The sequence below is a fragment of the Mya arenaria genome, chromosome 17 (genome assembly GCF_026914265.1).
Source record: "Mya arenaria isolate MELC-2E11 chromosome 17, ASM2691426v1".
Taxonomy (NCBI): Eukaryota; Metazoa; Mollusca; class Bivalvia; order Myida; family Myidae; genus Mya; species Mya arenaria.
The window spans coordinates 31060172-31120200 of record NC_069138.1 but is presented as its reverse complement, the minus strand read 5'-3'; the positions used below and the strand labels follow the sequence as shown (position 1 = coordinate 31120200).

General features: G+C 35.5%; 4 protein-coding genes across 5 annotated transcripts; all 4 read right to left on the bottom strand.

Annotated features, from left to right (window-relative positions):
• Positions 1 to 3029: 3029 nt before the first annotated feature.
• On the bottom strand, positions 3030 to 7079 carry LOC128223380 (uncharacterized). Its single transcript, XM_052932660.1, has one exon. It carries the CDS (start codon positions 7077 to 7079, stop codon positions 3030 to 3032), a length of 4050 nt encoding a protein of 1349 aa, XP_052788620.1.
• Positions 7080 to 10241: 3162 nt separating this feature from the next.
• Positions 10242 to 15028, bottom strand: LOC128223379 (uncharacterized). The gene is made up of 3 exons (XM_052932659.1): positions 14706 to 15028; positions 10690 to 11025; positions 10242 to 10398 (listed from the first exon to the last, which is right to left on the bottom strand). Exons 1-3 carry the CDS (start codon positions 15026 to 15028, stop codon positions 10242 to 10244), a joined length of 816 nt encoding a protein of 271 aa, XP_052788619.1.
• Positions 15029 to 16482: 1454 nt separating this feature from the next.
• On the bottom strand, positions 16483 to 37218 carry LOC128222910 (mitoguardin-like). Its single transcript, XM_052932084.1, has 13 exons — positions 37161 to 37218; positions 32574 to 32887; positions 31634 to 31807; positions 30814 to 30905; positions 28548 to 28760; positions 27682 to 27794; positions 26548 to 26620; positions 26167 to 26253; positions 25055 to 25153; positions 24017 to 24151; positions 20963 to 21016; positions 20326 to 20442; positions 16483 to 18570 (listed from the first exon to the last, which is right to left on the bottom strand). Exons 2-13 carry the CDS (start codon positions 32800 to 32802, stop codon positions 18424 to 18426), a joined length of 1533 nt encoding a protein of 510 aa, XP_052788044.1. The 5' UTR covers positions 32803 to 32887; positions 37161 to 37218; the 3' UTR covers positions 16483 to 18423.
• Positions 37219 to 39780: 2562 nt separating this feature from the next.
• On the bottom strand, positions 39781 to 54957 carry LOC128222755 (uncharacterized). Of its 2 annotated transcripts, none has more exons than XM_052931867.1 (3): positions 54804 to 54957; positions 44832 to 44991; positions 39781 to 43266 (listed from the first exon to the last, which is right to left on the bottom strand). In XM_052931867.1, the coding sequence occupies exons 2-3, from the start codon at positions 44971 to 44973 to the stop codon at positions 42242 to 42244; spliced, it is 1167 nt and encodes a 388-aa protein (XP_052787827.1). In that variant the 5' UTR covers positions 44974 to 44991; positions 54804 to 54957; the 3' UTR covers positions 39781 to 42241. The 2 variants fall into 2 exon arrangements, with proteins under 2 accessions (XP_052787827.1, XP_052787828.1); XM_052931868.1 differs by lacking the exon at positions 54804 to 54957 and adding an exon at positions 53917 to 54039.
• Positions 54958 to 60029: the final 5072 nt, after the last annotated feature.

Genomic DNA, 60029 nt, shown 5'->3' with positions numbered 1-60029 from the left:
GAGTCTGTATTTAAGTAATTACCAATTCACTGATTATGCTGTGAAACGTAATTCATAAACTCTTCCTGAACACGTCTAAAGACTGTCAACGGGTTAACTGAATCTGGATTAAAATTGTCTGAATACCCCAGGGAGACAACTCTGTCCACACTATCATATACTCCGTTGACGTATCTGGTGGTTGTTCTTAATGTAACGTTTATATATTCATGCTCTTCGGTAATATTATCGTCTATATTGTCGTTGGGGGCGTTGAACACGGAAGCGTCGTCGTCGGTGGCGTTGAACACGGAAGCGTCGTCGTCGGTGGCGTTGAACACGGAAGCGACGCTGGCATCATCGTTGCTTGTGGACGGAGGAATTTCGTCGCCGTCGCTGTGCGCTGAATAAACGTCGTCGACGTTGCTGACGTGACTGTCAGCGTCGGTGACGTCTTTTGTAATACTGTCCACTGATGTATCTGTACCCATAGCGTCGGAACCAGCTGTAACTTCATCACATTCGACGGCGTTTAAGGTAATAACGTCATCAGTAACGGTGACGTCTGAATCGTAAGTGTCCGTTACGTCGGCGTTTCCGCTGATTCCAGTGTCTGTCTCACGAATCCGTTGTAGCTCACATCCGGCCTCATCATATATCCTATTGATTGACATTTCGTCGTCAATAACCGCTTCCTCAGATCCAACACCTGGCTTAATGTCCGTCTCCTGTGTTGCACCACTTGGATTAGATATTACAGTATCCAACCAATTGTCAAAATCACCATCATTGTCTTCAGATATGGCTTCGTACTGATATGTTTCTGTCAATGGCTTCCGCGCAGGTTTGTTTGGCTGGAGGACGACATTCGACGCAGACTGCTGGGCTGTAGTTTTGTCCATTTTGTGGATTAGTGTAAGGTGCTTTTTCAGGTACCCTCTGCGTATAAACTTTGACTGACAGTTTGGCATCACACACTTGAAATGCAACAATCCATTATCATGCTTCTCTTTTACATGGCGGCATAAGTTACGCTTATTCGCGTATATGCGACCACATGTCTCACACATGAACGGCATGGCTGGGTTTTGAATCTGATAACGTTTGAAGAGGTGAACTACGTCTGAAGTTGTCGAAGACTAGAGCGAAAATGATCAGTTCGAACCATGTGCTCATCGTGCACGGGCAAAATCACTTCCGCTGGCTCCGCCAGCTATTGTTGAGCCTAGGTCTCCGCCAGCGATAACAATAGAACCTTAGGTAAATAGCCCGGGGGGATTAATTCAACCGGCTCCGCTCAGCCTTTATACATAAATATCGTAAGCGGAGCTGATCTGGTATGTACATATACATGTATAAAACGTATCCGTTCATTTCTTTGCAACATGTACCCTTTACAAGAGCTTGTATATACATGTATGCATTTAAAGGATGGTTGTAATTGCTTTATTGGGAATCAAATAAACGTGTATATTGACTATCTACACTGGCATATAAAGTTACTCATTCAAAGATCACCTTTATTAATTGTCTTTATTGAAGTATTCACTCAGTTTTACTTTCGCTTGTTCGGCGGCTGGTCGTTTGGGTCTCGAACACCGGTCCGATGACTCTGGCGTGTATGAGTCGTGTCTAGCGTCGACGTTCCCCGATACTTCTATTGGGTATAGTAAGTTAAGGGGTCGACCTATGACACGCCCTGTGTGAGTCTGTACTTTAGCAGACCTGGTTTGACCATCACAGCTCTTGATAAGATCCTTAATCTTTCCAAATTTCCAACATCCTCGGGGAACATCGTCCTTTATAAGAACTGCGTCACCTACCCTTGGTAAGAAGTGTGACTGTATTCTATGAGATTTGAGCTTTGTTTGAGTTCGTTCCCGGAGGCTAAGCAGATATTCTTCTCTCCACATCTTCCAAAATGAATTAAGGAGCTTTTGCCCTTTTTTTTCCATATTTGGAGGAGCTTTTGCGCAGAGCTTTCATACGGTGTATAATCCGTGTCACTGTCAACATCTACACTTGGTATTCCAATTTTTGGATTCAACGTCAAAAAACTCGATGGCGTTAACGTAATCATTGAATTGACGTCGTCGCCAACGTACGTGAGTGGCCTTGTGTTTATAACTGACTCGATTTCTTTGATCAATGTTTGCATTTGCATTTCTGTGAGAAGATTTCGGCCGATGGTTTTTCTCAGTGACCGTTTGACAAGGCCCACAAGCCTTTCATAAAAGCCACCCATCCATGGTGCTAGCTCTATGTTAAATATCCAATGTATACCGTTTTGTGAGGCATAGTCTTGTACGTCTTCAGTTTTCAAGATATTTTTCCATATGATGTCCACGGTCTCACTGGCCAGCTTAAACTGGAGTGCATTGTCACTAAAAACTACTTCCGGTTTTCCCCTAGAGGCAATAAATCGACGCAGACACATCAAAAATTGTTCTGTGGACATGTTCTGCACAAGTTCTAAGTGAATCGCTCGAGTAACAAGACATGTGAACAAACATATCCAGACTTTGCTTGTTCCGTCTGCTCCTTTTATATATAGCGGACCCAGATAGTCTAAGCCAACCTTTGAAAAAGGAGATGACTCGGTCACTCGTGACATTGGCAGCGGAGCCATCGGTGGCATTTTGTAAGCTCCGCCCTCGTTGCGCCTGCACACAAGACACCGTCGTATAACGCCCTTTATGGTAGTGCGTCCGCTAGGTATCCAAAATCTAAAGCGAACCCTGCTTAAGGTTTGTGATACTCCACTATGCAAAGTTTCTTTGTGCATTTTGTCTATCATCATGTGTGTGAGTCGTTCACCCTTTGGCAAAAGAATAGGGTACCTGGCAGCTTCACTTAGATTGGCATATTCTAACCGTCCCCTACACCTGAGTAATCCATTTGGATCTACATATAGACCCAATTGTCTCTGCAAGTTGTTTGGTTTCTGTTCAGAGATTGCTACAAAAGTGTCTCTGAAGCACTTTTGCTGAACATATGTAATCCACAGGTGTTCGGCGCGGTCCAGTTCCTGTTTTGTTAACACCCCACGTTCAGTTGACTTGTTTGCTGATAAATCGAAGTGCAAAAGCAGTAACTCGAACTAACTTTGTAGCTGACGAGTACTTTTCACTTTCGATTTCAAAGGGGGGTAACTCCGTTTGTGTATATGCTCCGTCAGGAGATGCTCCTTTGAGCTTCTTATCTGAATTTTCTGCTCCTTCAAGAACATGTTCAGCTGATTGTTTTTTATGCAACTTTTTGTCTTCTTCAGACTTTCTGATCAAGTCTTCGTCGAGGTCTTTCTCAGAGCTCGGCTCTATCTGCCAGTTATAACCTTGTTGTGTCAGCCACTCTGGTCCATGCCACCACAGTGTCAGCTCCTTCAACTGATGTACAGATGCGCCTCTTGTGGCGATATCTGCAGGGTTTTCAGATGAAGGTATGTGATGAAAGCTGATTGACGACTGCCGTTTGATTTCTTTCACTCGGTTTGCTACGAACACAGAAGACACGTTTTCTGAAGTGATCCAGTGAAGAACGCACTGGGAGTCAGTCCAAAGATGAATATGATCAACTGGCAAATTCAAATTGTCCTTCACAAACTTGATACATCTGACCCCAATTACAACCGCCATGAGCTCCAATCTGGGAATCGACATCTGTTTTGTCGGTGCAAGTCGAGACTTTGCGAAGATAAGGTCACACCTTGACTCATTGACACCTGTTTGATGCAGGTATATAGCAACTGCATATGCCTTTGCTGATGCGTCGCAGAAACAAAATAGCTTGTATGACGATTTTTCACAACCAACCTGAGCGATGCACCTTGGTATGGCAACGTTTGGAATTTTGGCCAACTCCTGTCTTATTGTATCCCAAAGTATGACGTCATCTGATGGTAAGTTGTCGTCCCAGTCTAGATGTTTGCTCCAAAGACTTTGCATGAGCACCTTCCCCCTCAAAAGCACTGGGGTGAAAAATCCCAGCGGATCGTAAACGGACGCTAGCTGTCTCAGTACCTTCCGTTTGGTTGGATTCGCAGTGTCATTTAACACTGGAGATTCTTTTAGTGTCAGAGTGTCATTTTTAGTGTTCCACGTGTGGCCAAGAACCTTGATACACTCAGACTTGGCCTTGTCTGTATCGGGAATCACACTGTTGACAAAATTACTATTTGTTGACCATTCTCGAAGATTCATGGCAGCGTCATGGAACATGGCTTTTGATGATGTATAAAGCTCGACCCCTTCACTTTCTGTATGTGTGCCTGTTATGACATTGTCAACGTATATGTCATTCTTAAGCTTGTTTGCGATGTCATTGTCATATTTGTCTAAGTGACACTCTATTGTAGCTCCAAGAATGAAAGGGCTTGAAATAATCCCAAACGGAACACGACAAAAACGGTATTCTTGCAAGTTGTCACCTCCTGTGCTGGGATTCTCACAGTCTTTTAGCCAAATGAATCTAGTTGCATCTCGCTGATCTGGCTGAAGTCCTACTTGAAGGAAAGCTTTCTCAATATCCGCCACAATAGCAATATTGTGAGTGCGGAATCTCATAAGTATGCCGCAGAGGTCATGCAACATAACTGGACCCCTGTAGAGGCATTCGTTGAGGCTTTTATTTTTGTCACACGTCTTGGCGGAGGCATCATTTACCAATCTCAATTTTGTTGTCGACTTCTGAGGAGTTACTACTGCATTGTGTGGAAGATAGTGTTTGACAGTGTTGGTACTATTTCCACTCACCTTTTCAATAACTCCTTTTGATAGCTGATCCTGTATAACGGAGTCGTACTGTTTCAGTAGCTCTGGTCTCCCTTGCATTCTCGATGCTGTAGATTTTAGCCTACCAAGAGCTAATCCGCGATTGACAGGGAGATCGGGATTTTCTTCCTTCCATGGCCAGGTAACTTGATAACGACTGTCTTTGAACTGTATAGTCTCTTTGAATTTGGCCATGGCAGTTTCGTCATCATTTTGTCTAGGGTCGTCAAGTATCCCGATAGATTCAATTGCCCAGAAATCCTCGAGATCGGGCTTCTTTGGAACATCACTATCCACTGAAGAGAACACATTTGAGTTTGTTATTCTATAAGCATCGGTCCCATAGGTAAGTATGAGCATTCCAATGTCATTCTTTTCAGCTTCCTCTTCACAGGGTTCATTGATACGACCGGTAAGTAACCAACCAAATTTGGAACTTAGAAGGTACAAACCAGGCTGTATCTCTATCCTCTGTGGCAGGACAACGTCAAGGTAGTAGTCGTTTCCCACCAACAAGTTTATGGTAGAGTATTCATTTGTGGTAGGAATGGTGTCCGCCAGGTCAACACTGCTCAGGATGTGCTGTATGTTCTCAGAGTGAGACAGATGTACAGCTTTCCTTTCTATTGTCCCTGTGATGTCAGGCACAATATTAGCAGTTATGCTCAGATATTTCCCATTGGTCAGCTTCAGACTCAATTTGGTAGTCGGCGTTTTGATCACTTTTGCTTTATTACTACCAAACGTGACTAGTTTTATTTCTTGCATTTCTCCTCTAACGAGGTCAAGCTGCTCCGCCAGGCGCTCCGTCACATATGTCCTTTGTGACCCCGAATCTAGAAGGAGTCTAATCTGGCGGCTGTTTTTACTTGTAGGACATTTTGCCTCTGTTCTTGCAGTCTGCATGAGGACAACCTCACCAGATGACACGAGAACATTTTCGTGATGTACATCATTATTTTCAGACACAAGTTCTTCTGAAACGTTCGCACTTTCTGCTCGTCTTGTGGGAATGTGTACACTAAATTTGGCGGGACAAAGACTTCTGTGATGAACATCCTTTTCACCACAATGTACACACAGTTTTCTAGCCTTACACTTATCAGTTTTGTGTCCAACTTTCAGACACTTGTAGCATGCACCTTTCAGCAAGCGTTTTCTTTCTGGAATCGTTTTGTATTTCGTACATTCATCACTCCAATGAGAGTTCGTACAGTATCTGCACTTGTTTGCATAAACACTGTTTTTGCTGTCTACAGAGATTAGGGACTCCGCCGAGATGTGCTTTCCAGCGGAGACTGGCTTCTGACCAAACATTTTCGTTGGCCTTGCGCTTTTAATTTCAAAATTGTTGCCACTTTGAAAGTCAATTTTCTGTTTCATTTTGTTTGCAGGCTCTTGTTGGTTGCTTTGTTCAGCGTGTTCACGAGCAATTATGTAATCTCGTAATCGCTGTCGGAGTGTTTTAGCGCTCCATTCGTTTCCTGAGCCTTTCTGTACCTCCAGGTGCAAGAGTACGTCCTTTGGAATTTTCGATTTAACCATTGAAACAAACATGTTTTGATCAATGTTTTCACCTAATACTTCTAGGCTCCGCATATGTTTTTCAACTGTGTCAAGAAAGAGTCGCAAACTCTCGGTCTTGCAGTAGGGCGGAACAATATTCATCAGCTTGTGATAATGAATATCTATGATTTCTTGTTTCTTTCCGAATCTCTCTTGCAACAGGTTTACGGCAATTCGGTAATTTTTGTTACAGAGAGACAATCCGGATATTGCTGCTTTTGCTTCACCGACTATCTTTGTCTGGAGATAACTGAATTTTTCAACGTCTGACAGTTTCTCATTTATGTGAACCGTACACTCAAAGGCATCCCAGAATTCTGACCACTTTAATTTATCAACAATGAAACACTTAAGTTCCAATTTTGGCAATTTAACTGACATTGATGGCGACTTTGATTTAGAAAGTTTGTCTAAAACCTCGTGTTGTTCTCGAACTTGTTTTTCTAAGAACTCTATTTGCTGTTGACTTTGCCGTTCTACAAATTCTTGCTGATGTGTACTCTGTTCGATCATAAAAGATTGCATTTGATGTGTAATGGTACTAACCTGTTCTTCACGGGTCGCCGTTTCCTTGGAACCACGTTTCCTTGCAAATTCCATTTCATCCAGATAATTCTCCAATACCATAGAACATTCAGTTGCTTTATCACAGATAGTATAGTCCTCGTTCAATATTTGTTCTACTGTTTCTCCTTCAGAGTCTTCTAATACTCCAACATATTTTTCACATTGGCATTCTAACTTTTCGCGATATGCTTTTAGCATTTTAATACACTTTTTTTGTGTTCGTTATTTCTTCGTTTAAATCGATTTCCTCTATATCTTTTCTTGATAATTCCATGCCTTTCTGAATTTCCTTCTTAAGGCTGTTCCTGAACCTCGTCCGTACAGCCTTTATGTACGTTTTGGACGACATTGTTCAGTGTTGTACTGCTGCTCAATTCTGCAACAACTAACGCCAATCTCCTTTTTAGAGACTGTAGGCGTGTTTCCTGAGAGGCAAGTTTGTAGCCGCTCAAGACACGTGACTTCACAGATGTAGCCGCTACGCTGTTTTCACGAACGACAAATCCGTATCCGTCGGTTTTGTTAGTTCCTATGTTGTGGTGTTTCACACTATTCACGACACGGAAAGTTCTTAATATTCCCTGGGAAGTCCCGGGTTCCGGCACCAAACAAATGTGGCGAACATAATTGTTTGTCTATTTTAAAGTGGGAGAGCGTTTTTAGATTGAATGCCGTCTGTTCGACACACTGTAATATTGTTTCTTGGATAAATTAATTTCAGCAACACAGTAAAATAATCTAAACATTTTATTCTTCGTTAACAATTTTATAATACCGTTTTACTTATTGAAATTCTAATAAGAGCTGGTTTAGAAATATGTTTTAAAGTCCCAAAGTAAAGTCCAATGTTGAAGTCTGAAGTCTAAATCTCTGGTCTAAAATCCAAATCAAATCTGATGTAAGAACATGAAACGTTCGTTTATATATGAGAGTTCATCCGGGTAACTTTATTTAACAAAAGCTCCGGTGCTCCGGTGCACGATAAAGTCCTGATTCATATGGAACGGAGTCTGCTCCGAACACCACGTGTCTATTTGCTCCGTTTGGAGTACGTCAATAACTCCGCCTATCTGGCTAATTCTTAAACTTGAATTAAGTTAACTTAAACTTAACAAAATAAACATAACATAACAAAAGCATTTAATTAGAAACTAAATCGTTCACGACATTGGTACCTTTTAATGAAACTAAATTTCAACTGGTACTTTTAATAACAGTTTTCTTTTAATCATTTTGTAAAGTGACTTGTATAGTTTTATCAAGACAATCTACGTACAAAACAAATGTTTTATACAGTGTCTTATAATACTTTAAAAGAATGGCTGTTCTTTATGTTTAGATATACGTTTACTTATGTATTATATTGTATAGTGGTTTGACTGTTAAAAAAATACCAAAAATCTCTAAATTACCTAGCTATGCATCAGTAAATTGTACCTCCCCGGTCCGGGGGTATTCCTGGAATAGCCGGGGAAATGGGCCGTGTTTTTATCTTCCAGATGGCCCTCCAGTACCAGGTAAATGCGGTGGTTTTGTCTTCGCGCCAAAAATAGCGGGGATTGGGCATTATTTAGGGACCCTGGGGTGCGGGGCCATTTAGCGGGGATTTTACCAGCAGTTTGTTCCCGCAGGGCGGATATTTTTCCCGGGCTTTGCAGGACCGAAAGTCATAGTTCCCATTGACCAAGTGTGATGCCAATAATTTACTGATCATTTTTCATTCGCTTTGTTCTAGAATAATTTAACTATCCAATATAGTTTGAAATAGTTCATGCTATTTAGGAGTGTTGATACAAAGGGTTATGTCGCGATTCCCTGAAATATTTAAAGTTTGTTTGATGTAAAATTATTCTTTGTTTTGTATTCTTTTACTAATAATTGTGCGGGATAATGTCTTTGTTTTTGTAGATGTATGTTGTCAATTCTTGACGAAATATACAATGGTCAATCAGGACATTTTTGTATCGTTTAAATCATGCCTAGCAGCGTTCCCTTGATATTATACACATCGCTTTCCGTTTACATTTAAAGGGACCCAATCATGCTTTTGGATCAAAATAATACTTCCAAGAAGTACACCTGAAGATACATTTTTTATAATTATTTAACTCTTTGATACCGAAATTAAAAAAAAATAAAAATATCATCCATAATTACCGGGTTCGGGACGATTGTTAGACACGATTTAAAAAGCTAAAAAAGGCCGATAGCTTGGAAACGGCTTAGATTTGAAGAGGGAACCCCGGTTATCCGGAGCTTTATCATTCCCGTTGATACTTGAGGTTGCACAAATGCAGACGGACGTTATAGCCACAACTGAGAACTATAATGCATTAAGTCTAGATGGCACGTGATTGCTGCAAAGCGACTGACCCGCCATTATGAATATTATCTGTAAGGGATTTTGGTAGACATATCAATACTTCTCAATACTTATTTATTGTTTACTATTAAAGAAATAAAAAAATGGTTTTATTGTTCCACTGGTCGTCATGTTAAGTTTATGACTCACGGTGACAAGACATAACTTCGGTATACATCGAAACTCGCTATGTCGAACTATTTTATCTAGATGCTATGGTTAGTTCAAATCGATTAACAAAAAGTATTTTTGTATATCGGTTGTATCGAATAATCGTTATCTTTAGTTATTTTCCGAGATCTCAACGACTTCGACATAACGAGATTCGACTGTTGTTTTACAGTTTGTAATTTTGTTCTTCTTTTCAACCGAAATTGGACGAGAAAAAAATAATTGAAGGGCCAAAACGTATTTTGTTATATCATTTCGGTTTACTTTCATGGTTTCGTGATTTCTGCTGACACGAAAATAATATGAATTCAACAGCCATAATTGTACAGAGGATACCTGAAGCCAATACAGATCAAGTTATTTTGTTTCCATACTTCTCCTAGGAAAGTAAGATACTTCTTTTGGTAGATATCATTTTCCACATTCCACATTCGTTTTCAATTCTTGCCGACTCAAAATAAATAATATTAGCTTCAAAGTTCAAGAAAAAACGTTTGAAAAACAGGATAACTATTTTACACGGTGATTTTTTTTTATTTCCAATGTTGTAAAGATACAGATGTACTGCTTAACATAGACGTCCTCAGTCGAGAGCCCATCTGTCACTGGGTGCTTAGCGGCTTATCCCAGTAGACCCTCAAGATGACGGGGCAGGTAGTTGTGATCAGTCACTACCTCATCTATGTTGGCTTCCAAGTCGGTTCACTGCGTCGTAACCAGGGCCAACTGGACGCCCTTTCTGCAGCTCCCCAAGAGCGTGAACGCCGGTCTTATTGACTCGCCCCACAGCTCCAAGCATTTTCCACACCGACTGTGATGGAAATTCTCTACATCCAACTTCCACTGGGAAGATCCATGTCTTCCAACCCCTCTCTACATGTGTCTACCAAGTCTTGGCATTTTACCTTCTTCAGCTGGTTTGCCTCCTCACATCTCTCTTCCCAGGGTACTGTTAGTTCCACCAATACAACCAGCTTTGGAGACCTGGACCAAAGAACTTTGTCTGGCCGAAGGGTAGTATGGGCCACTTCCTACTTTTTCCCCAGGTATACCAACATATCCCATTTTTGAGATTCTTGTAGGATGCCGCTACATGTTGTTGTTGCCAGCTTGCTCTCTCCTTGTCTTACCAAGCTGATTAACTGGGGGCCTGTCTATTTTAAGGGTATCCTCCTCTCATTTTCTAAGATGTTTACCATCTCTCTTAGAACTTGGTAATGTCGCCAGGTTTACCGCCATTGACCCAAGGCTGTTGGGAAAGAAGATAGTAAATACCGCAGTGATCCGAAATTCTCCCACAGCGAGCAGGAAGGGTCTTCTGATAACTTCCACTGCTTTAAATTGGTTGGAGTGGATAACATGGGTTGTACCGACTTTGCCTTCACTTCTGTTCTGCAAACTTCTCCCTGGACCATGGTTCTCTTTTCCACATTATCAGAGGTCTCCCACCGCTGCTTCCTACTGATTCCCAAACCTGCTCTACCCTTGTTTGTAGTGCCTACAATGCTGTTGAGACTGCTTTCAGCCTGTTCTACAGCCTGGCTCACTGACCATTTCCTTCCCGTTCTAACTACTATTCCTACTCCACTTATCTTACCATCACTTGAGTCTCTGAGTGTTAGTAGCAGACATGTTTAGCGACCTTGTACTCCTCTACGAGGGAGCTTATGGGCATCTGCAGCTTTGTTGACTTGCCATAATATATCTTTGAATTTTACAGATGTTTCTATATTTCAAATTATTTTAGCAACACTAAGAGTTTCAAAAGTGACGTGTTTAGGTTTGATTAGGGGAAACCTGAGATGGATGGATGGATTTCAAAAGTAGTTTCTGAAGTTGATATTTTCACTCCTTAGTTTGCATTCAAAATATCAAATTGATATTTACTCTGTTGTTTCTTATTTGGTAAAATGTTCTCGAAAAACATGAAAGAAGTGGCATTCAATACATCTATATCTATTATATGACACATAAAATAGCTTCATCAATATTTTAAATGCATTTTCAACCAAAAACTACTGGCGTTTGATGAATCACAATTAACGCAATTGTCTTGATTTACCGAAAAGGACGAATAAATATCGAATAAATATCGAAACCTATGGTTTTTATGAAGATTACTGTCTTAAATTTTAAAGAATGGTGCAAAAATCGGTATTTATACCTTATGAGTCGATAGTTAATGACTGTAAATCGTTTAGGTCTCACAAGTCATTTAATAATTGTGCGTTTTCAGCTATTAAATACACGGTTACAATCTTGTTATCAGTAATTAATATTTTCCATAAATGCATTATTTATTTTAAATGTGTATCACTCAAAATTATACATATGTATGTATTGATTTAACATACAAATGTCAACCTAAACCTGTTTATGTATTTTACGCTGATCTACGAGCCGAAATATCTATCGCTTTTACTGACGAACCTTTGCCAGTCGATTCAAATGTCTCATATTTCAGCTACAAAAACCTTTTCATCACTCTGTATAATACTCTGGTGTACGCGATTGCATGCAATAAGGACAAGGTGAATTACGCACTAACAACAGAAATAATCTACAAGCATTATTCCTGCCAGTAAGGGTGAAACCAAATGATCTATATATTAAACAAAAATAATAATTGTTTAATCTGGTAACCTCGTGTTGCATTCGATAAGACTGAGATTCCAATGAGTTGAACATTGTGGCCAAGTTTGTTCCAAAATAGGTCAAAGTTAGGCATCTAAAGGACAAACAGCGTCTGTGCAAGAATTCAGTTCCAAAATGACTTACTGCAACAGTCTCAGATTTTAAACCTTACATGATAAAAAAAAACCTAGTCTTAATTGTTGATAAGGAAAAACATTCAAACAAAGATTCATCAAGTCTGGGCCAGAATTGTGAGTTGCAATTGTACTGACGGAGGGCTGAAAGCCAGCCATGATATCACAACGCATTCAGCTCTGTAACGCCGCATAGCAGCATCGCCATATAAACGTGTTTTTTCGTTTATGCGGTCATTTTCAACGCATTAACAGGGCGACCACGTTTATGCGGCGACGCTCAACGCATAAAGCAGAAATTGCTTATATGGGGCGCAACTGTGCCTTTTTGCCACATAAAGAGGATTAACTTAACCATTTATTCTAAAGCTAAAAAATATTCTTATACTTCAAGAAAAAAGCTGGTTATGATGATGATGATGATGATGATGATGATGATGATGATGATGATGATGATGTCCGTCCGTCCGTCCCGAAATCTTGTGACATTGCTACAATTTTAATTATTGATTTTGTATTTATATACCTACTCATATTATTCTGTACATAAAAAATGATATGCTATTTAATGACAATGTGCTTATAAATACATGTGCTACTTATACAATAACATTTATGTTATTGCATAACAATGTGCTAAATAATAGTGCTTATTAAATGTGTTATTCATATGTAATAAAATGTAAGAGATATTCCAACTTCTTGTCTGTTTTATATCAACATGTAAATGTATGTTTAAATGCAATCGAAGGCTCTTAAAATGTTTAAAACAAAGGAGCTTCAGTTAGGCCCCCTCTGAACACCCGGCGGAAAAGTGGCGACATCCTTTGAGAACCCTGAAAGTTGCAAGTTTAATGGTCAAATAACGTAATGTTTTCTATTGCTTCAATAGTCTGCGAGACCTTTTTTTTTGATATGATGGAGCATGTATCTTTCAATTTAACAGTTTGTGTATGTATTGCGTCTTGAAATGTATTTCGTTAACTTTCGGCAAACAATTTGATTATGTCGCCTTCGTAAATGGGAGTTGTAGACGACATTTAATTGCAGGATACCGAGGATAAAAATAGGCGTTCAAACGGAAGAAAGGTACAACACCATCCTACCATGCGCCCAAAACTCGTTTGCAATTAGTTCCAAGCTGGAGGAGTTTGGAGAAGCACCAAGGTGCAGTGCTATATGGCAGTTGGAGAAATCGCATAAGTTTGAGAGATGATAAACTTGTTTCTTGTAAAACTTTTAATCACGCAATCAGACGTAACGAGAGTGGTAAAGAAAGGTTTCTCTGAGCATCTCGGCATTAGTACTAGAGCACTATATCACAAATTGAGAGAAGAATACCATTGGAAATAAGAGCGATGCGTTCAAAACGCCCTCAACAAGAGCAGGCGTTACTACAAGGAGAGGCCACAGTTCAAATCAGTGCCTATCAGTATAAACGCTCAGTTTCCAGGAAAAAGGTGGCAAATGGATTTGATTGAAATGCGGCATGAATATTTTGTCAAGGATGGGAAAGTGTAAGTATATTTTACAAGTTATAGATGTGTTTTCCAGATCCATTATGACACGATCATTACTAGACAAATCATCCTTTACCGTTGCACGCGATTTAGAACAAACTGTACATGATCACGATGCTCCCAAAATAATCCAATGTGACAACGTGTCAGTGTTCAAAGGTAAAGTGGAACAAATGTATCGAAGATTCGGAATTAAAACTATCCATTTTTCGCCTTACCACCCACAGTCCAAAGGGAAGTGTGAGAGGAGTAATATAACACTCAAAAACAATATAAGACATGCAAACAATGAATTCTGCATGGAAGAGCTATACAAATACGAAGGAAGCACGGTAAACATGTGCATGTAGTGCAATTTTGTAGTCCATGTCAATTAGAGAATTATGCACGGTCGAACTAGATTTAAACTACAAGAAGGTAGCATAAGATACATTCAGGAGACGTTATCGATTGACATTCTAATATCAGGTGTTAGAACAAAGGTGTTAGAAGAAGAACATATTAAATCAGTGTTGCTGTTTTTAGAAAGAATTACATTGGAGTTATTTGGGTTCAGATCAAAATCACCTTTGCTTCATACTAGGAAAACAGTTTTGACTCAATACCTTATTTAATCATTTATTTATTTATCATTGTATTAATGCAAGCTCATGTGGATAACATTTTAGTTAACGTAGACGTGGTCAAGTCGCTACAGGCAATTTGATACACATAAATTAAACTTTCCAACATTCTTGATCGGACATATTTCAAACCTAGTTTCGTCGCACTTCGGCTTTTCTTCAAATTAATATAATTTCAAAGGTTTATAAAAGACATACTTTTGATAAGTATGGACTAAATCCAACTTCATTCTTGATGATAAGTTTGTAAATAATTCAAGTGATATCCAAACCAATGAGAGAGAAAACTGTACGTTTGGACACCAAATTAGAATACCCATCTTCGACTCCTATTCCCAATTAAGTGTCACTCAGACAGATTTGTTCATAATTATGAATACATTTTGAAACCAGTAAAACTACTGAATGTTCCACTGATATTTGTTCCTTCATCATTAAGTTTGCGCACCCAGACTGAATCCCCGAGACTGAGGAATACAACTACGGATGATGTTGATTGGTCATCACTTGGTATAGCGGCATCACCATGAGGATGGGCAACTATAAGGTTGTTTCCGTATTTCACAATTGACATTTCGAGATGACCTTTGTCGTGTGTGTGGATTGTGACGGAGAAATGATACAGCCCTTCAACAGGGGCCGTGAACACACCAATGAACTTGGTATATGAGTTTCCGACATTGGTAACGATGGAGTCAAACATGATTGATTGTTGGTGTCCCAGATTTGTAAGCGTTGTGCTGAGTTTAGCTGTAAACCCCACTTCACTTAGGGAAAGCCTTGGTGATGCTGAACCTGAGGAAATTAACTATTTAAGTAAAGGGTTTTGTCGTGTCGGTGAAAAGGAAAATTTAAGAGTATACTAAAGTTCAAATATCACGCATAATCTGAACGTTCGCAGATACAAAAGCGCGAGAATCGTTTTTCTCATCTAATCACGAAATATAAATTGCATAATATGCACGCCAGCCCGAACAACGACGCACTTCAATTTTATGGTGGAAGGGAATTATTATGAATACAAAAGGCCCGAGTGCGAGTGTAAATAAGCTTACACAACACTTCCACATGAATAACTTTACAGAGATAACGTAGCTTGCGTAAAATAATTATTACCTTAAAAACCGCTAATGTTTTTTAAGCTGATTTACGTTTTGAAAGATGATCTTTCTCAAGAGATTGCGATCCTTGGCAATTCGATTCAAGTGTCTCAATCTTATCCTTTAGATAATTGACATCATTCTGGACTTCTTCGATGGTTTTCTTTAAACTTTCGTTCCCTCGCAGTAATCGTTGCATTGCAGATTATGATTTAAAACAATTAGGTTCAGAAATCTGCAACAAAAAAAGCAAGAACATCCAAATCGTATTCATTGTAAGCGCGGCCTTGTTTCTAATCAACAATATAAACTACTGTTCAGCATTAAGTCTGCTTTGAAAAGTGCGCTCAGTGCCGATATGACTTCTGAATGACAACTTATCATACACTTATGTGCCCGGTCGTGCGTTCCGATTCAGACAACATGTCAAAGGTCTCGCACGAAGTACAACACCAATTTGATAAAGAACCAAATGCGTACAACTGCATGATTAAACTTGTTTAAAAAACGACTGAACTATCACGTGTTCCTTCTTGATACACCTTACGAACTCTATGTCGTGTCAACATGCATCTTGTTGGTGCATTTGTGGAGATAACGTCTCGTAAATGTACTATATCTCACTCAGGACAAACAGATTAATAACAAGTATTTTTCCTCTATGTTCAGCGGAAGCCATATAACCATATTCTAAGCAAAAAAACAAAATATTTTATTATAAAATCCGAGAACCTAGCATTGCCTTTTACAGAACTCGGCTTAGATTCCATTGAGGTACACATTGTGATAAAATTTCATCCAAAATTAGGCATCTTAATAGCGAATGTGGAAGATTTCGGCCCCAAAAGACCTAAGATACCAGTAATAATAAAGAAGTCTAAGATTAAAAATCTAGTACGATCAATCAAGCTAGTCCAATATTTTAATGGACACATATTCTAACAAAGTTTAATCATAACTGGACCAGATTTGTGGGCGACAATGGATGGAGGACATGCAACACTCCCATTTCCTCACAACTCACTGAGCGTAAAAGCGCAGAATCAAAACCATAAACTCTCTTTTGACATAGTTTAATTTACAACATATACTTTTGTAACAAAGAGATCACAAAATAAATCTAAATGGTGCATGCACTTTGAATAACTAGTATTCTCTAGCGCTCTGTATAAGAGCTAGTAGCATGCAGTTTGTATAAGACCTAGTAACGACGTCAATCACATTTATAAATAAATTATGCGATATAATCATATTTACATTTCAGGGCCCTGATTTAATACAGGATATAAGTTGTATAAGCATATATCTGTTAGAACGCAAAGGTGCACTTTCTTGTCACATTACCATTTTCTATAGAATTCATTATATATTTATTATAACAGCAATTTACAGAATACTATCAGTCTGAGTTGTCCGATGTACAAAAATGTGTCATTTTAATGAGCCATTCGCCATAAGGCCAATATAAATTAATTGCTAGATTTTCATACATTTCTTTAATGGGGGCGGGAGTGACATTTGTTTTTCTTTGATGACTGCTTCATCGTTGAGTATGTACGTATTCATGCTTTTTCTTATTGCATAAAAGATCATAAACATCTGTTTCTACCAGAACACGATCGTAACAATTTTCCTTTTATACATATGAATGTTGGAAAAACACAACCTAGTCCAACAGTTTTATTTCAGACAAAATTTAAGGGGCCGGCAAAAATGAAAACCTTGCAATTAATTTATGGTCGCATAACGTTTAATTTCTATGTATTGTGATCCATAGGATGTTGGTATCATATGAAAGAGCACTGTTTGCTAGTAACTAGTTCGAAAAATAAACGTCAAAAAATACATTTACATTCAAGTTATTGCAGTAAGCATTTGTGTCCTTTATTTCAACTGAAAACAGACATGAAATTTCCATTTATGCAATATCCCAAAGCCAAAAATCTTGTTTGTAATATTTTCTTCAGTATAGTTTTTACATATTCTTTCTTTACCCAACATACCTTTTAAAACGATCACAAAATAATATGGATCATTAGTCATCCAAAATATACATGATTGTACACCGAATACATTGAAATAAGAACAAAAAAATACAACCTGCAATAGAGTAATTTAGATCATCAAAATTACATATTGGTAGTCAGTAAGAAATACCCTTCCAAATAATAACACAATTATATGAGGTCACCAAGCATACAAATCTCACATTAGTGTTGATGGTTAAATTAAACGACAAGACAAGCGTGTTTGTGTATCGGATACCTTTTACACTTTTTCAAAACACACAAATATAAGCATGACAGTGCTCCAGTTGGGTACGAAATGACTATCTGAAGGTTACGAAATGATCAAAAATCGGAGGGTACAAATAACTAGGGTACGAAATGACCTGCTCCCCTCCTGCTAGGCCTAAATAGCAGGTTGGGGCACCCCGCTGCCCTTTTCTGGCACTCTAATGCCTTTTTACTGTCCTTTTGTTTGACAGAGACAATATCCGAAATAAGTATAAAAATAATAAATATATATAATTTTGACACAAAAGTAAACAAAATAACAATTTAGAAATTTATAACAAAAGTAAGTATTGTAAGTACATTACAACACATACACAATAAGAATTGGACATTGACTCTTGCAAGTGCCCCATTAAGGCTCATTGAATGCCAATCAAAAGTGCCCTTTCTGACCTAACACCCTGCCCTTTTCATATCCTGGCTGAAACACTGCATAACATATATTACTGAGGCTATTTCTTAACTCTATTTCAAATTCTAGAAATTTGTTCACAAGTTAAAACAAATATAACAATACACTGAGTTTCTGTAACACCTGCTCAACGCTTGCTTTCGCAATGAGTATAATATCACAAGCCAATTCACACTTACACTAATTCAAATAACTCACACATAATTATAAAATGTTACTGAGTAAATTTTACAACTGTATTATTTATTATAGTAATGAGTTAAAGCAATTTATCTATCTATCCTTCTGGTCAGGTGGGGTCAGCATTGAGTTTCTGCAAAACCTGGTCAATGCGTGTTTTCGCTAAGCGTACAATGTCACTAGCCAGGTCATCAACAGTCGTGTATCTCGCTTTCTCAAAGCTGAACATGTCCTGTATGAACCCTAGCACTACCTCCTGAAAAATAGAAATAGAATACAGGATTTTATTCAGCAAAGAAAATAGTATTTACTGCCCCTGACCCCAATCAATTTGATTTTAGGGAATGCAGTACTAATAAAGTCTTCAAATGCAGTTTTACATATTGTGAACTCCAATTATGCAACTGATCAATGGTCAAAGAGTGAAACATAATTTACAAAACTAAAGATAATTTAACTGTGTCCTTTTTCAAGACACCCTAAGTATACTGTCAACCTTACCATATATTATTATAACACTTGCATATTGAACTTTAAAATGTGTCCTTTTACACTTGCAATAAGAAACTTCATGTATCATTATACTTGCATATAAAAACTACATGTATTATTACATTTCCATATTGAAACTACATGTATCATAACACTTGCATATTAAAACTACATGTATCATAACACTTGCATATAAAAACTACATGTATTATTACATTTCCATATTAAAACTACATGTATTATTAATTTCCATATTAAAACTACATGTACAACACGTATTAAAACATTTCCATATTTAAACTTTGTGTATTATTACACTTGCATATTAAATATACATGTATTATTACGTTTCCATATTAAAACTACATGTATTATTATATTTACATATTAAAACTACATGTATTATAACATTTACATATTTAAACAGCATGTATCATTAAACTTGCATATTAAAACTACATGTATTATTACATTTCCATATTAAACCTACATGTATTATTACATTTCCATATAAAAACAACATGTATCATTACACTTGCATATTAAAACTACATGTATTATTACATTTCCATACTTAAACTACATGTATTATTACATGTCCATATTAAAACTACATTAATCATTACTCTTGCATATTAAAACTACATGTATTATTACATTTCCATATTTTAACTACATGTATTATTACATTTCCATACTTAAACTACATGTATTATTACATTTCCATATTAAAACTACATGTATTATAACATTTCCATAATAAAACTACATGTATTATTACATTTCCATATTAAAACTACATGTATTATAACATTTCCATATTAAAACTACATGTATTATTACATTTCCATATTAAAACTACATGTATTATAACATTTCCATATTAAAACTACATGTATTATTACATTTCCATATTAAAACTACATGTATTATAACATTTCCATATTTAAACTACATGTTATATTACACTTGCATATTTAAACTACATGTTATATTACACTTGCATATTTAAACTACATGTTATATTACACTTGCATATTAAAACTACATGTAATATTACATTTCCATATTTAAACTACATGTTATATTACACTTGCATATTAAAACTACATGTAATATTACACTTGCATATTAAAACTACATGTTATATTACACTTCCTTATTAAAACTACATGTAATATTACACTTCCATATTAAAACTACATGTAATATTACACTTCCATATTAAAACTACATGTAATATTACACTTCCATATTGAAACTACATGTAATACTACACTTACATGTAAATATTGGAACTATGTTTTAAAATACATACATATTGACACTATATGCATTATAACACTTGCATGTTGCAACAACATATCTAACTACACTTGCATGTTGGAAGTACATTTATTGTTAGACTTTTATATTGAAAATACCTGTATTATTGAACTTGTATATTTGAACTACATTTTTCATTACATTTAAATATTAGATTGTTATTAAAGTTAGATTGTTATTAAAGCCTTTTTACCTTGAAGTAAAAACAGATGTCTTTGAGTTTTGACTCTGGTCCAAGGAAGCCCCACGCTAGAACTGGGCTTACCGACTCTGACACATTGTAAAAGTGACCGATAAACCCATCTGGAAACTGTAACAAGAAATTAATTTAATAACAATACTATCAGTGAAATGTACTTTTTTATATATTTTTTTTTTCAATTCTTATAAAAAAGGTAAAGTTGATCTAACAAATTATTGTGGCCCCACAGTGTTTTTTCAGCCCTTTTTATTTTTATGAGGAGCATTGACATCTTAACATTTAGCAAATGTAGCAATACATTGCCATTAATGAATATGTTAATAGGTTTGCTGCATTTTGTTCAAAACAAGAACATTATATGAGTCATGTTAGTTTTTTTCCCATTTTTGCCCAAATCTCAATTTCTATCTTTTGCCCCATATCTTACCATCAACTTTATTTCAGTTTGATCTTTATACATCATGTTCTTCAGATATATGTTACTATAAGATTAACCTTATTTTAAGATCTGGATTGATGTCATCTGATGCAATGTCCTTAAACTCTCTGAAAACTATTATTTAAAATATTATAATACAATTTTCAATTGTTTAACTTTTACGTAAAGTTAAAAGTTTCTGTTACTTACTTTGAGCATTCTTCGTTTGGCCTTAAGCACAGACCATACTGCAGTAGAGAGGGCCTGAAATACAGGAACATACATTTAACGGATCGGATGTGCAAATTTTACTGAACCATTCCCTCGCTTGCTAACGTATTTCTTAATAAACAAGTTAAATAAAATTGTTTCTTTCATGCTTAACGATGAAATATGGGGTTTTCAGAGTGAAATAACAACAGTGAAAATATCAATTTGATATTTTCACTGCAAAATAAGGAGTGAAAATATCAACTTTCAGAACTACTTTTAAATTCCTTTGTTGTTACATGTACTTGCCTTGATTGAAACAGAACACTGGACTTCAGTAAATTATGTCAAAGAAATGTTAAAAAAAATAAAGAAATGTTTTATAAATTTATATAAATATAATTGGAAATTAACAACTTACTGTTTATTACCGGTTACCCCGTTTATCAAACATTTTACTGATCTTTGAAGCTGAATGTTCGAACAGTTGTTTTGATACCAAACAAATTACAGACAAAAACAACTGTTCGAACATAAATATTTTTTTATATCATCGTTCAAATGTATTTTGAACAGTCTGCCGTTGTAGTATGTAAAATGAGCTTCCTGGATAATTCACACAACAATTTACAGATAGATCCGGTATTTTTTACCCCACCCACAACTCAAAATGTGTCAACAAACTAGCGTGGCATTTACTCTTTATCTGGAAAACAAACATTTTAAAGCGAAACAGGCTGGTCTTCGACTGTAAGATGACTGAATATGAACTTACTATAAAAACACGCGTACATGCAGGCTTAAACTAAGAAGAATGGTTAAAATCCAATGAGTATCCACATTTGTGATGCTAACACATTTGACCTTCCAAATTTTCATTCTTTAAATAGCGGCGTAGTAATTTGGTTACCGTATTATATCATGAATAGGACGCTAGCATAGATAGGACGCAGGCAAAAAAATTGTCAAGAAAACGGGTAAAATCCCTTAATATATAAGACAGGATGCAGCGGAAAAATGTCAAAATCGGAGCCGAAAAATTGAGGTTGGTAAAGTATTTATAACATATTTGAAGTAAAAAAACAAACAAAAATTGTATATAAGGCAGTGTCTTGTGTATTTCGATAATTATCGTCGTATTTCGGTAATTAAGCGTACACAACAATGATATATGTCTTGACATTTTGAGAACATTCACGCATAATATAAGACTTAAACAAATGCTGTAATAGACTTGTTCTGACTGACAGTCAATCGTTGCAACCGTTGCATCTCCCGACATGCCTTCTGAATGACAGTCAACCGTTGCAACCGTTGCAAAACTGTGTATTGTCAAAACTAATGATTGTTTTGATACAGGCGCGTAGGAAGGAAATTTACATTGGGGCCGCGGAAGGGGAGGGCTCGGGAGGGGTGTCCCCTCCCTTCGAGATTTTTTTTCAATTTTAAGCATTGAAAGACTCGATTTCCAGTGAGTTCAGGTATTATTTTCATGTTTTTATCTAAACCTTTTTCGGTTAAAATAGTTGGTAGATATAAAATTTAAAATACGATTATTAAGAAAATCGGTATTAAATATTCGCGCCCCATTGCCGTTACTAGCCAGAATATTGGGGCCGCAGTCGCGGCCCCAGCTCCTACGCGCCTGTGATAAGGGTGGTCGCTGCGCGGATTAAAGCATGTCAGCATAATTACTGCGTGTTGGTAATTAGCCTTGCCAGCAGAAGGCATCTCGGGTAAAGTGCGAACAAACAACAATACGGTTTTACCATCGCAATAGTTTGTTCTATTGATGTTTTTCTAATGACAGACAGCGGGTGTTTTTCACACCTTCGCACATTTGAAAAGATTTGATAGTGACAATAATGTATATATTCATGCCCATCTTAAAATAAAAAGTGTTTTCATTATTTTTTTGGAAAATATGTGCACTAATAATACTTCATTGTTTACTGTTCATAAAGCTTTGCAATAAAAAACGAGCGAATATTAAGCTTTAAGAATGAATAGCAGAGAACTATTTCTCAGCAAACCGAAAGTAGAAAAGTTGACAGCTATAATAATGCATGAGGGGCGCCCCACGGGAAGCGGCGTAAAGCCCACCCTTTTCAAAAAAGGGGGTAATTCAGAAATAAATAAAAAAAAACAAATAAAACTCCGAAAATAAGCATAAAAGAAACAGAATATTTGTTTATTTCAGTGTAAGATCGTATTTAATTTCACTCGTGATCATAAAAAAACTACATTTTCACTCGTGGCTTCGCAACTCGTGAAAATATGTTTTTCTATGACACTCGTGAAATAAAATACGATCTTACACTTAAATAAACAAATATATCCTTTATGTATTATATGATGACTCTTGAAAGATCCTATATTTAACTTAAATATAAATTTAAGAATGTATTTTTTATGAGATCATGCTGTATAAACACAGGAGAGCAGGCTTGCAAATTTCACAAAAAAAGTGTTCTAAAATAAACATTAAACTTGATGGTTGCTTTTGAAAATGAAAACATGTCTCCCCCATGATGGTTTTATTCTATTCCACAACATTTTACGTTCTGAGATATGGAGTGGATTGTTGTTGTCAAGGACGTGAACATTTTAACCAAGTTTCTAGAATATCCTTAAAGGGGTTAAGGAGCTATGGAAACATCAGAAAATCTATGGCTCAAATAATTAAGCTTGTACTTGAGCTAGTGTGCTTTCAGTGTGGGTTCTGCATGTCATGCAAATGTGGTTGAAATTTCACCCAAGTTTAATGAAAATCATCTATGGTGTTTAAGAGCAGACATGAAATATATGACTTAAACCTGTCCTTTGACCTTAAACTGTGACTTTGAGCAAGCACACCTGTAATGTGGGTTCTGCACGTCAACATGATGTAGTGAACATCTGACCCAAGCGTCATGAAACTCCATCCTGGGGTTTAGGAGATACAGAGTTGACTAGAGATCTATGAATCAAATCTCTGACCTTGAACTGTGACATTGAACCTGTGCCCTTCTCTTCATAGCTTTTGGGGAGAGATTATGACAAAAGTCAACTGACCGTTTCCTTGAAGCCATTAGAGAGCCATCGGTTATTGACCACAGCTATGACAGTGGATGGTGGATTTTCAAGGTCATCGAAGGCATCCATCAGAATAAAGTCCAACACAACATCATAAAACGTGAAGTTCTTTACCTGCATTTCAGTCATTGAATATAGTTTAAATTAGCCAGAAATGTTACAAAAGTCCTTGGCATCTAAAATTTAAACAATCCCTTCTATTATATATTAAATGCATACTTTGAAAAATCCTGAAAAACATTTTACATGTGCAAGGCTTGTGGGCTTGTGCTAATTTACTGCTAAATTTATAAAAGTGCACTGCAAAAGTAAATATCACTATAACAATGATTAATTAAACAATCAGACTTAAAGGTTATAAAAGCTATTTTAATGTGTGTTTGGTCTGTTTGTGGTGTTTGTATTTGTGTATGTGGTGTTTGTATTTGTGGTGTTTGTATTTGTGTATGTGGTGTTTGTATTTGTGGTGTTTGTATTTGTGTATGTGGTGTTTGTATTTGTGGTGTTGTATTTGTGTATGTGGTGTTTGTATTTGTGGTGTTGTATTTGTGTATGTGGTGTTTGTATTTGTGGTGTTGTATTTGTGTATGTGGTGTTTGTATTTGTGGTGTTGTATTTGTGTATGTGGTGTTTGTATTTGTGTATGTGGTGTTTGTATGTGGTGTTTGTATTTGTGTATGTGGTGTTTGTATTTGTGTTTGTATTTGTGTATGTGGTTTTTGTATTTGCAGTGTTTATATGTTTGTGTCTCTAGTTCATTTGAATTTGGGCTCTTGCCTTGTGCCTATAAACAGGGCTTTTTTTGAATTTCTGTCTACTGGGCTTGTCCCTATTTTCATTGCATTATTTATATAACCACATGTATTTATCTTGAACATCTTTTGCAATATGGCCAACAATAAAGTTATCTTAAGACATTTTTGCAGCCTGATTCAAAAACAGAGTTAAGACTATAACATATTTCCTTTTTTCATTCAAGAAACAAAAACAGACGGGTATGAATAAAAGTAATCTTACCCCTCGTCCTCTGAGTTCTTCTTCCATCTTGCTCCAGTTATCAGCGTTGTTTATAAATGCCATCATGGTGTTGAAGGCTGTGTGAAAGTCATCTGCATCCTAAAAGGAAATGTTTTCTATTGAAATATTACACAAATGGATCATCTGCAGCAGTTGAGTAATAAACGCTGATAAACCTTCCTCAGCCCCCAAACATTATTTTAGTTGACAAAATATGGCTTGGTTTTCAATATTTTCACAAACTAAGGAAAGTAAAAAATCCTTTAAAAACTGGCATGTTTGTGGTTTATGCTTCAGGTAAGTATTTGAAAGATACAAAATAAAACACTCCCCTTTTTTAAAAAGGCAGTCTTGAAGCTGCACTCTCACAGATATACCATTTTCACAACTTTTTTTATTTTTTGTCTTGGAAAGAGCATATTTTTGCATAAATTTCTGAAAACCAATGATTTAAGATTGCTGACAAAAAATCAGATCGTAGATTTTCATATTTCTCTTAAATAATGTTTTATGGCTTAAACTTTACTAACAGTTTAAGAAAAATGCATAAAACATCCTTTTTTGAACTTAAATATAAAAATCTGCGATTTAATTTTTGTCAGCAGTCTTATATAACTGGTTTCTATGGATTTTCATATAAATTGGCTCGTTCCAAGATAAAAAAATAAAAAAGTTGTCAAATCGTTCAGTCTGTGAGAGTGCAGGAAAAAAGACTAGCTGTATATCACACATCACTGACACATGTATTTGCCACCGAATTAGTTAATTTATAAACATTTCAACATATTTACATATATTTTTATTTATCTTTTTAAGTCAGCTTAATGCCAGTGACTTTCAAACAAGTAAATCTACACATATATTATAGCAGGACTTCACTAAGTGTGCAACAATTATGATCATCTAACCTGTGTATCTAACAGAGAAAACTTATGTATACACTGTTTTCTTGAGGTATAAAAGAAAAACGATTCTAAGGGATCTTTTCCATTCAGACATTCCATATACCGGGCCTACAGAACACATCTTATTCCTACCTCAAAAAAATTTTAAGTGCTAATATGTGCTGCTGTGAATTTCAACCAAAGATAAGGAATAAATTTCCTACTTACCTTTTCTGCCTGCAAAAGAAGGCTGCTGATGACCTGCCTGCCCATCTCTGTAAAGTAGTCCCTGTGCTCCTGTACACGGAATATCTCCTGTAAGAAATAAATATTCAAACATTGCAATACAAAGTGACAACAACTGACTATCCTCAATGGTATTGGGAAGGCAATAGTATTCTAAAATACTCAATGTTATAGATGCACTAAGTATTATGAGGCTAGTTTTAACAAGTGAATAATTCAAAATAAATATTCTAAACATAGCTCACAAAAGATGCCACAAACTAAATAAAAACATTCAAAGGTTTTGAGACTGAATTACAGGTTCTAAAATATACATAAAAGGTTGCAACAGGATACACTAGAAGGCCAGCGAACAGTACATACCTGCATAGCCAGTCTTATACAGTGAAGTTTGGCCAGAAATTCAGTGTCAGAGAGGCAATCGGTCATCTCAGATCTGAAACAAGACGGTTCTATGCAATATTAAATGTTGTTATACACAACTATCATTTGAGTCCTGGACCAGTATTCAATATTGATCTTATCCTAATCCTTCCACATGCCTCAGTGATGCCATTCCGCCTATTGGTCAGCTAAATATACAGGCCAATCAAAACGATAAGATTCTAATCTTAAATTTAAGTTTCATCTAAGTTGCTTATTGAATACAGCCTAAGATTATGGTTGTTTCAGCAAATGTTTATGAGTTATTTCAAACTAAGGAAAACTTTTCAAAAGTGCAGTACTACTGATGAAAATCTCTTGTAGATACTAAATAGCACCAAGGATTCCTGACACTTCTTGGCATCCAGAAACAGACCAGTGTTCAAAGTGTTATCCTCAAGCATACATGTCATATTTCTGAGAGGCTTCCCAGGGGATTTTGGTCTGAGTTCCAGGGAATTTTTATGCAGCGAAATTTTGCGCAATATCTACATTAATGATTTAAGAATAAAAAAAAATAAAAAAACTCTTATAAATTATAAATATTTTTGGACTTAGTCATCATGGTCCTTATTTTACACTCATATTTCATATTTAGAAAAAAATTCCAGGGGATATGGATCCCCCTGCGGGGGATCAGGGGATGGGCTGGAATTCGGGGAATTTTTTCTCCCGCAGGAGTATATGGCATGTATGCAATAGTTAATCAATACACCAATTAACACCTGTGGCCCACAAAATATGATTCAAAGCTAAGAAAATTCTCAGGTTCAAATACTCATTAAAGTTACTCACAGAAAATACCAATGCTCATCTGCGTTTTTTTCAGGTCCAAAAAAAGGGGAATATCTCAACTATTTTAAACCATTAAAGCCAGACTTATAGGCCATGTACCAAGTTTCATTTCAATACCTTGAGAGATTGAACAGTTATGCCCAGGGCTAATGGTTTTGCACACAGCTACTATCATTACCACTGATCAGATAATAATCACTGCAAGGCAATGAATAAACCTTTGAAAAAAGACAAGATAAAAACTGATGCGCTATTCATACAGGACCTACAGTGTTTTACCTTAGTGTCCTGCAGGACACGGATCCATGTTTCAGCTCAAGAACGCCTGCCTCATATAGGGCCAGGTGGTGGAACATGTCCTGGTGCCGTTCCAGATCTGATAGGTCAGCCAGCTGTCATATGAAACATACACAATGAAAAGTAAATGTGTGCAAACACAGGCACTGAGCACAAGCCAAGCACAAATAGTATAAGCAGGGGTGCTGATATTTTTTTTTACATAACCAGGATTGTTAAAATGTTCAAATCCTTATAGTTAAGATAGGATTTTGATTGGTGATCTAATTTCTTCTTTTATTCCTTTTAATCTAGTCCTAAATTATATTTGAAGCCATGGGTAAACCTTGTTATTGTATAAAATGTTACATATGTTCAATGATTTAATTACCAACATGATTTTCAGTTTTATTGGCCTATCAGCATCTTGCCTTTAACAGTCATTTTCAATACCACACTTAAAAGGACAAGATTATACAACTGCAAAAAAAGAGAAAAATGTCAAAATCTTACATAAAATTGACTCATTGTGTACAACACATTGAATCTAAATTAATGATGGACATCGCTTGTTTATGGACTGGCAAAAATTATTATTATAAGTTAGGGATTATATAGAAAACATACTAAGTTCAGATGGTATGACATGGGTATGAATGAGACATAAATATGACAGACGGACTGACAGACGTGACAATGGATGTGATTCCTGTATATCCTCTACTTTACTTTGTGAAGCCGGAGTCAATAACTCAATTTCAAACAAAGTTAAAAAATTCAAAACTGTCAGCCTAAAGTATGGTAGTTCATATAAGTATAATAGAAGCAGCTTTATCTTTTGTTGATATTGAAATTAAGCCATCACTCACATCAGTAGCAGACACAAACGAGTCAGATGAAGAACATCGACTGACAGTCCTTGACCTTGCCAAGCTTTCAGTCTCAGTGAATGCATTAATGGCCGTGTCGAACATCATGTGATCTGTGGCGCGCACAACCTCCCGCTCGTACGAGTCCTGCATATGGTACGCTAGCTCAAGCAGGTGCTCCAGTCGATGCTGTAGGGAGGCTGTACTAGGGTCCTGGAGGAGTAGGGATGGAGTTAAATAACATGAACTACTATATTAAATGCAGTTTTCCGCCCATTATATCTATGTCAATGAAACATATTCATAAAATGTTTAAATGGAGGATAACTGTTTGTTTCTGAGTGTAAGATCACAATATATTTCATCAAGTGAGTAGCAAAAGCTATATATCATAAATTTTAAATACTTCAGGTGTTCCGGGTAAAATATATTGCGACATTACACTAATATTAACAATTTTGCTTTAATAACATGCCTAAAAAGGATTAATATAAAATGACATTTAATTGTAGGTTATCAGAAAGGAGCGTCAAATGTAATGTCCTTTCGGAATTGACGTCTGTGTATCAGCCCTGTGCTTGATAATGTCTAAATTCAATGTAAGGGCGGGTTAAAATTACTAAACAGTGAAAAATATCACAGTTAAAACAGTTAAATGTCATTTTTTAATTTCACTCATGAATTTTGACAGTTCGTAAAATTGCTTAATTTTGGCCACTGGTTTAGTGAACTTGAACATAAACAAGAGCTGTCACAGAGACAGCACGCTCGACTATTCCGCCACTTTTAAATGTAAGGATTAAAAAGTTTTGACGAAACATGCATGGATCACTGTATCAAGTCTCAATTCAATAAATCAAGTAGTTGGTGAGATATTAACTTATATGTGCTTACATGAAAAAACCAGAGTCGAATAATAAAGGAGCAAAATTTAAATTATACATATGATAGAGTTATCTCACTTGATTAATTAAGAAGGCTGGACGGCTGAGTACCATTGTATAAAGTCTCAATACAATACATCAAGTAGTTGCTAAGATATTAACCTATGTGTGCTTACATGCAAAACCTTAACCAGAATTTCTAAGTCAAATGATAAAGGCCAATTATGTGCATTATATTCAAATAAGTGTTATCTAACTTCATTAATTTAGTAGGTTGGATAGTTGGGAATAGGTATCTAAAGTTTCAATGCAATAAATGATGTATTTACTGAGGTAATGACTTTAAGGTGCTACATGCAAAACCTTTACAAGAACTTGTAAGTCAAGCAAAATTATATAATATGCAAGATAGAGTTATCTTACTTGATTAAATAAGAAGGTTGAATGGTTGGGAGCCTGTGTATAAAGTTTCAATGCAATACATGATATATTCGCTGAGATATTGACTTAAAAGTGGTGACAAGCAAAACCTTAACCAGAATTTCTATGTCGAATAAAAAAGGGCCATTATTTGAATTTAATGCAAAATAGAGTTATTTTACTTGGTTATTTAAGTAGATTGGATGCTTGAGTACCATTGTATAAAGTGTCAATACAATACATCTAGTAGTTGCTGAAATATTAACCTATGTACGCTTACATGCAAAATCTTAACCAGAATTTCTAAGTCAAATAATAAAGGCCCATAATTTGCATTATATTAAAAAAAGTGTTATCTTACTTCATTAATTTAGTAGGTTAGATAGTTGGGAATATGTATCCAAAGTTTCAATGCGATACATGATGTATTTGCTGAGATATTGACTTAAAGGTTACATGCAAAATCTTGACCAAAATTTCTAAGTCGAATAATTAAGGGCAATTATTTTACATTAAATGCAAACTAGAGTTATCTTACTTGGTTAATCAAGTAGGTTTCATGGTTGAGTACCATTGTATAAAGTCTCAATGCAATACATCAAGTTGTTGCTGAGATATTAACCTATGTGTGCTTACAAGCAAAACCTTAACCAGAATTTCTAAGTCAAATAATAAAGGCCAATTATTTGCATTATATTCAAATAAGTGCAATCTAACTTAATAATTTAGTAGGTTAGATAGTTGGGAATATGTATCCAAAGTTTCAATGCAATAAATGATGTATTTACTGAGATAATGACTTAAAGGTGCTTACATGCAAAACCTAAACCAAGGTATGACACCGCTGCCGACACCGCCGCCGACTCCAGGGTGAGTAGTATGGCTCTCCTTATTCTTCTTATAGTCGAGCTAAAAATACATCAATAACTATCTTATAGTTACAAACTAGTTCAACAACTTACTGTAATGGCGGGCAGTGGGTTATCATCCAGGTAGCCCATCTTCATAACAGCATCCTCCCAGTAGCTGACTGCTATCCGGAGGGTCTCTAAGCCTGACAGAGTGAAGTAGAAAGGATGACATTTTGATTATTAATAACCTGGGCATTTATCTGCTGTGAGAACTGTGACTGAACTATTTAAACCTCTGAATTGCTCCATATTTTCAACAAAACTATTCAAACTTCTGAATTGCTCCACATTTTTCAACAAAAGTATTTAAACTTCTGAATTGCTCCATATTTTTCAACAAAAGTATTTACACTTCTGAAATGCTTCTGATTTTACAAGAAAAATATATAAGCTTCTGAATTGCTCCAGATTTTACATAGTAAGTATTTGGTTCTTAATTGCTCTGAACTTTACAACAAAAGTATTCAAAACAATGTTGAATGATTTGATAACCTTAAAGCACAGTCATGGAGCTTTAATGGTATGTTATAGTTTAATCATGTATTATAAATTAAATGAATTCATTCCATAGCTGCATAACCAGTGATGAACTATAATTATATGTCCAGTTAGCGCAATGGTAAGTGCACTCACTTTTCACCTAGGATGCCTGGGTTCAAATCTGGGCCTGGGAGCATGTGAGTTTGGTTTGTGGTCACTAATCCGGTTTCCCCCAAAACACAAGACCACACTCTTGCATACATTCGTGCCAATGAGAATTATAAAAATTATGTTGTAATAACTTGTTTCACAATCTTTGTAAAATAAATAAGTTTAAACTAACTATAAAACATTAATATAAAATAAACAAGGCCAATACACTATATCTCACCTAGTTCACAGAGGTGTTCAGGGCTCATGTCTGTGGTGTCCTGAGCCCCGGGATGTATGATAGTGGAAGTGGTGCTTGTTGAGGCTGCGCCCAAACTTGCAGTCGAGCCAGACAACGACTTCTGCCGCAGCAGGGACCGCAGGGAGCTCGGGCTGCGACTTCTGTATGACAGGTCTGTAACAGACATATACAAAAAAATATAATTATAAAGGGTTATCAGACCTGTAATGAAACCCTTACTTGAATTCTTTCAAATCAGATTTTGACTTACAAAATCCTGTATGTAGTAAATGAATTGATGCTGCCAAAGTCAAATTCACAACTTATTTCTTAAATTTAGAACTATGGTAGCTTAATGATGTTTTCATATACTTCAACAGTTTCTCTCATGGACCAATTCATATCAATGTTTATCAAGCTTAAATGGGTGTCTGTGAGAAGATTCCAAGCAAATTATTCTAGGGTATATAGATCAACCAATCACTGTCAGATGGCCATTTGTGCAAAAGTTAACACCAATGATTGTGTTATTATAGTATTCATCAATACGCAGTGTCCAGTTCTTAATGTTGCAAAAGTGTTGTAGAAAACAAACATGTTCCATAAATTTAAAAATCAATCTAGTGTATCAAAGAACAACATGATTTTGTCTGCTCCAACAGCAACAGTGAAATTATCAACAGATAATGCTTTTTGAAAGACATAATTTTTATAGAGGAAAAAATAAATTCTGCTGACTTATATTCACATAGTTAGTCTTAAATATCATGCTCAGAAATATTCTGACCAAGTTTTATGAAGATCAGAATCAAACTGTTGTATTTATGACATGGAAAAAAACTTGCCAGGTTTACGACAATCTATAACTCAGATATTTCAGATGGAAAATCCACCTAAATACTATAGAAACAGAAACATAATACAGTCAAAAGGACCTCACCCCCATTTGTGCTGGAATAATGAAGAGGAATTCTTCCACCTCGGTTGCGAGCATCCTTCAAGGATCCCTTTTGTTCCTTTTCCTTCTTGTCTTTTCTTTTACGAAACAGCAACGCCAGCACCCACAACAGAGAAAACCCTGCGGTGATCCCTAGGGTCACAACCTTTGTTTTCTGTGACAAATTAGGTAGAGCTGGCAGCGCAGGAAATTTACTTAAAAATCTATTCATTGTTGAAATCTTTGATTCAACCAGTCTTGATTGGGATTGACATTATGCTTATTCTTATAACTTATTTCATGAAACTTATTGCAGCCTGAAAAGAAATAAGTCATTGTATAATAATCATGAAATGTCACAATAATAAGCAGACCCCAATATTGCAAAAATAATTTCAATTCTCAATCTTGACTCATTTTACCACATAGTAGCTTAAAATTATTCAAAATATTTAACACATTAACTCTTTTTAAACATGTATAACCTTATGGTTGATTTTATGTGTTACAAGACGTTATAAATGTGGCAAATTGTTACAGGACAGTGTAGGGTTGGATATCAGTACCAATGAAACAATACTAAAACAATATGGTATGTTTAACAATATACTGGTTGACGATACAAATCAAAATCAGATATAGATCCCGAACACTGTTTGCTTATGGTGATTGATAATTTGATGATCTAGATCAATACAGAGGCTTGCCTTTGTAGCACTTGTGAAGTTTCATCTTTTTTTTATTAGTATTTTGATTTTTTTCTAGAAATGCCATTTAATGTTCTAATACGCTTAAAGATCAAAGTGTAGCACATGGGGGAATGAAGTCACAGGGCTTGTGTGCATCAGTGAGACTTGGAGTTATTTTGACATACATACAAGATATCTATATATAGAAATCACGCTTTGCATTTGCAAATCTTGTATTTTGAAAATCAGTGAAAACAATAATTTGGCAGCTAAGTGTTTAATTAAAATAGCATACTTATTAATCATAATTTCATGTACATTTATTTTTGCAAGGTGGACTTTATGCAGGTTATTACCAATCAAGTTTTTGTTATCAATATTATGTCTTCAATCCGATTCAATGAAAAAATCATATCCGGTAAGCTTTGCAATAGCTGTTGGACAATGACAGAGATGTTTCGATTGGGTTAATGGCATATTAAAATACCAATCTGTCGGGCACAAATTTGTCTGTTTCGGCATCCTTGTGTCGAAATATAACAAAACATTTTTAGATTGGTATATTTACTAAGAAAAAAAAGCAGAACATTTAAGTCTTTGGTATTTTTGCCCTCCAATTTAAGGTCGATTTACTGTCCATAAAATGAACAATTTTCATTGTAAAATTGATAAGATCGTGAACCTGTATTTAGCAGATGTTGACACATTACCCAAAGATGTTTCATATGAATTTTAACTTACAACAAAAAACCTACAGGAGTGTTCATATTTGCGACCTCAGCCAATATGATTCAATTATCAATACCTGTAGTCTCAAATTGGGGGTCCCTAGACTTACCGAAATACGATTATTTACCGAAAGACGGATAAAATTACCGAAATACGCATGAAAGTTACCGAAAGACGCCTTCTAATGCATTTATTTTTAAATAATCTTGTATATATAATGATTATACGCATTGTAGCCAAAAATTATAAAATAACATTTAGAAATAATGACTTTATTGACAAAAGAATTTCCCTTTTTTATTCAAATAGAGTTATCTCCCGTCGTCAACCGAAATACGATTTATGGATATGGTTAAACTGGAGTAAACATGATAGAAATTTACCGAAAGACGCTTGCTATTATATTTATTTTTAATATTCATATATATTTGATGAATTTACACATTGTAGCCAAAAATTATAAATATATATCTAGAAATAATGAGTTTTTTGACAAAAGAATTTCCTTTATTTAGCCAATAAGAGTATTCTCCTGTTCTCAACCGAAATACGATTTATTGATATGTTTAAGGTGAAGTAAGAACATGACAAATATATACAGTTAACTTAATACTATTTTTTTATTTTATTTTTCATCATTTCTCTACATACATGACACATACATTTGATTAACATCGAACATGGAAGGCTGCATAAAACATAAGTCATACACATAATAAAATTACATGAAATATTGAACGCTGCAAATACAAAATAAAATGATTAACTAACAATATGTATTTAAATCATTGACAAAGACATATACATGTTAATGACAAAAGCTATGGTAAATGTACATTGAAAATTCACCTTGTGTTACAAACAAATGTGTCAGACATACAAACAATAATGTTTTATTATTATGTGCACTATTTATTATTAACTATGTAGATATCTTCATCGTTGAAATCAAACAGTTAAAGTTAAAATACTTTATTTTTTATGGTTTAGCATGGTGCATTAGAAATAATATTCTGCATTTCCAGTGTCTGCAATGGATTTGGACTAGTCTTCTGACGTACGTGTACCTACAATGCCAGACCTTAATTAACTCTTTGAATTGACCTTCAACTACCTCATTGGACAGGTGAACAAACTTTGTGAATGGTTGTGACCTCCAATCCACAGTTTGTTTTAGGACATGGTTAATGGACTCGCAATTGTTGTTTGTCCAGTTTGGGGGAATTGCCTCATTCCTTACAGGGTCGTTAAATCTGGGAAAGTAGATTCAATAGCCTTGACCAAGGCCTTTTCATCGTCAGTTCCAATGACCAATTTGTCGGAACTGACTCCTAACTTGAGCTTCAGGTGATGAAAAAAGTGACGGACAGTTGTTTGTAACAAGTAACTGTCACGTGTTTACAAGTTCAAACTCAGTGATTTGGCTATCATTTACTAAAGGTACAAAATGGTTTGGTACAAAGTTGCTTATGTCAACAGACATCATCGTCCACATGACGGAAAATTGGGGTTGTGAGTTTCCGGCATCATATGATAATCCACTATATGCACACGATTTACAAACAAATTTGAGGTTTTTGGCACTCCATGACTTAAGGTCTTGCTCGGACATTTAGCATGAACCCAATTCCTACAATTAGAACAATGTATACATTGATCACTACTACAGTCAACAACACATATAGCACAAGGAAACTCATCCATCATTAATGATTTTAGAGTGTAAAGTTCTATTAATTTGGACTTCTTTAATACTCACAGCAATAACTTACCTTTTTACTCGCGATTGTTATTTATGAATCTTCAAATGAAGCCGTCAATTTGTGTGAAAATCACACGCAATTATAAATGTACACGTAATGCGGTCCTTTAATACGTAATTATTATGGTATTTATTCAACACGTGTCACAGAGCCGAAAAGGGTTTACCCAAATGAACACACTTTCAATAATACCAAACTGTCCCCCAAAAACCGTGCCGCTACTTTGTGGGGTGTCATATACCGGGTGATAATTATGTTGTTTTAAACATCGCCTGATTTTGTGTATTTGGTGTGGTCTGGTTATTAGTGTCCATAAGTAAGCTAATTTATCTGAAGATGAGAACTTCGCTGTTTAAAAACTTCTTTTTTCAATTTTCATATAAACAAAAATTAAAATTTGAAAGCCCTGAACTATACTGTAGATCTAAGTTAGTTTAAAAGAAAATGATTTTAGCGACATTTTCGACCTATTTCAAAGGCAATGTTTCAAGTATATTCCAAAATACTTTCAAATGCTGTTTATTGATCTAACATTTCCATAAGATTATAAATTCTATTATTTGAATCCAAATTCATAATCATTTTCATAATACAACAACTAATAAGTTATTTTTACCTGCGTTAAATCGTCTTTCGGTTGGCGAAGGGAGACAATTATTTCACTGACATATTGTCTTTATTCAATTGAACAATAAGTAAATATTTTCATGAACTTTTTCATTTTTATGAGTGTGTTTTAGTTATATGAATATTATGAGATCATCATTAATTGGAATAATTGATTATTTAGGAAGCTTTTATCTGTCTTTCGGTTGGCGAGTCGGCACGCGGAATTCAATCTCGAACACTGAAATTTCAACTGCCTATTACATCATTATATTTTAATATTTTTCTCTAAAATTTGGTTTGGTAATGTATTTGTATAATATTAATATAAAAACAATAAAATAAATGCATTAGAAGGCGTCTTTCGGTAACTTTCATGCGTATTTCGGTAATTTTATCCGTCTTTCGGTAAATAATCGTATTTCGGTAAGTCTAGGGACCGTCAAATTGGTAATTAAAATGGCATACCCATAAAATATATTCAGATGAAACATCCTTATGTTTACACCAAAAATGACATTAAAAACTTCAAACTCTGGATGTTATATGTGTATCAAAAATTGCAGAGGGCATGCATTTCTTTACAGATATATCATACTAATATTTGAAGTGAGTTTGCGTAAGTTAAAAGCGTTCTACGGTCAAGTTAGTTTTGGTTTTCAACTTCAAGGTATTCAATGTCATTGGTTAAACAGTAATTTTGAGGACAAACCTTCTTTTGGCACTTTAACATGAGTAACTGTTTTAAGCTATAAAAGGCATTTTTTTTATATAAAAAAAAACATTCAAGAGAGTTCAAATACCCTTTTATTTGCAATTATTTTCGTTGCTTTCGTCTGTTTACAACGTCTGGCTGTCAACAGTTTTCCAAAATGAAAGTGGCAGACAACAGTTTCTTAAAAGTGTTCCGACGCATTGCGCTCCCTTTACACATTAAAGGCACTGCTGCATGTTGTAAAAATGATGATAAATGCTAGTCAAAAGTTAATTGTGTATTATGTAATGCAACTGAAGTACACAAAAAGAGTTATATCTATACCTTCTCCCAGATTAAATATATAATTAATTTTAAAACGGAAATATGAAAATCTGCGATCTGATCTTTTGTCAGCAGTCTTATATTTGCTCATTCCAAGACAAAAAAATAAAAAAAGTTGTAAGAAAACGGTAAATCTGTGAGAGTGCAGCTTGAATCTTATGGAATTTAAAATTATTTGTACAATGTATTTGTATGCGCACTATTCAGCACAATCTTTGGCAGCTGAAGCGAGTCGTTTTACCGTAATTGATGACGTTAACTAGCACAAAGTAAGCTTTGGAATTACATTAATACGCACAGATGCTGCATGGCGTTCATCACAGAAAGGGGTAACTGCACACCCAATACTGAAAACAGCCTGTTGTAAAAATGCTGACGATACGAAGGTATATCAGTCAAAATTTATGTTTGTTATACATGTGTATGTATTGATTTTGAATAAGAGTGTCTTTTAAAAAAAAACACTATCGAATACATTTGCAACCCCTCGTGTGTCTTCGTAATCGATTAAACTTTATGTGAGGCGCAAGAACTTGGGCTAAGTCGTAAGCGTTTGGAGATACGCTGCTGTATGTCAGCTGGAGTGATGAAAAACAAGTCCACTGGGCCGTTGCAATGAGATCTTGATCAATCTTAGTCGTCAATTGAAATTACCCTAGTATCATATAGATATAGTTTCATCATTTTACTACATATTTGTGTGAATTGAACTTTAGCCAAACTAAAAATGAACACAAAGTATATTCTATTGATGCACCAGTCAATTGTAACCACGCCCCCCCCCCCCCCAGGTCCAGGGGGATACCAGCGATAGCGGGGGTAAGGGGCCGTGTTTTTACCTTTCAGGTGGCTCCGAAGTGCCGGATGAATGAGGTGGATCTGTCTTCGCGTCAAAAATAGCGGGGTATGGTTCTTACATAGGGTCCCTGGGGTTCGGGGCCATTTGGCGGGGATTTTACCAGCAGTTCGTCTCCGCAGTGCGGGGATTTTACCCGGGCTTGGATGGACCGAAAGTCAAAGTCCCCGCTATTCCCCGGACCGGGAGGGGGGGGGGGGCGTGGTTACAATTGCATGACTGGTGCATAAGTCATTTTAATGCCATGGTGGCTCTGTCGGTCAGGGATAGTGACACAAGGTTAAATATGATTATTTGACATCATTTATTCTATCCTCATTGCATCCGTTTTTGGAAATGTCCGTCGAGGAGTTTAACAGAAACTAAACACTTAATCAAAGAAAAAGATTCAACGCTATGTAACGGCGTAGGATGCGATATTTTTTATTCGAAACTGTGAATAAATAGTAAAATTGTCTTTGTTAAAAGACTTTTTTGAAGCAAAATGTTGCCTTCCGACGTAGCATTTATGACGCAATTTATCACGTGCTAAAGCAGTAGTTGATAGACATAAAAAAGAAGACAACTCCCACCTTTACAACGCTTCTCGTCTTTATTTAGTCTTCATCAGGCGAAAGTAACTAAACACATGACAGCGTCCTAAACATTATAACATCATGACGATCATAATTTGATCATTTCAGTTTAATTGTGTAAGGACAGAACATGGTAATGGATACCTTCAACACTGACAAGATTAAATGTTTTACCTCCCCTCAAGACAGCAACAGCCAGTTATATACATTAAACCTGCATGAAAGCTGCAATTTCACAGATTGACCGTTTTGACAACTTGTTTTTATTTGTTTTTGTCTTGAAATGAACCAATCTTTGCGTGTATATCTGGAAACCAGTTCTATAAGTTTCATGACTTAATATTAGAAAGCAGTTTTTTTAATTTCTACGTTCGAAAATTTAATTTTGTGGCTAAAAGCGTTACGAAAGCTTTAAGAAAAATTAGTTTTTCGAAATAAAACATCAATTTTCGAACGTAAATATGAAAAACTGCGATCTGTTTTATTGCCAGTAGTCTTATACCACTAGTTGTCAGATATTTACGCACAAAATGCCTCGTTCTAAGACAAAAAAACTAAGACAAAAAAGTTGTAAAAACGGTACATCTGTAAGAGTGCAGCTTAAAGTCCTGTTAAAATAACTTGACGTGTTTGCGGCTTACGTTTCATTCCAGTGTATGCGCTGCGATGCAACAGAGATACAACACAAACCAGTTCACGTGAGCCATATCCAGTAATTATTGTTGTCCAATCAAATTACTTTCACGTGCAAACTAGCTAAATCATAACAACAGGGTACCTTATACAGTTGTATATAACTGATTGCAGTCCTTCACCCCCATCGGTTGATGGGATATTCGTCAAAGGAGTAATTTTTTTTTTCCCCAAAATGCCGCGAAACCTGCGACGAATGACATCTCCCTAGATGTCATTCATCGCAGGTTTCGCGGCATTTTGGGAAAAAAATTACTCCTTTGACGAATATCCCATCAACCGATGGGGGTAAAACTCCCCTTTTGGCTTCAAAATTCTGTTTAAGTCACACTTGGGGATGTGACGGGGTCAAGCCATAATGCAGCCATTATAGGGCGCGGGCAGACCTTTATAAACTCAACAACAACAACATATCATTTAGAACATACCAAAACGTTTGGGTTAATGGGCAATGAAATTTGCATTCGAAACTCCTCGGCCATTCTTATCGAAAACACCCTCGGATGTATGCCGGTACATCAGCAGAAGTAGTTCGGATAATTTTGAATTATATCATGAAACAAAGGGCAGTCTAAGCCGCCAAAAGAGCACCGCCTGTGCTTTATAACCGGAGTTTGATTAGGTGATTATTTTCATTAAACACTGCGAAAACCTGTTTCCAAAAATAATGCTATGACATGCGGTTTTGGGGAAATGTTTGTCGAAGTGTTTTAAGAAACTAAACACTTAATCAAACTATAGAAAAAAATCGAAGGCGGGGCTATGTAATCGGCGTAAACAGCGTCTTTGTTTAAAGTTTTTATTTGAAGCAAAATATTGCCTTTCGACGTAGCATTTGTGACGTAATTTATCACGTGGTGTACACACACTACTAAAGCAGATGTGTAAACATTCATGTGGTTTTAGTAGTTGATAGATATCAAAAAAGAGAAGACAACTCCTGCTTTTACAAGGTTTTACGTCTTTATTTAGTCTTCATCAGGTGAAAGTAACTAAACACATGACAACATCCTAAACATTAAACGTCACGACGATCATAATTTGATCATTTCAGTTTAATTGTGTAAGGACAGAACATGGTCTTTGGTACCTTCAACACTGACGAGATTAAAAAAAATGACCTCCCCTCAAGACAGCAACAGCCAGTTATATACATTAAACCTGCATGAAAGCTGCAATTTCACAGATTGACCGTTTTGACAACTTGTTTTTATATGTTTTTGTCTTGGAATGGACCAATCTTTGCGTGTATATCTGGAAACCAGTTATATTAGACTGGTGTTTAAATATTAGAACGCGATTTTTAAATATTTACATTCGAAAACTGCAGTTATGTGTCTAAAAGTGTTACTTACGCTGTAAAAAAACGGCATAAAACATAAGTTTTCGAACGTAAATATGAAAAACTGCGACGTGATCCTTTGTCAGAAGTCTTAAATAACTGGTTTTCAGACATTTACGCAGACATTGGCTCATTCTAAAGAAAAGTTGTCAAACCGGTCCATCTGTGAGAGTGCAGTTTTTAGTCCTGTTAAAATAACTTGACGTATTTGCGGCTTACGTTTCATTCCAGTGTATGCGCTGCGATGCAACAGAGATACAACACAAACCAGTTCACGTGAGCCATATCAAGTAATTATTGTTGACCAATCAAATTACTTTCATGTGCAAACTAGCTAAATCATAACAACAGGGTACCTTATACAGTTGTATATAACTGATTGCAGTCCTTCATATCATTTTGGGTAAAGGGCAATGAAATTTGCATTCGAAACTCCTCGGCCATTCTTATCGAAAACAACCTAGGATGTTTGCTCCTAAACACATGGCATCGTCCTAAACATTGTAACATCATGACGATCATAATTGATCATTTCAGTTTACTTATGTAAGGACTGAACATGGTCTTGGATACCTTCAACACTGACGAGATTAAACAAATGACCTCCCCTCAAAACAGCAACAGCCATTTATATACATTAAACCTGCATGAAAGCTGCAATTTCACAGATTGACCGTTTTGACAACTTGTTTTTATTTTTTTGTCTAGGAATGAACCAAAATTTGTGTGAATATCTAAAAACAGTGATATAAGACAGATCGCCGTTTTTAATATTTCTGTTCGGAAGTTTTGTGGCTCAGCAGCAGTAGTTCTTAAAATTTTGAATTATATCATTAAATAAATGCATTTGTTGATCTAAGTTTAAATTGATTGCCAGTAAAGTGTATTATTGCGAACATAATTAAGATTCCCAAGAGTTAAGTTCTTAAGTTTAACTGCTAAAAACATCACTACGAGATCTACATGTAGCGGACTTCAAATTTACCGGTTTCTGTCATTGTAAACCGTCCATATAAATCCGAGGTTGTTTTCGATAAAAATGGCCGAGTAGTTCCGAATGTTAAATTTGGAGATGCACATCTATTTGAAGTTACTAGTATCCAGTATTGCTGGTGCGGTATTCATAAAACTTCTTAAGTCATCTCCTAATTTAAGTCACTCTCCTATTTTAAGTATCTCTTTGGTTATATGAAATATAAAATAAAGAATTTCCAAAATACATTGTTTTCATTAATCATATTATAAAGAACATACTTAAATGATAAAACTACTAAGGCATTTCTATTAATTTGACTTTGAAAAGTTTTAGAAATTGACTAAAGTGAGGAAATGAGTAGTTTTATGAAAACGACTTTTGCCCCAATTGTCATGTTATTTACCTAAACGTCAAAAACTAAGGCTTTTGGTATAATCTCCCGTATATGAGTTCCAAATAAATAGTTGTATGCAAATCTATCAAAATCCTTCGAGAACTTGTCTTTGAATTCTGAATGAGTTAGGAAGTAGTAAGAGTGGAACCAATGATGCACCGTGAATTGATATTGAAATGGTTTGTAAGTTTCACCCTGACGTAAAACATCACGGCAAATAAGAGTCTTATTCTTTGTACTTAGATTATCGGCATTGTTGCAATAGAGAAATGGGCGGTCTGCTTTGTTGTTAAAATACATAGTGTTTGGCACATAGACTCCATCAATATCACCGATATGGAAGTTTCCCCGCACAGCATATGGTTCTAACAAACTGGTATTCTCATGCTTTGTTTTTGTTTTCATTTTACTTTTAGTCACTCTGTTTACATACACGTTATATTGACGAGTCAAAAAAACAGGCCCTGTCCTGTCCAGAACCAGCTTGCCATCTGAACTGAATAAAATGTTGTCCAACACCTGTTTTAAGAACGGGTGTCCGGCGCGACACAACATGATGGCGTTGTTTATGATGTAAGGCTTTTCATAGAATAGGACACTATGCTCGTATGGTTCGGTGGGTATAATGCATGAGAAGGATGTAGTAGCCCTGTCCAAGGGCCGAAACACCTCAATATCCGTGTCTAAGTACACACCGCCAAACTCGTATAGAACTATATACCGTATCAGGTCGCTTCTCTCAACTGGATTCTTAAAGTTGTCGTACAATTTCAACAGCTGGGCGTACTTAGAGGCTATAAGCTTCCGACCACCTTCATCAGTCCAGAAAAAATACTCCCAAGAAGGGTTGTATTTCATTAGAGATTTTATCACATCTAAGTATGTCTTTTTGAGATACAGCGTGTAGTGAGTCTGGTGAAATACATGAGGAATCAATGGTGTCCCGTCTCCCACTGATGGAAAATCAACATCTGCCATTGGCTGAAATATGATTTCCATTGCAGACGTTCCATTTTCATCGTCGAATGTTGGAGCTGAAAAAAATGAAAAATGAAATATCACACATGGTGTTTTTTTTGATGACTTAATATAGCCCAAACGTTACAAGTGATACATAAGGCAGCTTATGTGTTATCGCTGCATTCACCGTGTATCTAAATGCTACGAATCGGTCAAGAAACTAATCTTCTTTTTTTATATCACATTTAATAAACATATTGTAACGCTACGGAACTCTCAAAGTGTCCAATTAGAACTCGTATAAGTTAACTTTGAACATAAACACACTATTTCCCAGTTCCTTGTTTTATTCAGTGATTACAGTTTACATAGTTCGAGTAAGACTTTTAACAGATGCGATCTGGCTAACTCCAGCTCGCCCCAAAACCTAACCCAATATGGCTGAGTCCATCTAGGCTTCATGACTCAACCGGACTCTCTTACACAGAGAAATGTTCCAAATATATGTACCAAGATTATGGAACAAACGTGACAACTTGACTACCCAAAGCTAACATTCATTTGTAATAAACATGAAAACCTATTCATAACTGTGCATTTGTACACAATCAGCTGTCAGCCACCTTCGCATAAGAGGACAATAACATATCAATCAAATATGCCCTACGATAAGTGTTGAGTACCAAAACATGTATGACAAATATACATTCAATTAAAAGCTAATTGATTAAAAAAGTAACGTTAATGTCCCCAATGTACTATACATACTTATTTGTTTTTAATGTTCAAGTTAAATTTAAGTGCTTCCTGTTATTGTCACACTTCCTATCCCTTTGACAATGCATGTACAAATGCTGGAAAGGGCTGTCACTCTGCGAAGGGTTTTGCTGAAATTCTTGGACATTCGGTGCACCTCGGCCATTTTCCATCGTAAACAACCTCTGATGTATGCCGGTACATCAGTAGAAGTAGTTCGTAAAATTTTAGATAACACTTATAATAATTGTAGGGTTTTAACGTGTTTTGTTGTATTATTTAGTTTAAATTGATTGCCAGTGAAGTGCATTATTGCATGAATAATTAAGATTTCCAAGAGTAAAGTCATTAAGTTTAACAGCTGAATTAAATTACTATGCGATCTATTTGCAGCGTAGCTAAAAAAAATTTTTTCGATAGAAATAGCCAAGGAGTTCCGAACTACTCATTGCTATAAAATGTAGGCCAACCAATTTGTTATTGTTGCATGATTTGTTTTTAAGTGTATGCTTCAACTGTATGTACCAGTGTGTGTATACCAAAGCCCTGCCTTCGGTCTTTTACCACAGTTTGAACAGGTTTGTCGAGGTGTTTGATGAAAATTATAATCACCTTATAAAATTCCGGTAATAGAACGAATACGGGGCTCTTTAAGCGGCATAGATTGCCCTGTTTCGTTTAAAATGGTGTAGTAAAACAAAAGTTATCAACGTTTTAAGTCTTCATTTTAAGTAAAATGTTGCCTTCCGACGTAGCAATTATGACATATCACGTGGTATACACACACTGTGTACTGATGGAAACAAAGAGGAACAATATTTACACACGTTTGAACTAAACAAAAATGCTGAAGAAAGTATATTATCCCATAAAAAACCCTTACCTGGTGAATCTTGGACATCCATGTACACTTCTGGTTCTGTATACTGGGCCTGCTTGTGTTGCTTGGAAACCGATATCAGAAAGTAGGTCACGACAAAGGTCAAGGTAGCAACACCCAGAGTGCGTCGCGGTTTGAACCGCATGACGCCGATTGGTTAAATCTGGAAGGTGAACAGAGGCAATTAACTTGAATTTCGACACACAAAAACGAAAATGCTGAAAGATGATCTACCAGCTCGAGTGAACATTGGCTAAACATATCCTTATAATATCATAAAAAGCGAGAACTGAAGGTTTATTAATTAAGTGACCTTGCCAAATTTAGTAAGAGCGTGTCGGTAAACATATTATGAATATAATTATTAAATTATTCAAGAATAAAATGGGGAACGGCAAACAATGTTATATTCTGGCACGGCAAAGTTCTCATTATTTCTAATCCGAATTTCTATTTCACTTCCATGCAGCTAAGATCCTGTAGTAGAATATTAACTTTTTAGCATCTGTTTATGCACGAAATGGTTTTGATTTAACAGATATTTGATATTTAATTACATTTTATTTGGTAGGACTGTTATAACGAGAAGGCTTTATTGGTTTTCTACATGATAATGATGTAAAATTGTGGAAGACCACATTGGAACATGTTGTGCAGGCCAAGAACGAATTATCTATTGTTAAATTGTTTTGTCACACATACGTATTCAGCTGCATTTGCAACATTCAGATGTGGGACAGCCCCTTTTATGCTTGGAATTACGCGATACCTTAAATAGCCAATTTGCCCAAGTTGTGCAGACTGGATTGAAACTCATTTAAACACAATGTCTGATGACAAAAATGGTTGTTCCCCCACCTTAAATCGTCCAAATTTAACAAATGAAAAAAAATGCACCATTTCGGACTAGAAGCTGTTACAATTTTCTAGGGTAAGTACCCTCAAACCCCTGTGCTAACACTTTCAGTCAAATAAATCTCGATTCTGACGGATGGGCGCAAGTCAAAAGCTTACGCACCCTAATTTACGCCCACCTCTAACATTCAATTATGGACCCTGATTTTATAATCCAACAATTTACTAGCTAGAATTTCTGCCAAAGCCTGCTACAATATATTGTTGGGTAGAAATGAATATTTGAATAAATATTTTTCACAGTCTTATAGTTGTTAATACATGGTATGTTCATGGAGTAATAAGTTAGCTGACTTTTGGGTTTTAGATGTTAGTTTTTTAATGGTATTTCGGATGTGTAATTATAATTAGTTTTTTTTTTACCTTTTTTCTTTTTTTCTTTATAGGTCTATCACCTGACGTCCCAACTGACCACTGCAGTACTGTTTTAATGATTTTCAATATTTTATCTGTACTACACTAAACAATTTTAATGTCCTTTATTGAAAGATTTTATTGTTTTAGCGATATTTGATCTTAAACTGTAGTTCATTTTAACATAAAATATATATTGTTTTTATGGGAGTATTTTATTTTATATGTTATTATATGTTTAGTACCCTATAACTACAGTTTGAGTGGCAACGTTCTCATCCACTGTATGCATATGTTTATACTTATTGAACAATGTTGAGACTGAAATAAATTGTAAACCTTATTTATTTTTTATTTTTTTTATTTATGAATTTTCTTATTCAACTCAATTCAAATTGATTTAAATTAATGTAATTTATTAGGTCTTTTTTTTTTTTTTAAAAAAGACCAAACATATACATATTTTTTTTAAGAATTTTCTTATTCAACTAAGTTTGAATTGACTTAAATAAATGTAATTTATTAGAGTTTAAAAAAACAACACAACATAAACATGAATTATTAAAAAAAATAATGAATGTTCTTATTCAACTAAATTCGAATTTATTTAAATTAATGTAATTTATTAACTTATTTTTTTTTCTTTAAAAAAAATCAATTCTATTCTATTCAGTTTCAAAGATCGCTTATGGTGATGTACAGAAAAAAGATGGCGTACCTCTGTCGATTCAATCCACGTAATGTGATTGAACAGGAGTTTAAAAAAAATCCTCGATCAGATTAAAATCAATGCGATATATGCGTTCAGTTGTTTTTGTAAAATATTAATTTGATGATATTTAATATACCAAATTAATCAAAATGTCTAAAGCAATTCCTACAATCATTTTAAATTTGAATTTAATTAGCATTCGTCATCTCATTCTTCTGAAGAATAAGTTAAGATGAAAAAAAACACAACACTTTTCGAATGATTAATGATGCCTTCTTACTCCCAAATTAGACTTACCTAAATTAATACAATTCTTTTAATATACCAAAAACGATGAAAATATGTTGAAAGCAATGGTTCTTATGAAGTATATCGAGTTGAATTTGAAAGAAAGGTGCAGAAAACATTGTATTTCTACCTTACGAGACGATAGTAGATCACAGTAAATCTTTTAGGACTCGCCATTCATTTAATACTTTTGCGTTTTCAGCTGTTAAATACACGGCTACAATCTTGTTATCAGTAATTAAAAAATTTCATAAATGCATTGTTTAGTAAGTAGTTAAAGGTTTACCACTCTAAATCGATGTTTGTTATACATATATGTATTGATTTTGAATGAGAGTGTTACCTAAAGTGTTTTAAAATAGCTTTACTACGAAAAAAAAAACTGGTACGGAGATCCTTAAGGTGGGGGTGGGGTGGGGGTGATACTTGAGTTGATTTAATTCCGTTTAGTAAATAAATACTCTCTCTCTCTCTCTCTCTCTCTCTCTCTCTCTCTCTCTCTCTCTCGACATTCATTTTTGAAATTCCAATGTCCAATGTCCAATGTCGTGCTGGCACGAAATTCATTTTTGAATGTCCAATGTCCAATGTCGTGCTAGCATGACTTTCACTTTTGAATGTCCAATGTCCAATGTCGTGCCAGCACAACATTCGATTTTGAATGTCCAATGTCATGCTGGCACGACTTTCACTTTTGAATGTCCAATGTCGTGCTAGCACGACATTCAGTTTTGAAATACCAATGTCTAATGTCCAATGTCGTGCCAGCATAACATTCGATTTTGAATGTCCAATGTCCAATGTCGTGCTAGCACGACTTTCACTTTTGAATGTCCAATGTCCAATGTCGTGCCAGCACAACATTCGATGTTGAATGTCCAATGTCCAATGTCGTGCTAGCACGACATTCATTTTTGAAATACCAATGTCCAATGTCGTGCCAGCACAACATTCGATTTTGAATGTCCAATGTTGTGCTAGCACGACATTCATTTTTGAAATTTCAATGTCCAATGTCGTGCTGGCACGACATTCATTTTTGAATGTCCAATGTCCAATGTCGTGCTAGCACGACTTTCATTTTTGAAATCCCAATTCCAATGTCCAATGTCGTGTTGGCACGACATTCATTTTTGAATGTCCAATGTCCAATGTCGTGATAGCACGACTTTCACTTTTGAATGTCCAATGTCCAATATCGTGCCAGCACAACATTCGATTTTGAATGTCCAATGTCCAATGTCGTGCCAGCACAACATTCGATGTTGAATGTCCAATGTCCAATGTCGTGCCAGCACAACATTCGATTTTGAATGTCCAATGTCCAATGTCGTGCCAGCACAACATTCGATTTTGAATGTCCAATGTCCAATGTCGTGCCAGCACGACATTCATTTTTGAAATCCCAATGTCCAATGTCCAATGTCGTGCTGGCACGACATTCATTTTTGAATGTCCAATGTCCAATGTCGTGCCAGCACAACATTCGATGTTGAATGTCCAATGTCCAATGTCATGCCAGCACAACATTCGATGTTGAATGTCCAATTTCCAATGTCATGCCAGCACAACATTCGATTTTGAATGTCCAATGTCCAATGTCGTGCCAGCACATCATTCGATTTTGAATGTCCAATGTCCAATGTCGTGCCAGCACGACATTCATTTTTGAAATCCCAATGTCCAATGTCGTGCTGGCACGACATTCATTTTTGAATGTCCAATGTCCAATGTCGTGCCAGCACAACATTCGATGTTGAATGTCCAATGTCCAATGTCATGCCAGCACAACATTCGATTTTGAATGTCCAATGTCCAATGTCGTGCCAGCACAACATTCGATCTTAAATGTCCAATGTCGTATGTTTAGCTAACTTCACACAGCTGTAAAATTAAACCGCATGACACCTGTCCCTATTCCCGCTATTCCATCGAAGATTGGATTGGCAAACAAGACTTTTCTTGTCCCTATTTGGAATAGTGATTTACGTTTGCTTTTTGTTATGTTGCTTTCTTTTTAAAGCACAGTCCATTATTTATTGTATAGTTCAGCAGTCCTACCACGAAGCGGTTAATTTTTTTTTTTTTAATAAAGGCTATATCTGTTTACCAACCACCCGATATCTTATTACCGTTAGAATCAAATTAGTCCAACTAAATAATGCATTAAAATTAATACGTTTTTAATGTGCATTTGCATTTAGTTTGTGCATCAATGAAGTGTCAAACAAATTTCAGCCCCTTTTAATAAATAAATAGGATGGAAAACATTTACCTTTTATATTTACATTGAAAGGAAATTTTCCACACAAACGCAGAATAAAACATTCGTCATAACTTGATAAAAAAATAAAAAAAAATATTGAAATATGTGTATGCAGACAGACAGACAGACAGACAGACATGATTAATAAAGTGATGAAACATTAGAGGAGGATATTGACACTTAAAAGATCTAAACTATGTTATTTAACAGAAAGCCTTGCTTTATACATTTACCTAGAGGCTACTTAGCATGCTTATCGTATACCATTAAAGACATGTCATCTTTACTTATAATAAAATACCCGGGGTGGGATGTTATAATATTAGCGTTAGTCTTATTAATTTCCTAGCTCATGAGAAAAGGAAATTGATCTATATTTTAAATATGGTAGAAACATGTATTTCTAGCGGATCAGCTGGGGGGGGGGGGGGAGTCGATGGGGGCAGCCGGCGCGCGCCCCCTAAAATCGTCCAAGTTTACTTTTTAGTTCAATATAAGAGAAAAAGTAAAAGAATACACACAAAGTGCACCACTTCGGACTAGTAATTGTGGAACTGTTCGTGGGGGAGTAACTTCATACCCCCTCCCCCCAGCACTTAAAACCAAACAAAATCCGTTCTGAGGTCGCAAGTCAAAGTGTACGCCCCTAAGTTACGCCCTCTCTAACGTCGAATAATAGATCCGCCCAATACTCATTTGAAATTCAGTTTTGTAAAAAACATTTCTTTAATTATTTGATTCATCATATCTTTTCAAATGATTAATTTAAGAGGACAATTGTCAGGGGCGGACCCAGGATTCGACGGTAGAGGGGGCGTTACTTAGGGGCGTTTGCTTTTGACTTTCGCCCCTCCCTCAGAAACGAAATTAATTTGGTTTAAAGTATTGGCAGGGGGGTTGGGGTCCTCCCACAAGAAAATATTAACAATTCCTAGTCCGGAATGGTGCATTTTGGACGTATTTTATTACTTTTCGTCTCCTATATTGAAATGAAAAGTAAACTTGGACTAGTTTAGGGGGCTGGGGCGGGTAACGCCCACCCCCTGAATCCGCTAATGGTTGTGCATTATTAAGATTATTTATACATATGATGAGGTTATTCAAGCCTGCTCATATTAAAGCATTTTTTCTGTCTAGTTCATGATCAATTCTCTTTCAGCATGTTCATGTATGATATCACTTGTTTTTATTTGATCTAGTATTGATACTATCTTTGACATATTCGTCAAAATATTTCATTTCGCCATTTGGCCTAAAATACATTTGGTTCAGGTTACCAAACCCTACATACTAAATAGGCGCCGACCCTACCGTTTTATAGTCAGTTTAAACAAATGAAGGAAAAACTTTTTTGCTTTTCAATATGTAGATTACAACCTTGAATGCTTTATACAGAAGATAACTTTAACACCATTCTCAAATGATGAAAATGGCATTCTTATATAAAGCCCAATAAAAAAATAAAAAATAAAAGGCTTACCTACCCTTCCTATTTTTGAAAAGAATGTAACCCTAATGTACCAGTGACTGATTGTAACCACGCCCCCCAGGTCCGGGGAATAGCGGGGACTTTAACTTTCGGTCCAGCCAACTCCGGGTAAAATCCCCGGCCTGCGGGGACGAAAAGTGCCTAACCAAACCTTTATAGGACTTAGCTGGACTAATGAGGACATGTAAATTCAATGTTGGACTTATTATTATCTATAAGTTTTTGCATAGTCTCATGCCTGAATACTTAAGTGAAGTTATTTCATTTACCAATAACACAAACTACTCATTGCGGTCTACCACCCATAATGATTTAAGTTCCCTTGGCTATAAGACTAACTATGGTAAAAAGTCATTTTCCTATTTTGCTAAATCTGTATGGAATTCAATACCGCTTTTTATTCGCGAATCATCATCAGTATTTGCGTTTAAAATGCAATTAAAAAAACACCTTATGACAAAACAATGACTTTAGTGAATGACTGTCTGTTAAAATTATTTATTATTGTCTTTTATAATTTTGAACATTGTACTGAGTATCACAGTGGCTTGATGGCAAAGGCTCATTAAAGTCACAATAAATAATTTCAACTAGCCAAAATTGGTTGAATTTGACTAATTTAATTTGGCGATTAATTTTCCCATATGTGACCTTTAAAACCATATATGTATAGACATAATCTGAAACCCCAACTACTGACTGGTTAGCAGTTGAATATTCGCTTATAATCGACTGGAAATGGACGAATATCCGACTGGCGAATATACGAATAAAAGTAAATTAAAACAGTGTTTGTCGCAAAGATACATATGTGTACATGCATAAAGAAATTTTGGCGATTAATTTTTCCATATGTGAACTTTAAAACCATACACATAGGGCTGTGTGAAGTTAGCAAACATACGATATGGACATTGGACATTCAAAATCGAATGTTGTGCTGGCACGACATTGGACATTGGACATTCAAAATCAAAACGGTTTGAAATCATCCGCTGGACACTCATTCATTCTCTGAGGTTTACTCAGATCTGTTCACAAAATAGCCTATTCTTTTTTAACATCAGGCTTTTTTTGATTGGTCACCAAAAGTATGCAAACCTTGTATAAGTTATTTTCCACACAAAAGTCTTTGATGATTATAAAAGTAATAAAATGTGAAATGAAAGAGCTTGTTAAAGCGTTTTTGTTTCTGCGGATTATATTGAGCAATAAAAATATAACACCTTTACTGAACATATTCCGCTCTCAGCAGGGTGTCCACCTTTAATGAATTAAAACTATCCAAATTGAAATAAGACGTATGATGTATATCAACAATAAATGCAATCAACACAATTTATGAGTAAAAGACAAAAACATACAATCGATTGCAAAATTGCGTCCCACCAAACAATAATTCATATTGAGATTATACAATAACAATTGTAAAGGATCATTATGTAGTGATATATCTACTGCCTTTATGTATACAATGACTATAATTATGTTCAATTTGGATTTCAGTTTATTGGTGCTAACATCTGCAACATTTCATAAATATCGCGCTCAATAATTGTTCAAATATAAAACAAACAGTTCGACAACAGTACTGGTCCCGTAGTGAACTGCTAAAATCTATCTTAAAGGATCATTCGAAGTCTCTGTCTATCATGGGTCCAAAATTGATATTTATGAACTAGACAACTAACCAGCACGTCACATTTTGAATGCCCAATGTCGTGCCATTTCGATTTTGAATGTCCAATGTCGTGCCAGCACGACTTTCGTTTTTGAATGTCCAATGTCCAATGACGTGCCAGCACGACATTCATTAATTTTTTGAAATCCCAATGTCCAATGTCCAAAGTCGTGCCAGCACGACATTCATTTTAGAAATACCAATGTCCAATGTCGTGCTGGCACGACATTCATTTTTGAATGTCCAATGTCGTGCCAGCACGACTTTCACTTTTGAATGTCCAATGTCGTGCTGGCACGACATTCATTTTTGAATGTCCAATGTCGTGCCAGCACGACTTTCAATTTTGAATGTCCAATGCCCATTGTCGTGCCAGCACAACATTCGATTTTGAATGTCCAATGTCGTGCTGGCACGACATTCATTTTAGAAATCCCAATGTCCAATGTCGTGCTGGCACGACGTTCATTTTTGAATGTCCAATGTCCAACGTCATGCCAGCACGACTTTCAATTTTGAATGTCCAATGTCCATTGTCGTGCCAGCACAACATTCGATTTTGAATGTCCAATCTCAAATGTCGTATGTTTAGCTAACTTCACACAGCTTACATTTACACATAATCTGAACCCCCAACTACTGACTGGTTAGTAGTTGAACATTCGCGAATAATCGACTAGAAATGGACGAATATCCGACTGGCGAATATACGAATAAATGTAAATTAAAACAGTGTTTGTCGCAAAGATACATAAGTGTTCATGCATAAAGAAAAATTTGGCGATTAATTTTCCCATATGTGACCTTTAAAACCATACATAAACTGAATCCTCAACTACTGACTGGTTTGCAGTTGAACATTCGCGAATAATCGACTGGAAATGGTCGAATATCCGACTGGCAAATATACGAATGAAAGGGAATTAAAACAGTGTTTGTCGAATCCCCAACTGGCAACTACCAACTACCTTTCAACTTTACCGTCTTTTAATATCGATACTATAATTTTATTTAAACAAACTAATTTGGAAATACTCAACTATATCACAGTTTCATTTTAGATTGAAATAACTGAGAACAGAATCACATGCTTTGAGGAAATACACAACTATATCACAGTTTCATTTTAGATTGAAATAACAGAGAACAAAATCACATGTTTTGAGGAAATACACAACTATATCACAGTTTCATTTTAGATTGAAATAACAGAGAACAAAATCACATGCTTTGAGGAAATACACAACTATATCACAGTTTCATTTTAGATTGAAATAACAGAGAACAAAATCACATGCTTTGAGGAAATACCCAACTATATCACAGTTTCATTTAAGTTTGAAATAATTGGGATAAGCAACTTTCATAATCGAACGAGATTACCTTATTTAAGACAAATTCCGTATAACGCACCATTTTCTATTTTCGTCTAGTTTATTAATGATAAGTGTTTAGAAATGCATTCCCCTTTTTACAATCTATTTTTCTCTCTTATGTAATTCTAAATGCATTTTCTGAAAGTTTGTTAAATAAACTGTGGAGTGTACAATCAAATTCATTCATAGCTTACAGGGGCGTGTCCAGGATTTGACATTAGAGGGGGCGTTACTTAGGGGCGTCATCTTTTGACTTTCGGCCCTCCCCAAGAACCAAAATTTATTTCGTTTTAAGTGTGGGCAGGGGGGTTTCGGTTTACTCCCCCGATTTTTTTTAACAGTTTCTAGTCCGAAATGGTGCATTTTGGGCGTATTACTCTTATTCTTCCTTATTTAAATTAAAATTAAACTTGGAAGATAACAGGGGGTCGGTATATTTTAATAAAATTTAGTCTTGGTAAGAGCTGATACGAGCTGATACGTGTTTTTATACAAGTTTTGGTTGAAGAAGGTGAACACATGTCTATGGAACTTGGAATATGACAATGTTTTAATGATAAATAAACATCTTCATGTCAATGTTATTTTAATTTGAATATATGTTTAAAACGTCCAACCAAATGTTTTGGGAAAATATTGGATAATCTAGCGCTGGATAATGTAGCTTTTAAATAATGAAAATGGAAATCAGTTTAATTTATCACTTTTGCTGCTCATTCTAAAGACTATCAACCTTTGATTTATGAACAACTAACAAAATACATGCAATACATTGTAAAATGCTTCCTAGTTAACATAAACTTCCCATCAATGTAGTAAATTTCAACATGATTTAAAGAAATAAAGCATCTAAATAAAATAGCCATGCACTTTATAAAATGAAAAACAACTTACCTGAAATTGTAAACCATTAGACAAAATATATTAAGGGTATGTTATAAAGTAATACCATTCTATTTCGCAGTAAATGCATGTAACTGAATGCTTAAATAGTTTCAGAGGATTGACTGGGTATCTTATACATCCACAATATGAACGGCTTCGTATGCTTTCAAGGATGGGTAATCGCGTATAATACTTTTCTCAAAAAAATGAGTATGTTAATGCGTTTATGGTCTAACGAATGCAACACTATGGTGGCATATTACTGCCGTAAGATAGCCTTAAAGCTTTCGCGAATTGTTTCGTGTTAACCACTTATTTTTTCGCGATAATTATCTAGCTATCTAGTTAATATTCGCGATGCATTTTTTGTTAAGATACATATCATGAGACTAAAAACAGGCTTGAACGTGCCAAGGACTGCCACATATTACCTTTTTTAGCTGTTCAGCACTAACAGGTTAACTTATAATGGTTTGCGAATTCCACTTCCACTTAATAAATAACATACTTACTGGTTAACGCAATAAGAGTCGTGTTACCACTTAGCTATAAATGCATTCAAGATTCAGGCACTAACAGGTTAACTAGTTATGATTTACGAATTCCACTTAATAAGTAACAAAACAACTGGTTAACTAGATAAGATTCATGTTACTACTTATCTATAAATATATGTATAAAACTGGTAATCTACTTATGATTTGCGATTTTCACGTAATAAGTAATGAAACGAATCTTATAACGTTAACCAGTTAGTATGTTACTTATTAAGTGGAATTCGCAAACCATAACTAGTTAACCTGTTAGTGCTGAACAGCTAAAAAATGAAATAGGTGGCAGTCCTGGGCAATTTCAATCCTGTTTTCAGTCTTATGATATTTATCTTACCAAACAGGTAACGCAAATATTAACTAGATAGCTAAATAATTATCGCGAAAAATAAGTGGTTCACACGAAATAATTCACGGACGTAAACAGGTTATCCTACGGCAGTTATATACCACCATACAAAGCTGTATTATATGAAATGTAATAAGTTGCGAGTCGTAAATGAGGAAGACATCCCAACCGTAACTTATCAGGGGGATCAAGTACGTTATTGTAAAACTTTGGTTATGGGTGAAGGCGTATATCGTATTTCAAAATGTTATGTTACAAATTGTTTTTATGCTTACATTTGCCATTTTACTTCAAACGTTACATTTAAACTTCACAGTCAAGTCTATAAATGACCTGAAAATGTTGTAAATATCATGTTGTTTTACTGTTAGGCCAGTATATGGTGTGGTTTAGTCGGTTTAAATGTAGTTTTGTCTATTTATTTTATCATAATGTTATTGTTTTTCATTCAAAGTAATAATTATGGTGTGTTTTTTTCGGTGGTGGTGTTAGTAGTTTAAAATCCGGGTCCCGGCGTGAGCACATTGAAGGGTCCCAGGGTGACAGTTCAACCACCACATACCTATCCTAGAAGATTAACCAGTAGTAGGTGACTTCACCTTTGCAAGCAACTGACAACTTCTGTACATGCCAGGGGCAGTGGTACAGTGCGAATGGTCGTAGAAAGGATTTCATAACCAATCACATCAGAAGTGACCTGCTCCGCCCGGGAATCGAACCCAGGTTGTCCGATTCACAGTCCAACGCTCTACCGATTGAACTAACCGGGCGAAGAAATTTCTTAGTGTTCAGCCAGAAATGGCTCTATTCTAGCCTGTGCTTAATGAAACAAATAAATGATTAAATTTGATTATGGCGGTTGCGTTCGTTACTAAATGGAAATTTAACGGATGTAATCTTCGTACTGGATTTTCGGTTGTAAGGGCTCTTCGAAATGATCAAAGTGCACTCTTTATTAAAATCAATACATACACATGTGTAACAAACATAAAATTTGAGTGATACACCTTTAACTACTTCCGAAATAATGCATTCATGGTTATTATTATTTACTGACAACAAGATTGTAAACATGTATTTATAGCTGAAAACGCAAACATATTAAATGAATGGTGAGTGCTAAAAGATTTACTGTGATCTACTATCGTCTGATAAGAAATACCGTGTTTTCTTCACCTTCCTCAAATTAAACTCAATTTCCTTCATACGAACCATTGTGTTCGACATTTATTCATCCTTTTTGCTATTTTAAAACATTTTGCATTAATTGTGGTAATTTATTTTTGGGATTAAATGTGCATCTTTAAGTGTGAATTTGCACGGTGATTCCACTGGCGGAGGAATATGTCTCAACACGAAAAGAAGTTCAAGCAACAAATGTATTGAACATAATCACTTGTATATCTTTTGCAAAGGGGATATGTAGTTCTTTATCTGTATTTATAATAAATAAGTTTTCTTTCATTTTTGGTTAACTCCATTTAATTTTTAGTAGTTTGTATGTGAAAAGTCATCCCATATCGTAATTATAAATGGGATTAAATCAAACTTAATATAAATGAAAGGGACACTTTTCTAAAGGTTTTCAAAGATCCGCATGTGCCATGACTTTTATTCATCATCAAACCAACATTGAAACGGATTTTCAAAAAGAAGATTATGTATGAAAGATCCTAAGCCGATGTGATGATTTAAAGACCCGCTATCTAGTTTAGTCTGTGAATTTGTTTATGTTTACAATTATCTAAATGGCTTATTAGGCCTATTTAACGCTTCTTGTTAAGTTTAAAACAAATAGTAAAAGATTTGTTCTACTAAAATATTTGTAGTTCACCTTAAAGCTGCACTCTCACAGATTGAACGTTTTGATAACTTTTTTAATTTTTTTCTTGGAACGAGACAGTTTTTGCGAAAATCCATGGAAACCAGTTATATAAGACTGCTGACAAAAAATTAGATCGCAGATTTTTATATTTAAGTTCAAAAAATGATGTTTTATGCATTTTTCTTAAACCATTAGTAACGGTTTAAGCCATAAAACATTAATATTCGAACGGAAATATGAACATCTGCGATATGATCTTTTGTCAGCAATCTCTCATCATGGGTTTGCAGATATTTACGCAAATATTTGCTCTTTCCAACACAAAAAATAAAAAAGTTGTAAAAATGGTAAATCTGTGAGAGTGAAGCTTTAAACGATAAACATAAACATTTATTTGGAATTTCAACTTTCGCGGGTGTTATAGGTCCGCCCACTGCCAATCATCCGATACACAATCCCTGCGTCAGATTTTGGGCTGTCCATGTCCAGCCAATGAGGTTGTATTCTAAGTCAGTTAGATGAACTGAATAAAATCTTAATGATTAAGAAGGACTGGTTCATAACGCTCACTCCACCTATTCTTAATGATTAAGATTTTAATTCACGTCATCTAACTTATACATAAAGATTGGTAATTTGTCACATAAACCCTGCAAAGGCATATCTCTATGATGGTGCATGATTTTAGGCCCCGACAGCAACCCCGGTATAAGGTACCAAGTTTAAAATCCCGTCAGGCTGAATTTTGTATTCTTTTTATTCATATTATTGCATTATGAATTAATATCCTGACCCCAAATTCTCGAAACTTCTTAAGTCCCTTATAACAGGATTAAGCTAAGCTCACTTTTTTATGTTTTTCAATAATTTGTGTGATATTTACTTATTTCCGACTTTTTATACTTAAGGTATCTTCATGATCACAAAGGTTTATATTTGATTGCAACAAAACTGTAGCGAATGGGTCTTTAACTTTAATCCTGTTTTAATGGGTGTTTCGAGTTGAATAAAATCAGACGGAAAAAAAGTCATATGCGAATGCATGAAGATGTACATTCTCCGGATGAAAGATTTCTTATGACGTTATAGATTGCTAATCTTCACCACGGGTATTTATGCATTCTATTAAATGCAGTAAAATAGCTTGGTAATAAATTAAAGAGCTCTATAAAGATGGATGTAAGCCTCATACAAAGAGTCTTTTTACCTTCAACTAATCATACGTGCCTGATCAAGTTCAATATATGTATGATCAACCAAATTTGCATTTTCTTTCAATTGTCAGCGAATACTTATATTAAGGCCAGTAGGCTGATGCGATAAACATATCCTTAGATATGTAAGTCTAAACTCGGATGTAAACAACATCCGCGGTTGCTAAGGTAAACAGATCAGATACATCGCGCAAAAAAAGTTAAACGCCTGAGTAATACTAAAAGCAGAAACATTGATTTTAAATATTTACTGTCAACTGGCGATGAGCATGAAACATCTAGCTAGATTATACATTAGTAAAAACGAATACAATTAATAGTAAATATATATTGCGTTTTACAATAAAAACAATTGTGATGATAAATATGATGGTGAATATGAATATGAATATGAATATGAATATGAATAATATGAATAATATGAATATGATGTTGTTGATGATGATGATGATGATGATGATGATGATGATGATGATGATGGTGGTGGTGGTGGTGGTGTTGGTGTTGTTGTTGTTGATTATTATGATGATGATGATGATAAAAGGATTCACCTATAAAAGATAAAATTCAATTTTTTGAAATAAAGATATTTTGAACTGTGATTTATGGCAGTGATTTGTACAACATGATATGCGTGACGGCAGTGATTCATGTACAACATGATATGCGTGACGGCAGCGATTACTGTACACCATGATATGCGTGACGGCAGTGATAACTGTACATCATGATATGATTAACGGCAGTGATTACTGCACACCATGATATGCGTGACGGCAGTGATTACTGTACATCATGATAGGCGTACCGGCAGTGATTACTGTACATCATGATTTGCGTACCGGCAGTGATTACTGTACATCATGATATGCGTGACGGCAGTGATTACTGTACATCATGATAGACGTACCGGCAGTGATTACTGTACATCATGATTTGCGTACCGGCAGTGATTACTGTACATCATGATATGCGTGACGGCAGTGATTACTGTACATCATGATATGCGTGACGGCAGTGATTACTGTACATCATGATATGCGTACCGGCAGTGATTACTGTACATCATGATATGCGTGACGGCAGTGATTACTGTACATCATGATATGCGTACCGGCAGTGATTACTGTACATCATGATTTGCGTGACGGCAGTGATTACTGTACAACATGATATGCGTGACGAAAGTGATTACCGTACACCATGATATGCCTGACGGCAGTGATTACTGTACACCATGAAATACCTACCGGCAGTGATTACTGTTCAACATAATATGCGTGACGGCAGTGATTA

What these genes read in the sequence shown, in the direction of transcription:
- LOC128223380 (XM_052932660.1), bottom strand. Translation starts at nt 7,079, where the DNA reads ATGCTAAAAGCATATCGCGAAAAGTTAGAATGCCAATGTGAAAAATAT.
- LOC128223379 (XM_052932659.1), bottom strand. Translation starts at nt 15,028, where the DNA reads ATGTTTGACTCCATCGTTACCAATGTCGGAAACTCATATACCAAGTTC. An exon ending in AGTTTTACTGGTTTCAAAAT is followed by an intron (nt 11,026 to 14,705) that starts GTATTCATAATT and finishes ACTAACACTCAG; the next exon opens with AGACTCAAGTGATGGTAAGA. An exon ending in GAGAATTTCGGATCACTGCG is followed by an intron (nt 10,399 to 10,689) that starts GTATTTACTATC and finishes TCTTTGGTCCAG; the next exon opens with GTCTCCAAAGCTGGTTGTAT.
- LOC128222910 (XM_052932084.1), bottom strand. Translation starts at nt 32,802, where the DNA reads ATGAATAGATTTTTAAGTAAATTTCCTGCGCTGCCAGCTCTACCTAAT. An exon ending in TGAACACCTCTGTGAACTAG is followed by an intron (nt 30,906 to 31,633) that starts GTGAGATATAGT and finishes TCACTCTGTCAG; the next exon opens with GCTTAGAGACCCTCCGGATA. An exon ending in AAGAACTCAGAGGACGAGGG is followed by an intron (nt 24,152 to 25,054) that starts GTAAGATTACTT and finishes ACTGAAATGCAG; the next exon opens with GTAAAGAACTTCACGTTTTA.
- LOC128222755 (XM_052931867.1), bottom strand. Translation starts at nt 44,973, where the DNA reads ATGCGGTTCAAACCGCGACGCACTCTGGGTGTTGCTACCTTGACCTTT. An exon ending in GGATGTCCAAGATTCACCAG is followed by an intron (nt 43,267 to 44,831) that starts GTAAGGGTTTTT and finishes CATTTTTTTCAG; the next exon opens with CTCCAACATTCGACGATGAA.